At 48.2% G+C, this 67,294-nt stretch overlaps 23 protein-coding genes across 23 annotated transcripts in view; 13 read left to right on the top strand and 10 right to left on the bottom strand.

The window, feature by feature from the left end:
- The window catches only part of HD556DRAFT_1507591 (uncharacterized protein), a gene marked incomplete at its 5' end in the record, with an annotated part of 1,144 nt that extends 1,010 nt beyond the window's left edge, over nucleotides 1-134 (top strand). Inside the window, one exon of the mRNA XM_041309058.1 lies at nucleotides 1-134. This exon is cut by the window's left edge and continues 114 nt beyond it.
- Nucleotides 135-2,267: 2,133 nt separating this feature from the next.
- On the bottom strand, nucleotides 2,268-3,397 carry HD556DRAFT_1313657 (uncharacterized protein; the record flags this gene model as incomplete). The annotated part of the gene is made up of 4 exons (XM_041300834.1): nucleotides 2,268-2,708; nucleotides 2,732-2,907; nucleotides 2,953-3,226; nucleotides 3,278-3,397. 4 exons carry the CDS (start codon nucleotides 3,395-3,397, stop codon nucleotides 2,268-2,270), a joined length of 1,011 nt encoding a protein of 336 aa, XP_041153674.1.
- A 12,059-nt stretch (nucleotides 3,398-15,456) lies between these two features.
- HD556DRAFT_1449946 (uncharacterized protein) lies at nucleotides 15,457-16,115 on the bottom strand (the record flags this gene model as incomplete). Its single annotated transcript, XM_041307683.1, has 2 exons — nucleotides 15,457-15,924; nucleotides 15,969-16,115. The coding sequence occupies 2 exons, from the start codon at nucleotides 16,113-16,115 to the stop codon at nucleotides 15,457-15,459; spliced, it is 615 nt and encodes a 204-aa protein (XP_041153673.1).
- Nucleotides 16,116-16,501: 386 nt separating this feature from the next.
- Nucleotides 16,502-17,385, top strand: HD556DRAFT_1449945 (uncharacterized protein; the record flags this gene model as incomplete). The annotated part of the gene is made up of 4 exons (XM_041307682.1): nucleotides 16,502-16,705; nucleotides 16,754-16,882; nucleotides 16,952-17,071; nucleotides 17,122-17,385. The coding sequence occupies 4 exons, from the start codon at nucleotides 16,502-16,504 to the stop codon at nucleotides 17,383-17,385; spliced, it is 717 nt and encodes a 238-aa protein (XP_041153672.1).
- A 233-nt stretch (nucleotides 17,386-17,618) lies between these two features.
- HD556DRAFT_1449944 (uncharacterized protein) lies at nucleotides 17,619-19,779 on the bottom strand (the record flags this gene model as incomplete). The annotated part of the gene is made up of 6 exons (XM_041307681.1): nucleotides 17,619-17,869; nucleotides 17,927-17,957; nucleotides 18,040-18,764; nucleotides 18,811-19,002; nucleotides 19,052-19,446; nucleotides 19,496-19,779. The coding sequence occupies 6 exons, from the start codon at nucleotides 19,777-19,779 to the stop codon at nucleotides 17,619-17,621; spliced, it is 1,878 nt and encodes a 625-aa protein (XP_041153671.1).
- A 134-nt stretch (nucleotides 19,780-19,913) lies between these two features.
- HD556DRAFT_1449943 (uncharacterized protein) lies at nucleotides 19,914-20,743 on the bottom strand (the record flags this gene model as incomplete). Its single annotated transcript, XM_041307680.1, has 2 exons — nucleotides 19,914-20,021; nucleotides 20,069-20,743. 2 exons carry the CDS (start codon nucleotides 20,741-20,743, stop codon nucleotides 19,914-19,916), a joined length of 783 nt encoding a protein of 260 aa, XP_041153670.1.
- Nucleotides 20,744-22,582: 1,839 nt separating this feature from the next.
- On the bottom strand, nucleotides 22,583-23,775 carry HD556DRAFT_1449942 (uncharacterized protein; the record flags this gene model as incomplete). Its single annotated transcript, XM_041307679.1, has 5 exons — nucleotides 22,583-22,878; nucleotides 22,930-23,236; nucleotides 23,286-23,330; nucleotides 23,381-23,473; nucleotides 23,524-23,775. 5 exons carry the CDS (start codon nucleotides 23,773-23,775, stop codon nucleotides 22,583-22,585), a joined length of 993 nt encoding a protein of 330 aa, XP_041153669.1.
- A 432-nt stretch (nucleotides 23,776-24,207) lies between these two features.
- HD556DRAFT_1449941 (uncharacterized protein) lies at nucleotides 24,208-25,981 on the top strand (the record flags this gene model as incomplete). Its single annotated transcript, XM_041307678.1, has 6 exons — nucleotides 24,208-24,345; nucleotides 24,405-25,040; nucleotides 25,091-25,183; nucleotides 25,234-25,278; nucleotides 25,328-25,634; nucleotides 25,686-25,981. The coding sequence occupies 6 exons, from the start codon at nucleotides 24,208-24,210 to the stop codon at nucleotides 25,979-25,981; spliced, it is 1,515 nt and encodes a 504-aa protein (XP_041153668.1).
- An 892-nt stretch (nucleotides 25,982-26,873) lies between these two features.
- On the bottom strand, nucleotides 26,874-29,510 carry HD556DRAFT_1449940 (uncharacterized protein; the record flags this gene model as incomplete). Its single annotated transcript, XM_041307677.1, has 6 exons — nucleotides 26,874-27,574; nucleotides 27,628-27,973; nucleotides 28,025-28,069; nucleotides 28,118-28,219; nucleotides 28,271-29,155; nucleotides 29,217-29,510. 6 exons carry the CDS (start codon nucleotides 29,508-29,510, stop codon nucleotides 26,874-26,876), a joined length of 2,373 nt encoding a protein of 790 aa, XP_041153667.1.
- A 150-nt stretch (nucleotides 29,511-29,660) lies between these two features.
- Nucleotides 29,661-32,068, top strand: HD556DRAFT_1313651 (uncharacterized protein; the record flags this gene model as incomplete). Its single annotated transcript, XM_041300833.1, has 11 exons — nucleotides 29,661-29,872; nucleotides 30,056-30,096; nucleotides 30,147-30,200; nucleotides 30,266-30,358; nucleotides 30,407-30,424; nucleotides 30,501-30,692; nucleotides 30,740-30,766; nucleotides 30,819-31,054; nucleotides 31,078-31,624; nucleotides 31,673-31,771; nucleotides 31,824-32,068. The coding sequence occupies 11 exons, from the start codon at nucleotides 29,661-29,663 to the stop codon at nucleotides 32,066-32,068; spliced, it is 1,764 nt and encodes a 587-aa protein (XP_041153666.1).
- Nucleotides 32,069-32,499: 431 nt separating this feature from the next.
- HD556DRAFT_1313650 (uncharacterized protein) lies at nucleotides 32,500-34,563 on the bottom strand (the record flags this gene model as incomplete). The annotated part of the gene is made up of 5 exons (XM_041300832.1): nucleotides 32,500-33,428; nucleotides 33,476-33,643; nucleotides 33,692-33,795; nucleotides 33,844-34,265; nucleotides 34,357-34,563. 5 exons carry the CDS (start codon nucleotides 34,561-34,563, stop codon nucleotides 32,500-32,502), a joined length of 1,830 nt encoding a protein of 609 aa, XP_041153665.1.
- Nucleotides 34,564-34,752: 189 nt separating this feature from the next.
- On the top strand, nucleotides 34,753-38,200 carry HD556DRAFT_1449937 (uncharacterized protein; the record flags this gene model as incomplete). The annotated part of the gene is made up of 7 exons (XM_041307676.1): nucleotides 34,753-35,037; nucleotides 35,084-35,746; nucleotides 35,799-36,292; nucleotides 36,343-36,737; nucleotides 36,786-36,977; nucleotides 37,031-37,882; nucleotides 37,932-38,200. The coding sequence occupies 7 exons, from the start codon at nucleotides 34,753-34,755 to the stop codon at nucleotides 38,198-38,200; spliced, it is 3,150 nt and encodes a 1,049-aa protein (XP_041153664.1).
- Nucleotides 38,201-38,391: 191 nt separating this feature from the next.
- HD556DRAFT_1449936 (uncharacterized protein) lies at nucleotides 38,392-39,314 on the top strand (the record flags this gene model as incomplete). The annotated part of the gene is made up of 3 exons (XM_041307675.1): nucleotides 38,392-38,577; nucleotides 38,627-38,938; nucleotides 38,991-39,314. 3 exons carry the CDS (start codon nucleotides 38,392-38,394, stop codon nucleotides 39,312-39,314), a joined length of 822 nt encoding a protein of 273 aa, XP_041153663.1.
- Nucleotides 39,315-40,219: 905 nt separating this feature from the next.
- Nucleotides 40,220-40,903, top strand: HD556DRAFT_1218812 (uncharacterized protein; the record flags this gene model as incomplete). The annotated part of the gene is made up of 2 exons (XM_041296751.1): nucleotides 40,220-40,330; nucleotides 40,397-40,903. Coding segments are annotated over 2 exons (618 nt in total), but the record flags the coding sequence as incomplete, so codon positions are not given.
- Nucleotides 40,904-41,395: 492 nt separating this feature from the next.
- On the bottom strand, nucleotides 41,396-42,935 carry HD556DRAFT_1313647 (uncharacterized protein; the record flags this gene model as incomplete). Its single annotated transcript, XM_041300831.1, has 7 exons — nucleotides 41,396-41,634; nucleotides 41,682-41,786; nucleotides 41,835-42,005; nucleotides 42,054-42,404; nucleotides 42,455-42,508; nucleotides 42,564-42,635; nucleotides 42,686-42,935. The coding sequence occupies 7 exons, from the start codon at nucleotides 42,933-42,935 to the stop codon at nucleotides 41,396-41,398; spliced, it is 1,242 nt and encodes a 413-aa protein (XP_041153661.1).
- A 270-nt stretch (nucleotides 42,936-43,205) lies between these two features.
- HD556DRAFT_1313646 (uncharacterized protein) lies at nucleotides 43,206-45,456 on the top strand (the record flags this gene model as incomplete). Its single annotated transcript, XM_041300830.1, has 6 exons — nucleotides 43,206-43,343; nucleotides 43,405-44,088; nucleotides 44,118-44,249; nucleotides 44,301-44,345; nucleotides 44,398-44,749; nucleotides 44,798-45,456. The coding sequence occupies 6 exons, from the start codon at nucleotides 43,206-43,208 to the stop codon at nucleotides 45,454-45,456; spliced, it is 2,010 nt and encodes a 669-aa protein (XP_041153660.1).
- Nucleotides 45,457-46,502: 1,046 nt separating this feature from the next.
- HD556DRAFT_1449932 (uncharacterized protein) lies at nucleotides 46,503-48,256 on the top strand (the record flags this gene model as incomplete). Its single annotated transcript, XM_041307674.1, has 6 exons — nucleotides 46,503-46,643; nucleotides 46,709-47,437; nucleotides 47,486-47,560; nucleotides 47,612-47,656; nucleotides 47,706-47,904; nucleotides 47,961-48,256. The coding sequence occupies 6 exons, from the start codon at nucleotides 46,503-46,505 to the stop codon at nucleotides 48,254-48,256; spliced, it is 1,485 nt and encodes a 494-aa protein (XP_041153659.1).
- A 2,215-nt stretch (nucleotides 48,257-50,471) lies between these two features.
- On the top strand, nucleotides 50,472-52,801 carry HD556DRAFT_1507585 (uncharacterized protein; the record flags this gene model as incomplete). The annotated part of the gene is made up of 5 exons (XM_041309057.1): nucleotides 50,472-50,648; nucleotides 50,701-50,857; nucleotides 50,913-51,091; nucleotides 51,144-51,852; nucleotides 51,906-52,801. 5 exons carry the CDS (start codon nucleotides 50,472-50,474, stop codon nucleotides 52,799-52,801), a joined length of 2,118 nt encoding a protein of 705 aa, XP_041153658.1.
- Nucleotides 52,802-55,736: 2,935 nt separating this feature from the next.
- Nucleotides 55,737-55,913, bottom strand: HD556DRAFT_1194697 (uncharacterized protein; the record flags this gene model as incomplete). Its single annotated transcript, XM_041296251.1, has 1 exon — nucleotides 55,737-55,913. A coding segment is annotated over one exon (177 nt), but the record flags the coding sequence as incomplete, so codon positions are not given.
- Nucleotides 55,914-56,751: 838 nt separating this feature from the next.
- HD556DRAFT_1449930 (uncharacterized protein) lies at nucleotides 56,752-58,660 on the top strand (the record flags this gene model as incomplete). The annotated part of the gene is made up of 5 exons (XM_041307673.1): nucleotides 56,752-56,958; nucleotides 57,018-57,427; nucleotides 57,476-57,582; nucleotides 57,633-57,803; nucleotides 57,852-58,660. The coding sequence occupies 5 exons, from the start codon at nucleotides 56,752-56,754 to the stop codon at nucleotides 58,658-58,660; spliced, it is 1,704 nt and encodes a 567-aa protein (XP_041153656.1).
- A 135-nt stretch (nucleotides 58,661-58,795) lies between these two features.
- On the bottom strand, nucleotides 58,796-60,200 carry HD556DRAFT_1313640 (uncharacterized protein; the record flags this gene model as incomplete). The annotated part of the gene is made up of 4 exons (XM_041300829.1): nucleotides 58,796-59,058; nucleotides 59,107-59,403; nucleotides 59,459-60,049; nucleotides 60,101-60,200. 4 exons carry the CDS (start codon nucleotides 60,198-60,200, stop codon nucleotides 58,796-58,798), a joined length of 1,251 nt encoding a protein of 416 aa, XP_041153655.1.
- A 291-nt stretch (nucleotides 60,201-60,491) lies between these two features.
- HD556DRAFT_1449928 (uncharacterized protein) lies at nucleotides 60,492-62,637 on the top strand (the record flags this gene model as incomplete). Its single annotated transcript, XM_041307672.1, has 5 exons — nucleotides 60,492-60,629; nucleotides 60,682-60,804; nucleotides 60,862-61,464; nucleotides 61,516-61,650; nucleotides 61,699-62,637. The coding sequence occupies 5 exons, from the start codon at nucleotides 60,492-60,494 to the stop codon at nucleotides 62,635-62,637; spliced, it is 1,938 nt and encodes a 645-aa protein (XP_041153654.1).
- A 346-nt stretch (nucleotides 62,638-62,983) lies between these two features.
- On the top strand, nucleotides 62,984-63,564 carry HD556DRAFT_1449927 (uncharacterized protein; the record flags this gene model as incomplete). Its single annotated transcript, XM_041307671.1, has 3 exons — nucleotides 62,984-63,116; nucleotides 63,168-63,370; nucleotides 63,415-63,564. 3 exons carry the CDS (start codon nucleotides 62,984-62,986, stop codon nucleotides 63,562-63,564), a joined length of 486 nt encoding a protein of 161 aa, XP_041153653.1.
- Between the last annotated feature and the right edge of the window lie 3,730 nt (nucleotides 63,565-67,294).

Genomic DNA, 67,294 nt, shown 5'->3' with positions numbered 1-67,294 from the left:
TTGCTTATGTAAGCTACAAAAGTGCCAACATAAGGTAAGGTAAAAACAGTCTCTACAAGCCCAGCCAGAAATGAATCCCTACATCTCATGGGAACTTTGAATCATGACTGTCCCCAGTCATCTACCTATGCAAACCAAAGCTAAGCTAAACTAAGAAAACTACTAACCTGGGGGTCCTCAAACACCTTTTGTTTCCTTGACGCGTATGCCAGGTAAACTGCGCCAGTGAGTGAGGGTCAGGGCAATCCAATAAAACGATGACCCCAGCACCTGTTTTCCCTGACATCTCTTGTGCCAGGCGAACCGCATCAGTACTGGGGGACTGGTAAAACGATAAAAACGATAAAATGCGAAGTGGTGGTTGCGCGGATGACGACGGGAAGTAGACGGATCGAAAGAGGCGAACGAGGGCTTCGAAATGAGTATAGGGTCGACTAGGTTTGGTGAAGAACTGAGGGAGATATGAAGGAAATGGTGAAAACATGCGAAAATAGCGAAAACGGCGAGTAGCGAGGGCGCGGGTGGGTGTATCGGGAAGCGGAGCGGATGGATGGAAAGCGGCGGTGAATGCGGTCAGAACGCGCCTAAGGCGATGGGCGCGCGATCACGGGGCGACGAGATATAAAGAAAACGCAAAAATGGGGCGCAAAATTTGGGGGGAACACGAAAATGCGGATAGCGAGCGAACAGCTGAGCGCGCGCGAAGGCGCGGATATGCGCGAATGAAAGCCATGAACGAGGGCTTCAAAACGGGTATAGGGTCTATGGGGTTCCGATGCGAAATGGGCTGGTGAAAGTGCGAAAATGTGCAGAGGTGCAAGAGGGAGGAGGAGGAAGGGGTATGGTGCAGGGCAACAAGGGCTGGTCCTATCAAAAAGCGGATTGGGGCAATGGACAGAGCCACTGAGGGATGGTAAATGGCCAAAAGAGCTAGATGAGACAGGCCTTAGAGCACCCAGAAAACCCTTATCTCTCCTCAACTTCTCAAAAACACCAAAAACTCGATAACTCCACAACTACTGCTCCAAATTCGATGAACCAGGGCTCAAAATGACCGGACGGACGTGGGGAATACGACCCTAAGTTTGCGAGAGATCCGCTCGAAAACCGCGTGAGAAAAACACTTATCAATGCGCTGGGGAGGAGGAGAAGATGCTGAAAACTTGGGAATATGGGAGAAGCTGGTAATGAATGACTGTGGTAGGATAATAGGCGAATTTGGGGGATGATTGGTGAGCTTAGAGAGCCTAGAAACACAAGAAACCCTCGCGGTGGGCTCCAGTTGAAGGTACAACAATTCAGAGAGTGAGTCTGAACAATGTTGGGTCTTGCAGAACCTAGCTGCTATTCGACCCTAAAGGGTTTCTGGACCAGGCTCAAGGCTCAGAGAAGAGGAAATATGATAGAAAACTACTGAAGACTCTGACTCCTACTGGTAACTGGTGAAAAGATAACTTGCTTATGTAAGCTACAAAAGTGCCAACATAAGGTAAGGTAAAAACAGTCTCTACAAGCCCAGCCAGAAATGAATCCCTACACCGAGTACATGAGTGCCTGTGTTCAGCGGGGCTCACACCATGTATGACGATGTGAGTGGGCCTGCCAGCGGTATGTGAACAATGGCGGTGGGCCCACATGAAGGTTTGACCTTAGGGACACAGGCCCACCCTAGAAATACAACATGCTACAGTGGGCCCGCCATAGCGTCAGATGGCGGATATGGGCTCGGCTAGATGGGGCGCTGTCTACAGCAAGGCTCACACCATGTATGACACTGAACGCACCGGCCCATATATGCTCCGACATTGGTCATGGGCCTAATGCATGCAGTCAGCGAAGCGGTGGGCCCAGACCAGGACCATGTTATATATGGACGAGCTCTCATCGTGTAACACTACAAATCTGAATAGGCTCATGTAACATCTCACAAATATGGTGGGCTGCTTTCTGGTAAACTGTATATAAGGATGGGCCCCGGCGCCGAAATACAATGAGACATTGGCCGGGCGCCGGGTACACGGTAGGTCCAGAGATAGTGCTGCCACACGTGGCGTGAGTACAAAGCACATCGGTGAAATAACCGTTCCTGGGAAATGTGTGCATAGCGGCGGAACACCGGCGGGTCATCAACTATTTGAGGATCACACATGTCATGGGGTATACAGGGGCAGTACATCATGCCCGTTTTCTATTCCATTGCGATCAAACTAAGTAATACATGCGTCTATAGTAACAGGAAATTTGAGTGAAAACAGTGTACATGCAAGTTAGTCCGCATCCCGATCAGGCTTCATCACCACCGGCAAGCAATCAACCTCAGCTTGAGGAGTGGCCGGGAGATTGGGGAGTGGAAGAGGGGCCTCAGTTGAGGTACCCTCAGGTTGCGCGGCCGGCTGGACAGAAGTGTCATCGGATGGCACCGACGAGGGTGCGGCGCTCGGCTGAATCTCCGTGGCAGGAGTCGGCTGTGCGGTGGCCGCCGATGGGGATTGCACACCCGGATGCGCATTGGTGGGAGGGGTCTCGGCGGTTGACTGAGCGGTTACCGAAAGGACGAGTCGGCGAAGACCTTCAAGCTCATCCGCCAGCAGCTTGGCACGTTCGTCTTGTGCTGCCTCTCTCTCCCGAAGTCGCCGGTCACCGTTGAGGCTTTGCAACAGCAAGGCCTCAACGGTCGCCCGAAGGCCGGCAACTTCATCCCGGAGGTCCTGCAACTCCGAATTGGAGGTACTGGCTGCAACAGCAAGGCCTCAACGGTCGCCCGAAGGCCGGCAACTTCATCCCGGAGGTCCTGCAACTCCGAATTGGAGGTACTGGCGAGTGCTGGCTCAGCCCGATCCTGGGACTGCGCCATCGGCGGCTGCTCCTCCTCCACTTCGCTAACGGCCGGAGCATGCACTGGAGGATCTGTGGGATTTGGTAAGTGGCCAGAGTCAAACGGCCAAGGCTTACCTGCTACCGGCGAGCGACGGCGCCGATATTGAGAGCGCACTCGCCGCGCTGTGACCGACTTTTGCTTCATTCTGGGCGCATCAGACCCTTTGCCTCCGCATCTAATCTTCAAGCGGCTGCAAAGGGCGCAGATGCGTAATTTTCCGCTGTGGTCCTTGTGGTACCCCTGGCGGCAAATGAGGTCCCGTGCGACGCATTGCCCGCAGCGGGGAGCCCACACTACCGCCATAGGATTGGCGAACTCATCCTCCATTAAATCAGGACCGGAGGTGATCTGGCGGACGTCAATGTCATGTCTGCAATGTGGAACTGAACCAGGACTTACCGGCAAGGCAGCAACGGCGGCGGTGGATGTCCTTGATGGTTCCATAGCATCTTCCTCATCGGCGTCTTCATCCATATCTTCCTCAGTGTCGATTTCGACATATTGTCGGCGCGCTGTCATGCATGGTATGTGATTCATACCATGTCAGATATATATAGAGAGTGATAAGGAAGATATGAGAGACTGTCTAGCCCTCTGTCACTGAGTTACCTTTCTATTTTTCCTTTATTTCATTGTCTTGTATTTTATTTCTCACTTTTCAGATTTATTTTACCTTGTATTTTTATGAGCATGTGACCTTCTGTTTATTTCTCATTATTTATTTTTATTTGGCTACTTTCAGCCACAGATTTGTTTGTCAAAGTTTTGTATCTCTATTTATTTCTGACTGTTTATTTTTATTTGGCTTCTTTCAGCCACCAGATTTTATTTGTCAGCACATCATGTGACTGGGGAATATTCTGGTTTGTAACATTATTTAAGCTGACTCAACATGTTTAGTCATGATTGGTCATGCTTTGTAACAACATTCACATGACTCATCATGTTTTGTCATGATTTGTCATGCTTTGTAAATTCTTTGTAAGATTACACTGTATTTGTAATGTACTTAGTAATAAGCTGATTCATCATCTGGTTTGTAAGCCACATTCTTACCAATCCATCTGATAAATCATGCTTAGTAAGGGGGTTCCCAAAAGGTATAAAAGGACCCCATTTTCACCCATAAAATATAACTTCCCATTTTTCATTCTTCTCTCACACCGTGTGAGAGTACGTAAGAATAAAAGTGCAGGCAACGTGCCTTGAAGTAAGACTAAGACACATCATTATTCTATTCTAAAGTTATATACTACCTTACAGGGGTTGACTATATAACTTTCGTTATCGTTATTCTACTCTAGGTTATATACTACCTTACAGGGGTTGACTATATAACCATCGAACAGCTCTCATTCTAAGCTTTACGTGTATACATAAGACTCTCTCTTTCAACGGAAAGTGAGACACATATCTAAGGACGACAAAGTTGAAACAGACTTTCATAGGTTGAAACACGACCTACTAGGCTGAAACAAACCTAACGAATTTATCCAGAACACAGAACATTCCACAACACTTCGTATCAGACTACACAAGAAGAGGACAACAAACTAAATCCTCCCAAGAACTCACCACGTTACCTCCCACGAAGTAGAAAAGTCGGAGACCGTGGACTTAAGGACTGGCAAGAAGTCTTCCCTGTGTATAATTGTGTTGTCATTATACACAACTTTTATATAAGACCCTTAAGTAACAAGACATCACTGGAGCCCACCGCGAGGGAGGCTTCTTCTTGTACCAAACATAACGCAACAATCGTAAACAAAGCACACTTCGTATAAATCACAACAATCGTAAACAAAGCACACTTCGTATAAATCACAACAATCGTAAACAAAGCACACTTCGTATAAATCACAACAATCGTAAACAAAGCCATACTTTGTATAAATCACTCCACCCACACACCACAACATCAACAATCATATCAAAGCAACACAAACAAAAGTCAAACATGACTACACGATCCGTATTAACATTACCTAACCCTGGAACTAAGGCAGCACCTGCCAAATTCAAGGGTGGATTTTCAGAAGTCAAGGACTTTCTGAAACACTATGAAAAACTGTGTGATTATCACAATGTAACCTCTGATGAGGAGAAATGTGAATCTATTACCCAGTACATGTCCCGTCACGTAACAGAATTTGTAGAGGGACTACCCAGTTTCAGATCAAATAACTGGAGCAAACTCAAGGCTGACATTCTGAAGTATTATGATGCAGACCTTGACACGAAGCGATATAGACGTAAAGATTTACTGTCCTATGTAAGGACAACACGAGGAAAGAAAATCCCTACACTCACTGCTTGGAAGAAGTATGTGAGAGGGTTTATTCGTATTGCAGGATGGCTTGAACAAGCCAAGAAATTAACAAGTGAAGAATATGCAAGTTACTTCTGGGAGGGAATTTATAAGAAACTCCGTATTAAAATCGAAACACGCCTCATGGCAAAGGATCCAGACAGAGATCTATCCGAAGCCTTCCCAGTAGACCGAGTTATCGCAATAGCAGAGAAATTGCTACACCGTGACCGGTTTGATGCAGACCTATTAGTTTCTGAAGTAGAGACCGAGTCTGAAACTGACTCCTCAACTGAAGAAAACTCTGATGCCAATACAGACTCAGAGTCTAGTGAGTCTGAAACCGAGTTTTTTCGTAAGAAGAAGAAGGCCCCAGAGCCAAAAGATAAGAAAGTAGTAAAGAAAGCTCAAAAGAAAGCAAAAGGGCATGTCAAGGAAGCCAAGACTAAGACTTCCTCAAAGGATACTAAGAGTCCTGGTATCACTTCACCAGAACCTATGGATGAAATGGAGGGACTCATCAAGAGACTTAATGCAATCTCACTCGATGACCCAGACTATGCTCTGTATTACTACAGGGCAACACGAATTGATCCTACCATCAAAGATATGATAGCAGCCCCTATTTTGAAAAGAGGTAATGCTACCCAAGGAGAATATAAGCCTTACAACAATCAAAATGGACAAAGTAATGTAAGGCAAAACAATAATGCAAATCAGACATTCAGAGGACCACAACCAGGTACTAGGTTCTATCACCCACCAAACACCCCTTTCAATGAACGAACATGCTTTGGTTGTGGCGAAAAGGGGCATGGCATTCCAATGTGTCCACAAATCAATAAACTAATTGCTGACGGTAAACTCCAACGTACACACCGTGGGCAAATCGGAAAACCAGATGGAAGAGCCGTAAGACGGCTACCTGAAGAAACGATTATTGAAGCACTAAAGCGAGAGGACAGTGTGCCAGTAGCTCACTTTATTAAAGTGAATAGCGGAGACACACAAACCTATAGTGCAAATAAGCAAAATAAATTTCAAGAGTCTAGGACTGCATACATTGAAGAGTATGTGAGTTCGGATAGCAAAGATAGTGACACGGACAATTCAATCAACCGGCACGAAGAGACTGATGAAGAAGAAAGTGATACAGATGAAGAAACATATGCATTCCCGGTTGAAAGGGTCACACGAAACTCCACACAAGGAAGACGTGAAAGATTTGAGGAGGTATTCCCTCCAGGTCAAAGCAAAAATCTAAGGAAACCAAGCGAAAAAGATAAAGGAAAAGATAATGTTCCCACCACTCAAGCCAAAAAGGCTGATACTCATACCAAACCTAAATCCACAGAACCCGTTCCAACCACAAAGACAAAGCCCGCAAATAAGAAAGAGACGGGAAAAGGTCTAGATAATGGGTGGGATAGTGAAGACATTGTCATGGATGATGTGGATGAAAGGAAGATCAACGAGAAACACCCAAAGACCAATGAAACACCTTACAAATCAACCCCAAACTCGGATCGTAAGAATATGACAACACGTCAACGCGTCTCCGACATAGCGGCTAAGATTAAGCCAGAGAAAATTCTTGAAACAGTGTTGAGGACTCCTATCCGACTTGAGGTAGGAGAGCTTCTTGGCACCTCTCGTGAGCTTAGCGGAATCCTCGCTAATGCTATTAAACCGAAGTCCTTACCTAATGACTCAAAGATAGAAGCACATTCGGTATGGACAAAGACACGCGGGCTATTAATCAAAATAGCTATGCATTGTGACGGTCAAGCAATTAACGCAATAATTGACACGGGTTCACAACTCAATATCGTAAATAAACACGTCTGGAAGACTATTATTAATAGGCCTATTGATATTGCCAAGTCAGTATCTATGAATGACGCAAACGGTGGTGAAGGCAAACTTCGCGGATTGGTACAAAATGTTCCACTAGATTGCGGAGGAGTTAGTACTCACGCGAATTTGTTTGTTGGCGATCACGTACCATTCAGTCTATTATTAGGTCGTCCATGGCAAAGAGGAAACTACGTCTCCATTGACGAAAGAAAGGACGGGACGTGGTTATTATTCAAAAATCCACTCGATTTAGAAGTCCGTTATGAACTTCTATGCACTCCTGACGGAAATGATCCTAATTGGGACTTTGAACCGTCCACTTGGGTCAGTAATATGGGCGAAACAACCATGTTTTGCGAAATTAATGAAGAATTGCCAAATTCGGAATTTAGCGCGCGAAACTCTAAACTCAAAAGTCACGTGACTAAACATTTGCAAAATGATCTCCGAGCCGAGAATTTTATTGGTAAGAAATTTATCAGCAAAGGCCGGGATCAGTCAGCCAAAATTGAAATAAAAGATTTCTCAAAAAGCATAAAAGAAGGGCCAGAACCAGCGCTACGCCCAGCGCCCACTAGCCTCGTGTCTGAGAAATACAGCGCGAGGCATCCAGAAATCACACACACATCCATTTTTGGTAATCTATTGCGTTTTCGGAAGATGCCGGAACACGTGTTCGACAATACTCGCGCCAAACTGGCCGATTTCCTTTTTGAGAATCCCGGCAATTTCCGGTTCAGCACTTCCATTGAGAATGATGCGCTCACACTTTCCTTCCACGCTACTGCCTTCTCCCCACCTGCCGGCAACGACCAGCTTGATATTCCCTCTCCCTCTTACTCTCCCGTGCTCTGGGAGGAGTCATCTCTGGACACGGACGATCCTGTAGAGGGCACTGGAGTTGGAGACTTTGTTGGAAGGGAGGGTACGTCTTTTTCTATCTTTGATTATATTCAAAATCTAACTAATCAAAACGCTATCTCATATTCACCCCCTCCTCGACAATCCTTGGCCAACGCCAATGCTAATGTTATGCGCGGCACTTACGCCAACGCCAACACCAACCTCGCGCCACCAACGCCAATGGCGCTCTCTGCCCTCGCGCCACCAACGCCAATGGTGCTCTCTGCCCTCGCGTCTCCTCCCAATGCCACCTTGGGTACGGCCGCCACCATCCTTGCACCCAACGCTACCTCTGGTACCGGCGCCACCATCTTTCCACCCAACGCTACCTTGGGTACGGCCGGCACCATCCTTCCACCCAACGCTACCTTGGGTACGGCCGGCACCTCACCTTCGCATATCGCTACTTCGGGTATTGCGACTTGTTCGCTGCCCAATGCTTACTTCGTACCTAACGCTACCGGTACTCTATCAACTTACTCACGCATACTACCTACATTCCCTGTACACTCTACTACCAATGAACCTTGCTTTGCTCCTACCTTGCTCCCAGACCTTGACATGGGTTTAGACTCTAACTCTGACACCATAATCCCGCCTATAGAGACCCTTCCAGACACAGTCTTCGTCAAGGACTTTGCCCGTGGACAAAAACAGGGTAAGGAGCTTCCATCGGTCCAAGAATCGAGCAAGAGCGAAGTATTTGATTCATTAGAAGGTACGAGCATTGAAATGATAAATTTTAATGACGTGCTCACTCTAGTTCTATCATCTGTAGAACGAGACGATGATATCATATCCCATTCCTCAGCTGCATCCATCACGTCAACGCCATCACCTGTCTCTCCGAAAGAAGACTCCATCGATGTCTTCCTAGTCCGTCCGTCGTTTGACAACGACATCGAGTCTACCTATTCGAGTGCTTTACCATCCAGTGCCTTTTTAGTGGCACCACCGAACTCTGTCACCAGTCTTCCCCACGAGGATGAATATATGCCCTCGCTCATGCCCTCTCGTCCTTTTAAGGGCAATCCTGAATATAATATGCTGTCTACAGCTACCTTGAGTGATTTGAGGCTCGCGCAGGATGACGAACACATCCCTATGTTAACTCTACCTGATGCAGCACCCACACCTACAGAAGGGACCATCCCTTATCGAGGCCCGAGTCGACCAGATGGAAGGAAATATGTTTCGTTTGAAGGTTTAACAAGACTCGAGGCTGAAGAATATCCGAGCTCTGAATTTGCGAAGTACAATGACTATCATTCTGTTTATATTCCTAACGTTGTTCAAGCCATTGAGTCCTATTGTTTCTGCCAAGACGAGATTATTGCTAATGATTGGAACTACCATATGTTCCGAGATGGAAGCTACCCTGGACATCCTGTCATCCCTGGAACTGTCAAACTGCCCACTGGAGGTCCGCGTTCTGGGAGGACTTGGCACGAACGGGTCCGAGAACTCAAAGACCACAGGGCACACACTCGGCACTTAATCCATGTCATTGAAACTGTCCTTTCGACTCGCATGCTTGCTGAAGCATCCTCTCGCGCGGGAACCATCAAATGTGACCAAACTCTGCACATCCAGGGAGGTCTAACTAACAAAGTCTACACTGGACACTACGACGACGTCAATCCTTTTTTCTCAGAGAGTGAGGCTAAACGGATGAACTCATATGCAGCTATTGCCGAAGCTCATGGAGAAGGAGAGCTATCTTCTAAAATTCTTGATTCCCTCCTAATGCCTTTCCCTGACGAGGACACTGTCAGTGCCCTTACTGAATCTCGTCTCCTCGATGTTGGGACTGTCAAGGACATCCTTCGTCTCGCATCAGACAGAGACCTTGTCCTTGGGATCGCGCGCTCAGGTCTCACCATCATAGCTACCTCCCCCTTTCGCAGTGAGATGTTCAAAGACCCCTTTTATTCAAAAGAGTGGTTCGTTCTCTCAGATATTGCCGAGGAACCTGAGGAGGAGCCGAAATCTAAGGCTAAGAAGTTTTTTCTCTAGTGCTCTAGAGGTAAACTTCTATCCTTCGTTATTATTTTTTCAACTTATCAATTTCTTTAATAGAAAATCTAAAAACTCGTTACTGGATCTTCAAGTCTCAAAATTTCGTATATGTCCATCATGTCCATTTCCCCTTCGACTTCTATTGCCTCGTGTGAAAATTCACATAATCCCAAAAACATGGACCCTCGCGTCTTCGAACCAGTGCCTATGTATTTATATCTCCATTTTCATGTCACTCTCAGACTCAGAGTCTCGTTTCACATGTTTGTCTTTGCTTGTTTTGATTGTCTCTAGTGCTCTTGCCTATTCACAAAAACTACATTGCAGGCTTATGTGTATGAGTATAATACTATGGGAAAAAGGTGTAAAAAGTCAAGTGATAGCCTTAGATATGAGTTACCTGTTCTGTAATTCAATTCTTTGGTGGTCCAAAACTTTGTCCGAAAATCCTAAGTCCCAACAACAACAAAATCAAGTTTTAAGTCTAAGTCACTCAAAACCTATTGAACAAAATTCAAGTAAGGAGATCCTAGTGTATCCTTCAGATTTACTTGAAAATGAGTCTATAGAAGACTGTTTTGAGAGACTTAGAAATAATCCCACATCCAAAAATCAATCATCAAATTTCAAAGAAGACACTATACTTCAAGACTCAGACTATAATGAAAATTCTGATACTGAGTCTGATATCTTAATTTCCTGTGACTCTACCAACTATCCTGAGGGAAATCCAGTGCTTACAATGTACAAGAGGGTTGACAAAAAAGTCAAGCCCGTGTCAGGAACTTTTCCCCAAGGAGCCAGAGTAGATCGTCATTTTCCTCATGACCCACTCCGAAATCTAATCCCGTTAACCCCACATCCTCCTGAATTTGTTCCTAATGGACGTCTAACTCATGATCGTATGGTTGACCTTAAGATAAATTCACAAGGATTTCTTTGGCCTGAAGAAGATAAACTTTTTCAACACATCATGAATTTAAATCAAGAGACCCTAGCATTTGAAGAAACAGATAGGGGGACTCTCAAAGAAACATATTTCACCCCATATATCATTCCCACTGTACCTCATGTACCTTGGGAATATAAGAATATTCCTATCCCACCGGGGATACGTCAAAAAGTTATTGAACTACTAAAGTCCAAGATTAATGCAGGAGTATACGAACCAAGCCAATCTGCATACCGTTCACGTTGGTTCTGTGTACTCAAGAAGAATGGCAAACTAAGACTAGTCCATGACCTTCAACCTCTCAACAAAATTTCTATTCGAGATGCTGGACTCATTCCTATAGTGGATGACTTTGTGGAGTCATTTGCTGGAGCTCAGTGTTACACCGTATTCGATTTATTCTGGGGATTTAATGCACGTAAAATGCACCCAGAAAGTAGAGATCTTACAGCTTTCCTAACACCATTAGGACTGCTGCGATTAACAGCCTTGCCAATGGGCTATACAAATGCACCTGCAGAATTTCAGAAATGTACCAGCTTTGTACTGCAGGATGAAATTCCACACGTAGCCAATGTTTTCATAGATGACCTTCCAGTCAAAGGTCCACAAACTATCTATCCTGACAATAAAGGTAATCCCGAGGTCTTAGAAGAAAACCCAGGGATTAGACGATTTATTTGGGAACATGCAAATGATGTTCACCGTATCATGCACCGTATAAAAGACGTAGGTGCAACATTCTCCGCTACGAAAATTCAGTGTTGCCTTCCAGACGTCCTTATTGTAGGACAGCACTGTACTCCGGAAGGAAGACTACCTGATACCGAGAAAGTGTCCAAAATTCTCAACTGGCCAATTCCCACTACGATTAAAGAAGCCCGAGGATTTATGGGACTTTGTGGGACAGTTCGTATTTGGATACTAGGATTCTCTGAACTAGCAAAACCTATCACCCAACTTTGGAGAAAAGATGCCCCTTTTATTTGGGGAGATAAGCAAGATATTGCTTTCGAAACTTTGAAGGAACGTATATGTTCAGCACCAGCAATGAGAAGCATTGACTATACTTCTTCAAACCCCGTATATTTATCAGTTGATTCCAGCTTCATAGCTGTAGGAATCATCCTTTCGCAAGTAGACGATGAAGGACGACGACGTCCAGCACAATATGGTTCTTTACCTATGGGCGATGCAGAGTCACGATACTCTCAGCCCAAGTTAGAATTGTATGGACTTTTCAGAGCACTTCGACATTACCGACTTCACATCATTGGAGTTCAGAACCTCCATGTAGAAGTTGACGCAAAATATATCAAGGGCATGCTTAATGAGCCCGACCTACAACCAAATGCCACAATCAATAGATGGATTCAAGGAATTCTCCTATTTGATTTCACACTTCACCATGTACCAGCAACAAGTTTCAGAGGGCCTGATGGCTTATCTAGACGCCCTCTAGCTTCAGACGAAGAGATTATCCCTGAAGATGACTCTTGGTTAGACGAAATAGCCCTATTCACGTCAATCTCAAATTTCACTACACATCCATATAATCCCAATAACCTACCATCTATATTTTTGTCAGCTGCTGATCAAGAGCAGACTTTGACAGATATTTTCAAGTTCCTTACCACACTTGAAGCACCAAGTTTTGAAAGTACTGCTAAACGCAAGAAATTTGTCAAGCGTACAACTCGATTCTTTGTACAAAAGGGAAAGATGTACAAGCGTCTACCAGATAGACCCCCTTTGCTCGTTATTTTTGATCCTGATAAACGGCTGTCTATACTATCAGGAGCACATGAAGATTTAGGCCACAAAGGAGTTCAGTCTACCTTTGAGACTATTCGATATAGATTCTTCTGGCCACATATGTATACCGATGTTAAGCACCATGTACAATCTTGTCATGATTGTCAGATTCGAAGCACAAAGAAAATGCACATACCTATCACAGTCTCTACACCTGCCACAATCTTCACAAAGATCTACATTGACATACTCAAGATGCCTGCCGGGAATGGTATGAAGCATCTAGTGTTAGCTCGAGATGATCTTTCACGATATGTAGAAGGAAGAGCATTACGATCTGCCTCCGCCAAAGCTATGGCCAAGTTTTTCTGGGAAGACTTGTATTGCCGATATGGAGCAATAGGGCAGATAGTCACCGATAATGGCTCCGAAGTCAAGGGAGCATTCCAAAATTTACTTCAACAAGTGGACATTCCACAGATTCAAATTTCACCCTACAACTCACAAGCAAATGGGGTAGTTGAACGTGGACACTTTAATATCAGAGAAGCAATAGTTAAAAGTTGTGAAAAGCACATCTCACGATGGCCTGAGAAGGTTCCTCAGGCACTCTTTGCTGAAAACATTACCACAAGCCGTGCAACCGGATTCTCACCTTTCTACCTATTACATGGAGTCCATCCTGTTCTACCTTTTGACCTTAGTGAAGCCACATTCCTTGTTGATGGATTTCACACGGATATGAATCCTGTCGATTTCCTCGCATTACGAATACGCCAAATTGAACGACGTCCTGAAGACTTGAGACGTGCCGCTAAGACATTAAAGAAGGCCAGATTTAAGTCCAAGCTTCAGTTTGAACAGAAATATCATCTGAGGATGCACAGAAAATCATTCGCACCAGGTGATCTTGTACTAGTCCGAAATACCCAAGTTGAGAAAGAACTGAATCGCAAAACTAAACCACGATACTTAGGACCCTTTGTTGTCGAGAGACAAACCAAAGGTGGATCCTACATTCTTAAAGAAATGAACGGAACTTTGTCTAGACGTGGTGTAGCCTCCTTTAGACTAATTCCGTATATAAGCCGAAATGATCCCACTCTACAATCAATTGCAGATACTCTTGATAATGGTCAAGACTCTGAGAAAAATTCATCAGGATCAGATTCAGATACTTCTTTCCTCTCAGAGGACGAATAACAAAACACATCACATCATGAACGGCAAAGACACCACAATAGAAAACCGAATTCAACAGAACATTGCAAGTTTATTTGACATCCTTTTAGAGGATTGCAATAAACTTCACGAGTACTTTATTTTTCAAGATATCAGAACCCATTATAATCAAATGATATACTTCTGGGATCACAATCACCAGGAAGCATTATCACAAATATGTCCTACATGTGCAGTATACTTCGAAATTTTCAGACTCCTAGATGAATGGCACCATCTTGTCAACCCAGAGAACAGATGGAGGAGTCACCAACATCATGATTAATAAAATGACATGACCTACCCTTCAACTGGGGACAGTTGCGATTTTTCGTTCGGGGTGGATGTCATGCATGGTATGTGATTCATACCATGTCAGATATATATAGAGAGTGATAAGGAAGATATGAGAGACTGTCTAGCCCTCTGTCACTGAGTTACCTTTCTATTTTTCCTTTATTTCATTGTCTTGTATTTTATTTCTCACTTTTCAGATTTATTTTACCTTGTATTTTTATGAGCATGTGACCTTCTGTTTATTTCTCATTATTTATTTTTATTTGGCTACTTTCAGCCACAGATTTGTTTGTCAAAGTTTTGTATCTCTATTTATTTCTGACTGTTTATTTTTATTTGGCTTCTTTCAGCCACCAGATTTTATTTGTCAGCACATCATGTGACTGGGGAATATTCTGGTTTGTAACATTATTTAAGCTGACTCAACATGTTTAGTCATGATTGGTCATGCTTTGTAACAACATTCACATGACTCATCATGTTTTGTCATGATTTGTCATGCTTTGTAAATTCTTTGTAAGATTACACTGTATTTGTAATGTACTTAGTAATAAGCTGATTCATCATCTGGTTTGTAAGCCACATTCTTACCAATCCATCTGATAAATCATGCTTAGTAAGGGGGTTCCCAAAAGGTATAAAAGGACCCCATTTTCACCCATAAAATATAACTTCCCATTTTTCATTCTTCTCTCACACCGTGTGAGAGTACGTAAGAATAAAAGTGCAGGCAACGTGCCTTGAAGTAAGACTAAGACACATCATTATTCTATTCTAAAGTTATATACTACCTTACAGGGGTTGACTATATAACTTTCGTTATCGTTATTCTACTCTAGGTTATATACTACCTTACAGGGGTTGACTATATAACCATCGAACAGCTCTCATTCTAAGCTTTACGTGTATACATAAGACTCTCTCTTTCAACGGAAAGTGAGACACATATCTAAGGACGACAAAGTTGAAACAGACTTTCATAGGTTGAAACACGACCTACTAGGCTGAAACAAACCTAACGAATTTATCCAGAACACAGAACATTCCACAACACTTCGTATCAGACTACACAAGAAGAGGACAACAAACTAAATCCTCCCAAGAACTCACCACGTTACCTCCCACGAAGTAGAAAAGTCGGAGACCGTGGACTTAAGGACTGGCAAGAAGTCTTCCCTGTGTATAATTGTGTTGTCATTATACACAACTTTTATATAAGACCCTTAAGTAACAAGACAGCGCTTTGGTGGTGGTCTGGGAATGGTGTTAGCTGTGAGTTGCGAGGATAAGACATTGACTTACTGGAATGGCTGGTGTAGCTGGTATCTCTTCATCCAGCTCGTCATTGCTGCTGGCAACCGCCCTAGACTTTTGGCGCTGTCGTTTAGACATCGCCGGGCGGCTCCAGCTTCTGGTGCTCGGAGCATGGGCGCGTTTCCCATGCTCAGTACCTCGCCCACATTCTTCGGGCTCCTCCACCACAGGGCGCTTTCTGGGCTTAGAAGGGCCCTGGCTAGGCGGCGAAGGCGGCGGGCTGCGCCGGTAATTTCTGGTGGAGGGGAACAGAGGGTGAGTTTGGATGCGAACATCATCACCTCGTATATTGGCCCATACGGGCGTGCCAGTAAGACCGGTCCTAGATATGTTCATATGCTGCTGCAGTTCTGCAGCAGCCGACAATATCAGCGGCGAGAGGACGGTTGCACTCCCGCCATGGGACATCATAACCTGGGTCTGCCAAAAATTAGGTCACTCTACAATATGTAACAAGTACTTACCAAAACCTTGCCCATCTCCATGGCTATGGTCAAGTGGCGCGCATCCGCGGCATCTAATTGAGAAGCTTGCCCCAGCAGGTGGTCGATCTTGTTGGCAGCGTCGCTGAAGGCCTTGTTAGCGGCGGCAATATTGTTGGCAGAGGACATTTTGGTATGAGTTAAAGATGAGAAACGGCGACAAACTCTAACACTATATATATAACTCCGCTGTGACCACAGTGGCGGTGGATTATGTGTTACTTAATTGTTCCACGGCATTTTCCGAATGTGACCACAGCGGACAAGATGTTCCACAATCTACACATTCACAGCTGTGGCCCAACGGCACATATTGTTCTGGCCGACAGATGGGTGTATCCACCGATACACAGTCAATTATGTGGTCCACCATTGACCAGCTCGCACTTCGGCAACACCCGCCGAATCACAATACAATACAATATTCCCGACCCACATCATTATGTAATTAAAATCCCGATCACCTATATCTATTTAAGGCGCTGGCCATGACGATTTCGTACTACAATTTCATAATGTCCCATCCTTCCATCTCTGCAATGATGTTGGCGGACTCAATATCTGACGAGATGAATTTGGACATGTCCGACATCGCTAGCATTTTTGAATACGCTTCCTCCCGTCTATCGGCTATCCGGACCGAGCTGGAGACTTCACATGTCAGCTTGACGCCAAGAACCTGCCGCATCATCGGCAAATACTTGAACTGGGAAGGAGAGGTAAGTACAACACCGACCGCCAGCCCGCCGAGCTAATGAATAGCGCAGTCCTTTACTCTGCCGTGGATGTCCTTTTGTGCCGGGTTGTCCATCAGCCCACCGCTGTCGAGGAATCTCCGATTCTTCGTCGGCGTGCTGTCCATGAAACAGGTCGGACTTATCACCAATTACGAGGAGGTATATGACGCCTTCATGACCTTGCCGGCTGCGCCGCCTGGACCGTGGCAGAAAGGTTGACTGGCCCAGACATATTGGACACCATGGTGGATGGAGTTAGCTAACCTGAAGTCCGACCAGGACTTCTTCAACACTTATCCAAATTGTGTTCAGGTTCAGCAAATAATCGGCGAACATTTCAAGCAATTGGTAAAGTCTTCCCCACTTATATTACAACTTGTCACTGACGCCGGCTCTAGCCGGAGGGAAGGATTCTGATCACCCCGGCTATGTTCGCTCACCCGATGTCCACGCCGGTTGTGCAGCAACTGTCAACCATCCACGCCGAGGTGCTGCATGAAGGCCAACTCATTGTCAAGATGCTGGAAGACAAAGTAGTTGAGGCCAAAATGGTAGCCGCCACCATGCTTCGCATGGACACCGCATTGGGACAGGACGTCGTTAATGCCATCGCCACCACCGAAAAGTTGATGAAGTATTTAAAGCGGGAGGGGGCCCAATGAGTATTGAGTCCGGGCTAATGCTATGTAGTAATAGTAGTATATTCATTGTATAAAGTTGTAGATAAAACACCGCCGGTTGGATATAGTGAGAATCACACGGCTGCGGATGCACAGGACATACTCCGGCGCCACAAAAACAACGGTCTCGCCGATATATGTGACAGTACAACATCGGCATGAACCTGATATGACTACAAGTTATCGACTTCACCTCTCATACCCCATGTTGGCGGTTAAGCTTTCATCCGGTGAAATGCCTGCCTAGCCTCCTCCAACAAACTTTCATAGATTTTTTCCTGCCTCCCTGCGTAAGCCATTGAACCTTGTTTGTTGTCTTCCTTCGCGACGGTGCCAAGGCGTTTCCACTCCACAGCCTTGTGAAGAAAGAAGTTGCAAGTCCAGTCCATTTCATGCCGCACAAGCAACATCTCCTCCACCCAACGATCCTTTAAAGCCTTCGCCCGAAGCCAATGTACACGGTAAACTGCGACATCGGTGGCATCAGCGCACGACTGACATGGCGCCGGTGTGAATTCCTTACATTCATTTAACCAGTCTGCTCTCGGAATCTCCTGCCACGTCCAACGACCAAAACCAGGGTAGCATGTTATCTCGCTGTCCCCGTGAGTTTGGATCGGCGACGGCGGTACTGACCTTCAGTTGCTCTTTGACTAGCGCCTGATATCGCCGGAGCAACGTATCATTGGCGCCGAGTTTGCAAAGTTGTTTGCAGCATTGTGAATAGATGCTGGCCTGGATGCTGACCGCCCTATCCACCGAGTGCACTTGAGCCCAAGCTCGGGTAGAAGTTGCTTGAGATTTAGCAACCCTGACAGTCTTCCTAAAAATGACCGCTTTGTCAGCCAAATGCACTCTGATATTTTGAAGAGCATCATTGGCCTGGCCTTGCCGGAGAATAAGCTCTTGCTTGACCAAATCATCGATGCCGATGGCTGTACATGTATCCCGGCCTAAGTTAGATGGCAGGGGAATTACTGTCATCTCTGGGTGATAGGAGCTTGGCTGATTTTCTATTCCGGCATCTGATCCTTCTTCAAGCATGATGAGGTCCAGGTCCATGTTACATTCTTCACCATCGCCGGGCGCGTCGCCGATGCTGTCGCCGAGAAACGCAAGTCCGGCTTGTCTCCAACGGTCTATATCCCTTTGTAAAATGTCTCGGCCACGGGCAATACGCAACTGCTGCGTGTCTGTCGGCCGACCACCGAGTCTTCTAATAGCCATTTGCAATGTGACCTGTGCCTCCTCAATTGTCAATCCCTCTGCCAGCCATGTCGCAGCCCCTCGTTGCCGGATAGGACCTGGACGCTGCCCTTGTTCCGCTAATAATCGTATTTCCTGCTGCTTTCTCGTCGGCGCTGTAGTTGGATGAGACTAGACTTGCTATATAAGCATCGCACATACCTTTCTGTAGTTGTACTTCATAAATATCCATTGCCGTTGGGTCACGGCGGGGCCGCTGGTGCGCCGCTCTCTCTTGGGCTTCCCATTCCCGGACTTTCACCGGATCGGCCGTCTCATCAAGCATTTCAAACGCCAGTTTACTGTCGGCGGTCCCCCTGACCGCCTTGTTGTACTTCTTGCACAGCGACTTGCCTGCATGGCCTATTATGAGTTGTTCCAATATATAGGAAGGAGAGCGCACTCATTCTGATCATTTTCATGAAATTGCAATCATTCATTTGATAGTCCAAGCATTCCTTGCAATGCGGAGTTCCCATTCCACGGGCGGCCGGCGAAATGATATTCAACGGCGCCCATAATGTCTCCATGATTTCGCCATCAATCCGCCCGGCGCCCTTGATGAAATTTGATGCATATCTCACATAGCAACTGTCTTGATGGCCATGAACATGCCACAGTCCAATGCCAGGGATAATCTTCATTTCTTTAGGGATCTCCATGATTGGACTGTCGGCGATGCGGTCCCTTAGACGCTTGTGGTACTGACAGTTGACATCATAAAATGTCAACACACGGCGGATTCCATTGGCGTTGATTTTCAACGCCTGGCACAGTGCATAATCCATGTTCATCTGTCTGAATCACCTCGGCTTAAATATACATTTGCTGACATATTTTGACCCACCTTTCTCCCTTCTGAAAATCGACCATGGCGTGAGGAACAAAACAGCCATGCCGTGCACAGGCACAACCGCCGATGCCGGTTGCTTCCAATCTTTGATGCGATGCATTCGCCTGATTCACCGCGCGGTGGTTGTTGCATTCCCATCGTTGCATGGTGTCTTGTGCAACGGCCAAATGCTCCTTGTACAAGGCGTCTCCTACCATAAACCCACGGCCGTCCATCAGAGATACCTCGTCGCCGGGATTTACTGCATGGAGATGCTCGGCTTTGAAGTTTCCATCCATGACGAGTGATCTCGTATATAGCCAACTTGGAGTCTGTAAATCTAACTCGTTGTTCACATTCTGATCCTCCGTGGGTTCGCCGACAGGCAAAGTGACGTTAATGCCTGGCTGGGGACACGCCGGACAAAACAAAGCTAAATCGCCGGGTTTGACTTCCTTTCCTCATGGCCGAAGCCATTCCTTTTGAGAAGCTTGAGTTTCCTCCATTGTCTCGCCACCCTCATGAGCTCCCGGTACCGGTCCTGTATTCCAATTAATAAAATACTCGGCAAGGAATAAACGCACTAACTGGCACCAAATGCGGAAAGACGGTCGTTGTCATCCTTCTCAATTTACTGTAGTAGTTCATCGCCGATGTTCCGCACTCCAGGTTGTCGAGCAAGAAGTCATTTAAGACATCGAAAGTGAATGCTGTCTTCGGTTCCAAGAAAGACGCCGGGAATAAGCCCATTTTGAACAATTGTATATCGGCAGCACCGGCGCCGGGGCGAGCCCCTTCAGTAACATTTCCCGACTTAGTCGGACAGCCAAAGGTTGAGAATCGACCCAGTGAGGCGGGCCATCCAATGTGAGCCCAAGCATAGCTGATCACGGATGGGCCCACAGCTTGGAATAGTACCCATGCTGGCGGGTCGGCCAAGTGTGAGATCAATAGGATAAGCGGGCCGATCGTATTGGGATACAGGTACTGAGAGTGACGGATGGGCCCTGTATATATGTCTCGGAAGGAAGAACAGATAGGCCCAGCTGGATATTCTATATCCATGTCATCTCGGAAGGGCTCTGCTAGTGATTTTGGGCCCAAGCGCTGACCAGTAGGTTTTGTGTTGACCCAGCATATGATATCGGAAGAGCCAGCCAATCGGTTTTGGCCCAAGAGAATATGTCGGAAGGAATGGCCATTGGCCCAGCTGATACAGGAAGGGCCGACTGGTGATTTTTCGGCCCAGGAGAATGCGTACATGATCTCGGATGGGCCAACGGATGGGCTCGAGAAAACATGCAGTTGATGTCGGAAGGGCCGACTAGGTATGTTTTCGGCCCAGGAGAATTCTCGGAAGGACTGGCGGTTGGGCCAAGCAAGTAATTTTGGGCCCAGCATGTGATCTCGGAAGTGCGGATGGTTGGGATTTCATATCGGAAGAGCCGGCCAATCAGTTTCGGCCCAAGAGAATATGTCGGAAGGAATGGCCGTTGGCCCAGCTGATACAGGAAGGGCCGACTGGTGATTTTTCGGCCCAGGAGAATGCGTACATGATCTCGGATGGGCCAACGGATGGGCTCGAGAAAACACGCAGTTGATGTCGGAAGGGCCGACTAGGTATGTTTTCGGCCCAGGAGAATTCTCGGAAGGACTGGCGGTTGGGCCAAGCCAGTAATTTGTGGACCCAAGCGGCGACTGGTAGTCATGTGTCGTCCCGGCATACGAGCCAGCTGGTGGGCATGCGTCTGATATCGGATGGGCCGGCCGATTGTGTTTGGGGTCAGGAAATATTGTCGGGGGAAGGATTAGCGGTTCAGCCCAGCAGATCTCGGGAGGGCCGACCGCTCATTTTCGACGCATCCAGGAGAATTGCATATAATCTTGGAGAGGAGATGGTTCGGCTCAGGAGAACAAGCATTTGATATCGGAAGGGTTGGCTAGTTGTTTTCGGCCCAGGAGCACAATCAAGTGATCTCGGAAGGGCCAGCTCGTCATATGTCAATATGTATACAATGTTGGAAGGACCGACTGTTGCGCCCAGCTTATTATGAGTGTGATATCGGAAGGACTGAAGGTTTAGCATGGTTGGTTATTTCACCACGGGCGTACCCCAACCGATTACACAAACGGTTGGGCCCGGCTAGTCATGATTGGCCAAGGGAATATGAATTTGGTATCGGAAATGCTGACCCTGGAGCCACCTTGGTTTTTTCATGATTCACAAAATGTGTAATTTCGGAAGGACCAATTTACCATCATACTATCGACGACGATAAGCATCTGATTTCCACTTAAGTTATGTTTCACAAAAGTCAGTTTGATATCTTTAGGCTCGGAAGACTATGCCTCTGCGCTCCACATGGGTCAGCGATGATGAGATTTGTGACATCGGCAGGCGGAAGTGATATCGGAAGGGGATGGTTTGCCGCTTATCCCCGATTAGTCTTGGAAAGGTAGACAAATGGCCGAGAATTGGTCTTCAAGGATGTGGATTGAATGAATTTCACACCAGAAGGTGTTACAAATGGAACGAACAAATGTCTGTTTGGTCCCAGCAGACCGCAATTGTTCGACCAACCAACTTCACATGTTTGTGATCGGCAGTGAGAATTAGAGATTTTGAGATCAGTGCCTATCATTTGCGGAAGCGATATCTCGGGCGACCATGTAGTTATATATATTGACATGGTACGTGAGTGACTGGTGAAAGCGGAATATTGCGAAGGAAGGGCATGAATGCAACCCGGGACGTATTCCGTTGTCAGATCCGTATGCCGGGCGTGTGGCAAACATTATTCAGCAGTCAGTAACATGACGGATGTCAATCCTAATGCAAATATGCTATTTGAACCACTTCAGGCGCATCAAGTGACGCATATCCTAACCTGCCAGGCCAATATATTATAGGAAGCAACAGTGCAGTCCATATCCACAACATACATGGCCCCGGAACCGAACTACAGAGGACGGCGACCGGGAACAGTGTAATAAAGAAAACGGTAGCTAAAAGTCTAAGATATACATATATACATTGTGAACATGGTATTATTACATAAAGTTTTCCGGAAACTTGTTGGTTTTAGATGGACCGTAAATTATCTACCGGGCATCTGAGGCGTTGAGCCTTTGCTCCAGTGCGTCTAACCGCTGGTGGAGGATATTCTCCACCGAACGCACTCTTACCTCCAAGGCGTCCACCCTCTCATTGGTGGCCAGGAGATCCAATCTCCTGCCGAGGTCGTGGATGCTCTGCAAGATGTCTCTTGCAGTTGGCTCGGGATCGGCGCGGTTTTCTGGCGCAGGCTGATCGTCCTGTGCCGGCCGATGGCTTGTGCCAACGGTTGGGACTTTGCGCATGGGCGCACCGACCGGCGGACCCGGCTGTTGCTTCTTCTCTATGATTGGATTAGTCTCAGGTTCCTCGTCGGATTTAAAAGCAAACTCACCTTCAATTACGTCGAGCTCAACCCGAGGGGGTTGGGCAAGTGATCTCTTACCCGGGGTCTTGGAGATCGCGCGGGACGTCTTCATGCGCGTTCCAGAGTTTCTGGCCGGCTTTGATGTTGCCGCGGCCGCCTTCGCTTGCATTCTCTGCCTGACGCCGACACCGTCGATGGCACAGGTGATCTTCATGTGATCGCAGTTTGCGCATGCGAGTCGAGTGTATCCAAACTTTTTGTCCGGAAGGACAACGCAGGGTATGTCCAATTTGGTGCACTTGTCGCACTGCCGAGGATGGTAACGGACGGAATGCTTGAAAATATGTTAGTCTTAAACTCCTGCTATGTACTGATAGACTTACCTTCCACGGCGTTGCGATCTGAGAATCCTGACCCCATTCGGCAGGCTATAAAAAGAATCAGTGCCAGAATGCTACACAGAGCGCGGGTAACGCACCCTTGTCTCTACTTCAAGGAAACTCTCGTCATCCGCCGCATCGGATAAATCCGGACCAGCTGCATCCGAATCCTTGTCTGATGCTGCATTGGACTTTGCAAAAATTGAGTCAATGATTCATAGGCAAATGTGATTGAACATACCTTTACATAAATAGTCCCGGTGCAAACTTTGTCCTCGTCGGCCGACAAGAACTTCTTCTTCCTCTTCTGTCTTGGCTTTGAGGATGGAGGGTGCGACTTGGGATCATCGACATCAGTATCCTCATCTTCGGCCTTTCTCTTCTTGGTGTTACTGACCTGCGGGGCCACCATTCCGGATTTCTTCTTGGTGCCGGCCACAAAGAGATTGAATTTGACAGGGAGGTGGGGAGGGCTTTGTATGCCCGCAGCCATCGGGTCTGGCGCCGGCAATACCAGCTTGTGTTCTGCTGCCGGTGCAGCAATCAGATTGTCGTAATGAACGGGATGGGATGTACGGAAGGTGGGAATTTCTGAATGGGACAATGTCGCACAGCGTCCGGGTTTTATATGAATCCGTCGGTTATGGGCAGTCCGAAAACTGTGGAGAGTCACATATGTGGTCCGGGTGTAAGACTATTGTATAGATCAACCACAGCTACCATTGGCTGAACCCAGTGGATCTACACCGGCAAAGGCCGATCCACAACTGCTTCCGGAATACAATGTACGGCTGTCCGGATATTCAAAGCACGACTTACCACCATTCATGGGTGAGAAGTGGATTAAGGCTTGTTGCGGTCCCATTCAGAAATTCCCACCTTCCGTACATCCCATCCCGTTCATTACTTCATTTCACACTTTATCATGACGCCTCAGGAAGCGGCCAACGACGCCCTGAACACCACCCTGATCGATGTGCAATCGCTCATGAAGCGTTGCATGAAGTTAAAGGAAGCCGATCCAGAGACCTTCAGGCTCTCGGATGAAATCGCCCGGCGAGTGGTAAGTTTCATTTTTCTCCGACTTTGAATCGTTTCTACAAACTTGACCATGATACACAGGCCAAAGATTTGAAACTGTACGCGGGGACTGCAACATCATTCTCTCCCCTGCTACTCTCCTGTGCCGCCATTATCCGGCAGTGCTCAAAGGCTGGCACCTTTGAGAGTGTCCCCGATTGGACCTCTGTCGCAGAAGATGACCCAAGGATCAAGACCCATCCAAGATTCGAGAAGACCTTGGGCTACCGCCGTCCCTCTCTAGTTGAGGTTCCTGCCGACTTGGATCCTCAAGATGCTGCATCTGCATCTGTGACCACTGTCCCTTCAGCAGCTCCTGTTTCACCGACATCTGCACCGCCAGCTCTTCCAGCCAGCCAATCCTTCGACAATCTGATTGCTGCACCGGCAGCAGAACACAAGCTGGTATTGCCGGCGCCAGACCCGATGGCTGCGGGCATACAAAGCCCTCCCCACCTCCCTGTCAAATTCAATCTCTTTGTGGCCGGCACCAAGAAGAAATCCGGAATGGTGGCCCCGCAGGTCAGTAACACCAAGAAGAGAAAGGCCGAAGATGAGGATACTGATGTCGATGATCCCAAGTCGCACCCTCCATCCTCAAAGCCAAGACAGAAGAGGAAGAAGAAGTTCTTGTCGGCCGACGAGGACAAAGTTTGCACCGGGACTATTTATGTAAAGGTATGTTCAATCACATTTGCCTATGAATCATTGACTCAATTTTTGCAAAGTCCAATGCAGCATCAGACAAGGATTCGGATGCAGCTGGTCCGGATTTATCCGATGCGGCGGATGACGAGAGTTTCCTTGAAGTAGAGACAAGGGTGCGTTACCCGCGCTCTGTGTAGCATTCTGGCACTGATTCTTTTTATAGCCTGCCGAATGGGGTCAGGATTCTCAGATCGCAACGCCGTGGAAGGTAAGTCTATCAGTACATAGCAGGAGTTTAAGACTAACATATTTTCAAGCATTCCGTCCGTTACCATCCTCGGCAGTGCGACAAGTGCACCAAATTGGACATACCCTGCGTTGTCCTTCCGGACAAAAAGTTTGGATACACTCGACTCGCATGCGCAAACTGCGATCACATGAAGATCACCTGTGCCATCGACGGTGTCGGCGTCAGGCAGAGAATGCAAGCGAAGGCGGCCGCGGCAACATCAAAGCCGGCCAGAAACTCTGGAACGCGCATGAAGACGTCCCGCGCGATCTCCAAGACCCCGGGTAAGAGATCACTTGCCCAACCCCCTCGGGTTGAGCTCGACGTAATTGAAGGTGAGTTTGCTTTTAAATCCGACGAGGAACCTGAGACTAATCCAATCATAGAGAAGAAGCAACAGCCGGGTCCGCCGGTCGGTGCGCCCATGCGCAAAGTCCCAACCGTTGGCACAAGCCATCGGCCGGCACAGGACGATCAGCCTGCGCCAGAAAACCGCGCCGATCCCGAGCCAACTGCAAGAGACATCTTGCAGAGCATCCACGACCTCGGCAGGAGATTGGATCTCCTGGCCACCAATGAGAGGGTGGACGCCTTGGAGGTAAGAGTGCGTTCGGTGGAGAATATCCTCCACCAGCGGTTAGACGCACTGGAGCAAAGGCTCAACGCCTCAGATGCCCGGTAGATAATTTACGGTCCATCTAAAACCAACAAGTTTCCGGAAAACTTTATGTAATAATACCATGTTCACAATGTATATATGTATATCTTAGACTTTTAGCTACCGTTTTCTTTATTACACTGTTCCCGGTCGCCGTCCTCTGTAGTTCGGTTCCGGGGCCATGTATGTTGTGGATATGGACTGCACTGTTGCTTCCTATAATATATTGGCCTGGCAGGTTAGGATATGCGTCACTTTATAAGTATCATATCAAGCTGTGATACATCCAATGGCATAATGCTCCGGTTTGGATGGTTCTTGCGGTTGTGGCAAAGGCGTGAATGCAAGGTTTATCACCAGTACAGCGGATGCTACATATATTGCGTATCCCTCTGACATGAATATCAATGTCAGATCCGGATCGCCATTGATATCATTACAGTGTTCGGCTGCATACCTAGAGGTACATACCCGGCCGCCCATTAGGTATACCATCATCTGGAACATCAATATCACAAGTCACTTGGATGTCGCCTTATATCGTATAGAGAATTGTATTGATTACAACAATCTCGTGTTTACAGGAGGGCCCGGCCGACCCATTCCGTGGGCGAAATTCGGCCATTGTGGGTGGGATCAACCACTTATATTCAACCACATTTGATATTGAGGGGAGCAGAAACTATGGTACAAGCTGACATAGTCAATCCAGGACTATACGTGATGAGAAACGAGCGCAGAAACGGTAGTGCCTTGTGTACATGAGTTTCTTCATAAATTAACCATTCAGCAATCAAATCGGTACAGTATTCGAGCCTTGCGCCACAGACTCCAAAATTTACCGATGACCCTACAGAATCACGGTAGAAATACAAGTACGATATGAGCTGCCTCTGATGCCGGAACGAATCAATATCTACTCGCCCGACATACCGGGTGGTGCGCTTGAGAATCGAGAGGAAAGAGATGAGGACAACAACGAAAGTGATGCACCCGGTATTTGAGCAGCGGATGTTGACCTCCCGGAATAGTGTGCTCTTCTTATATTACCACATTCTGTCAGTCCATGAGCTGGCCTCCCTATCTGAGAGAGAGCGATATCTTCATTTCCGCTACCAGCATTTCGGAATGTCCATGGCAGATGTGACGCATTGTCTTGTTGTGATGCTATATGTCCACCAACATGCTCCCGATGCCGATGAACGGCAACATCGTTTATATGTTTCCGAACGCTCATGGACAAATTGCCCACAGTCGACGAGGTCGCTTTCCACTGCTCGGCCGATGTGCTTAACCATTGCTCCAGTACAGTCAATCTGACATCAAGCCGTTCCTCCACCGAGTCTAACCTCTCGTCGATCGCGTCCACCCGCTCGTTCGTAGCAAGAAGATCAAAACGCTTGCCGAGATCGTGTATGCTATGCAATATGTCCCTTGCAGATGGCTCAGGCTCCGGTGGGTTTCCGGGTGCGGATGAGCTGACTTGTGTCTCCCGGATGCATGTCGATGAATTGGCAGTTGCCGGGGCCAACGCAGGCTCCAATTGCGGCACGTTGGGTTTCGCTGGCGGATCCGGATGTGTTTTCACGAGGTCCATCGGTCGTTCCGTGATTATATCTAGAAAATTGTGATGCGTTGATCTTCGCCAGCCCAATGGATTCAATGCTTACCGTCCAACAAATGATGTACAACCTTCTTCTCAGCACGGGAGAATCTAGTTGTTGGTTGTGCTTTCTTGGACGGGACATGTTTGGCCTGTGATTTGGCAGCCCGCAACTTGTGGGCTCGAGTCTTAGTATGTTTGGCGGGAAGGTGTACAGCAGTGTCTGTTGACTTAGCCTTTGCCTGCAACCTCTCCCGGACACCGACACCATCGATTGCGCAAGTGATCTTCATCTCGTCGCAGTTCGCGCATGCGAGTCTTGTGAAGCCGTACTTCTTATCCGGGAGGACGATACAAGGTACAACTAATTTCACGCATTTGTCACACTTCCGGGGGTGGTGACGAACGGAATACTGCACCAAATTCATTACCGGTGATTGTCACCTAAATAATCAAGCACCTACCTCTGCCGCAGTGGCAATGGTGGAATCCCTACCCCATCCGGCAGGCTGGGAGCATAAACATCACAATTCAATCACCGAGAGACGACAACCTACCCTGGTGTCTACATCCCAGAAACCCTTATCACTGACCACGTCGGAGGACATTGCATTTGACCCTGTTGCAACTGCACTAGCCGTCGATGATGACGCGTGCTGCTGTGCGTGATGCTACAGTTAGAGCTAAAGAATTGTTAGGTGTCTTCATACCTTCCGTGCCACATATATAGTTCCATGGGGCCGGGCCTCCTCTTCCTCATCTGACATAAACTTCTTCTTCCTTTTTGGTTGCCGGGATAACGGACGCGGGGCAGGCCTATGTATGATATCCGTTTCGTCGGCGACATCATCTTCCACTTGCCTTTTTTTATCATTACGATGTTGTCTGTGAGTCTGCTCCCGTGTCTTTGAGTCCCAAGTCACAACAGACTGCTCCGGTGACTTCGCGGGCGCAATTGATATGGGCAGAGGAGTGAGAGGTTCTAAGGCCTTTGTGAAAGTTGGTGAGGGAGTCAGCACAGTCGTCTCCGGCGTCCTCGCTGGCGCCATTGATGTGGGCACCGGAATGAGCTGTTCCATGGTCTTTGTTAAAGTTGGCGGGGGGGTCAAAACAGTCTTCTCCGGCGTCCTCGCGGGCGCCGTTGACATGGGCAGAGCCGTGATCGGTTCCGAGGCCTTCGTTAAAGTTAGCGGGGGAGAATGAGGTGCCGCAGCACCAACAGTTTCCAAGGAATTCGCATGTTGAGGTTTCTCCGTGCTGGGGAGAAGCTTTACAGGAGTCTGGATATCAGCCCTGGGACTGCCTTCCGGACCGTCAAGTGATGGAAATGATACGACAGCTTGTGGTACATCCGTCTGGGCGAGAGAGGCAAGTTCATGTTCCGTCTTTTCAGAACCGGTAGGAGCTCGATAATGTATAGTCTTCTGGAAACGTGGATGATCCTTGATGCGTGGGTCATTGTCGCCGACGGTTGTCCAGTCCGGCGACGATGTAAACATGCCACCTTTAGTGTACTGCCGTACGACCGCTGTGCATGACAGCAGCTGTGGAGAGAACGATGTTGCGCTCCCTCCATAGAGTTTTAAATCTTTTGCCTGAAACAAATGATGTCCGCAATCCAAAATTAACTGGACAATCAACGGTAACCGGACGTACCAAGCGCCTCGCAATCTCATCCGACAATGCCAACGCTGTCACTGAATCGCCTTCTTTTAACTTCATACATCGTTTGATGAGGGATTGAACATCTGTCAAAGTATCATTGAGGGCAGCGTTTGCTTCTTCGGAAGGTATCATAGGAGTATGTGAAAGATGTTGGTAAGTTAGGGTAATGCTATGCGGAAGGGAAAGAGGAATGACTCTGAGAAATTTTACGAATGTCGGGATCAATACCAATTTGTCGGTTGTGGGTGTTTCCGAGACCTTGTGGCGAACGTAGAACGGCAGCATGGACCAATATCATATAATAATCATGTAATAGAAGGATTTCACCGATCATTGTCCCACGTATTTGGTTTCCACAGTCGGTGGTCCACAAATCATTGAAGGTATATCTTGGCACCTCGTCGCCTTCTCGGATTCATTTTCACACAAACATTCATGTCTGAGAGACGCGTTCGTGTTGTCACTCCAGTCTCTTCGGAGGCTGGCGACTCACTCCCTCCAGATGCTGGTGACATATGGACTAGCATCATGTTCAGTTCTAATCCCACTCAAGATCATGGTGTTGTATCAAATGATGTTGTATCGAATGACTCCCCGGTGGAGCCACGCCCTGCATTGCCCGAGGACCCCATAGATTGGTGGGGCAAGTATGTCCCTTTAGAGTCGTGGGTTCCTCCAAAACCGGATAGCATTCCAAGATTCCAAGGAATCGTCGGATTGGAATCTTATCCGATATATAAATGCAAGTTCACCATTTAACCCCTATCAGCCGGTAATGATCAAAACATTTCTTTGGCAGTATATAAATTACGTTCCGAGTTACCCCATAGCTATGAATATCGGGTTGATTCTTTAGGAAAGAGAGAGAAAAGTAAGTCGTTACCTGGATACTGGCATCGCTGAATCAACCTTGTCCCGTAGATTACGAGCGATGTTTTAATGGCGACTTTGATGAAGTCACAAGCATGCTGTCAGGTGAGTGCCATATTAAAGCCGAACACCGTTGATCTCACACTTCGTAATAGACATGTATGTTGTAGAGTTGCTCCGCACACCCAACTTTTTGACAGCCCGGTGTTCCCCATCAATGGGGGTCGTTGGCGTGTCACCAGCCGTCCAAACATCGGCAGAAGGTGCTTTGCTTCATTTTCTTATAAAACAAAACTAACTCACCGGATTAGGCTGTACAAGACCGGAAGGTAAGCTACAGCCTGGCACTCGCCATGGAGCTGATTAATTTGAACCCAACAGAAGATCCGGTACAATTGACCGCAGGAACTCACTCCTTCGATCAAGATGTCGAATCAACGCTCCCGACGTATCATCCCTATGATTGTGGATGGGATGATACCGTTTCAAATGCTTCAGTTTCACCTGAAGTATCGTCGCCGATGGATCCGTACGATTGCGGATGGGAGGATGACATGAATGTGACATCCCAGGAAACAATCATGCCGTTAGAGCAAAGTAAGTATATTATTTGCGTTCAGATATCATAACTGACCCATTGGTAGTATTAACGGATGTAAGATCAAACGGAGGTAAGTACTCACCGGGTCCCAGGAAACACCGTCAATTCACAAAACATCATAGAACATCCGACCGAATTGTCCTACCGTCTTAGCGACAACATGTTATGTGTTATGGATGCTCTGATCATCAACGAGACGGTGCCCCCGAACGAGTCATCGACCGAAGATCCATATGACTGTGGATGGGGTGATATCGTGACTGCTACGGCCGTCCAAGCAACGGATGAAAGTGCGTGGGTCATTTACAAAGCGATATCTGAGCTGACCGGGCGTGTGAAGATATCAAAGCTAATGCAGGTAAGTGACCGGTGTACTGCCAGGGATCGGTCTTACAGGACTCCATAGATATTGTGGCCGATTCATCATCTTCCAAGGGCGAGATGATCACATCTGCTGCACCGGCAAATGATCCTTACGATGTTGGATGGGATGATCCTATGGACGACAGCGACCCCGCAGACATAGCTTCTATGGCCGATCCGTACGATTGCGGATGGCAGGATGCCACAGCTCCGGAAGATGATATTATGCCGGGAGACCCTGCAGACGATCCATACGACTGTGGGTGGGAAGATCCGATGGAGGGACCAACTACCATGCGGCTATCGGTGGACAAGACATTCTATATGGACACGGATGTCATTGACCTTACGTCTGAATCACCCAGCCGATCGGTGGACCGGATATTCGATGAGAGGGATGTCATTGACCTCACCTCTGAATCACCCAGCCGATCGATGGACCGGACATTCGATGAGGAGACGGATGTCTTAGACCTTACGTCCACATCAGTCAACCGATCGGTGGACCGGACATTCGGTAAGGACACGAATGCCCTTGTGCTGACGTCTACATCAGCCAATTCAGGTATGTCATTTTCACTTTCTCTATATGTTCTAATTCTGGTGGTTGCAGAGAGATCCATGTCTCCAACCGAACCCAACGCATTCCAAGAGGCAGGAGAGTCCATGCGTCGCGCGATCCGACGGCTCAACAGCATAGGACATAGTGACTGTGAGTTTTTTGCATTTCCACTCCGATTCCGGCTGACTTTCGTGTCGGACAGTCGATAGATATGTTCGCAACATTGTCGCACCAGGGGATGGACTTGTATATGACTCACGACCAGGGCTCACTTTCATGGCCAACCGGCATTTGTTTGGTGCATATGCCGAGGCAAGAGATCGGGTAACTAACCTCGGGGCTGATGTCATAAACATACATCGTTTACTTAATATTCACCGCCGGATCATGTACCCGCTAGATGCGATGATAACCAGAGTGGAGCAGCAGGGGGATAGTATGCTATGACTATAGTTCCCTATGCAATCTAATTTGTATTACCTCCCATCATGAAAAATGTGTAGAATATACACGACATATGCCCGACCGATAGAATGACTTCAAAGATATATCACAAAGTCCATTTGTCGTGACCAGATTGTGGTCCGTCAGTGAAAGCTATCGGAAGAGACACCCGCGCCCCTCTCTCCCTCCTCCCAAAAAGAGACCCACATCAATCAAGGTTTTACATAATCGTTGTACCGAGAGTTGGGCTTCCGGGCACGTTTACCCGCACCGGTTTGTGACGTTTTGCTCCTGGTCCGTTTCGAGGGAGACCCATCGGTAGCCTGTTCAGTAACTTGTTTCTTCCCTGCCATTTTACCAGCCTGTCTCGCAATTCCCTTGTCCTGTTCCATTGCCGCTTGACGCCTCGTCCGTTTTGTGGGAGACCTTTCCAATCATTCTTCGGCAGTCCTTTTGTGAACTCGGGTTTTTGCTGGGATAACATCAGCAGTATTGACCACCTGTGCAGGCCGTTTGACCTGTACCCCGGGTGCACTGGCTGTGCGTTCTGCGGCTGTTGCAGAAGATTCAAGCCCGACGCCTTTCCTGCCACGCTTGCGGACAGCATTCTGCAGGCGTTCTACCGCTGTCCTCATCTTGTTGGGCCGGATATTTACTGTAGCGGGCGTGCTAGGAGATGCAGGAACATCCTTATTGGTTCTTTTGCCGGTGTCGACAAACTTTCCGGGTTGCTCATCATCGCTGCTTGTGTCATTGCTGCTACTCATGGATACCCGGCGCCTGCTCTTCCCTGTAGACTTGGTCGCTTTGTGCTGACTCGGAATCTCATCCTCGGAGTCGTCCAATCCGTCAACAGACTCAGCAGTGGTGATTGGTTGGTCGTTGACTTCATCGGCAGATGACTCAGGTCCTCTACCCTTCCGTGAATGATGTGGCAAGCTAGCTCCCTTTCTTTGAGTTGTTTTGGAACTCTGCATTTTCTTGGTAGTTGGACGCGATGCTGATATTTCTTTGGTAGACTGCTGTTCAGGTTGCTCCTGGATCCGGTTCCGGGACTGCGACCTCTGCTTGGGTTGTCGGGTTGTTGCTGTTGGCTTCCTCACTGGTACATCAATGTCGGCTGCCAGCACCATATCCTCCTTATCATTATCCCACCAACCAATGAATTCCAATACGTGCGCTTCGCCATCCTCTTGTCGGTTGTACCAGAATTGTAGCAGCTGAGTGGCATGAACCTGCTTTAGCTTCGATGGCTCTGCAAGACTGTGGCCTTCGGGAAGACATTCCGCAGGTATGATCTCGGTGTATCTGGGTATCACATACTTCCATGGAATGGCAATTTTTGGATCTCCACAACATTTCCCTACCAACATTCAGATAACCCTCAGAGCGGGAGAGACGTCGACCTACTATAATGCCATGTTAAAAATGCCCGGATCACCGCTTTCTTCGTATCTAGATCCACAGAATTGCATGCAGGGAGCACGGGATATCCGTCATCGCCCAGCTGAAGAATATAAGTCTTGTCCTGTCGACCCTTCTTCCTGGTGACAACAGCATCGCCGTCCAAGTTACCGTCTGTTTTGTGTCAGTGTGAATCTTCAGGCATCATATAAAGGTCGTTACCGAATGCGCTCTCGGCATAGGAATCCCATTCCGGCAAAATGGTATCCCAGTTATGAGTCTTCATGAAAGAGTCTGCACCGCCATATTCATTGTTATAGTCGTGACTGTCGGAAATGTGAGAGGAGACATGGCGAAAGGATCGGATCACTCACCCGGCGACATGGATCTTACCCTCCTCATTTTTCCAGGCAGATACAATGAAGACCCTCATTCCCGCACGGTTCCACATCTTGGTTGCGAAATGATGAATCATATCATCGCCTTTTTTCCTAGCAATGTCGGCCTTGACGTCGTCCGGAACACCTTGACGGTTCCATAATTCAGCCGTCTCTTTGGCTTCTTGGAGCTCATCCGGTGACAAGGATGCAATGAGCTGGTTAAGCTGCTTGGTGTAGTGGTTGATCATCTCTTTTGTACCAGGCTTGGCTCCAGTCTCGTCCTGAATTTTTTCTAACAGTTCCTTTTTCCGGAGCGTGTCTACCACACTTCGTTCAGTCCATTTCTGCCCTATCTTGATAGGAGGTTTCGATGGCTTCCTCTTTGTCCCTTGGCTTCGGAACCATGCCTCATAGGCCTGTGTGATATTTTAGCTGGTTTTCTCGTGACTACGACGACGACGACGGTGATGATGATGATGATGATGATGATGATGATGAGAGGCTCACCACTTTCCGATCCTTCAGTAGTCTTATAGACATCACTGGAGCCTTCGTCCGAGCCTCGGTTGCAGCTGCTTTGGAGACCCTCTTTCGTTCCGATGGCTCAGCTGAGTCCCATTGCTCAATGTAGGACTCTAGGATTGTAACCTCCTCCTGACTCAACGGAGGCTGCTTCCTGGTGTCAGATTCAGAGGCAGAGTCGTGGTCAGTCATTATGGACTTAAGAGGATAGCAATGGAATTTAGTGATAGTGTGTGTTTGCGTGGGATTGTCAGTGAATGTAAAATATGTGCAGTAAGTTATTTGCCCTCCTTTCATTTCGGCTAGTAAGCGAGGGGTATTGGCTATTATGTGTCTACAATGTATTATGCATCTTAATTCACACAACTTCATACCAAGTTCATGGGCAAATCAAGAGTGAGGGTGTTGGCTCCACGAAGACCAGTTCAGCTAGTCGAATGGAAAGTAAAAGACACTACTCGGGGCCGGAAAGGGAAATGGTGTCCGGTCAAACGACCCCAGCCAAGTCAGTCTGCCCAATCATCCCCAACAAAGTCTCCCGCCAAACAAACTTTGAATCTTACAAACCCTCAATTTACACCGGACTTCAATTCCCATCATGCAGACTGGAGTGGTCATGACCCCATTGGTCCGCTGAACGTCTGGCTAAGGAAAAGAAAGACGAAGGTGAGCAATGTGTTTGCCATCCTGCCAAAGCTGACCAGGCTCCCAGAGCCCAAACGATTATCTCCGTGAATGGATACCTCGGAAGGATGATTACCTTCGCCTCCTCTTAGAACGGGAGGCACCGCCCACAAACAAGTCTTGCTCATTATGCGGTGTAAATTCGGTGGTGTATCGGTGTCATGATTGCCTCGGTGATCCTATAATTTGCGCCAAATGCTGTCGACATGAGCACAGGCGATTGCCATTTCACAAGATTAGCAAATGGAACGGGAGCTTTTTTGAAGAAACATCATTAACCAAGATAGAATTGGAAATTCATCTCGGGCATGATGGGCTGCCGTGTCCGGTTCTGGAAAATGCACATGAGTGGGAGGACATGGACGAGCCTGTGTATGAACCTTCCTATGATCGCTCAGCTATACCGGAGTTGCCTTTCCTTCACGGCAAGGAATGCACAACCGTGGTTGACAAATCCGGCGTCCATTCCCTGATAATCCGGTATTGTAAATGCCCAAATGCATGTACCCTGGACAAGCAGTTATTTGCGATAGGCATGTTTCCAGCATCTTTCAGTCGGCCGAAGTCAGCATTCATGTTTTCTGTACTGGACGGCTTTCTGCTCGATAACTTAGAATGCGGAACATCAGCTATGAATTACTACAGTAAATTGAGGAGAATGACATCTAGCATATTTCCCCACTCAGTCCCGGTATGTGCAAGGTGCTGCCTGGTCATCCATGTATGAATTAACATCAAAACAGGACCGCTACAGGGAATTGATGCGGGTGGGACGGCAATGGCGTCAACTAAAACTGCTGAAATGGAACGGCTTCGCTCACGACAGAAAACAACCGGAATCAGGTGAACTTGCTCTTTTTTGCCCAGCGTGCCCTCAACCCGGCATAAATGCGCCGCAGCCGGCCGAAAGACACAGCGATGATCCGGAATGGATATATGCGAGATCTCTGGTCATGGATGGTAATTTCAAAGCAGAACATTTGCATCCTACTCGTCCGGAAGATGAAGTATGGTTGACCGATGGCCTGTGCTTCATGGTGACCCGAGACAAATACAAGGCCCATCTAGCCGGCGCCAACGAACATGTTCAAATGTCAGAGTGCAACAACCACCGGGCTGTGAATCAAGCAAATGCTTCCCGACACAAACTGGAAGCTACAGGAATTGGTGGTTGTGCATGCGCTCGACATGGCTGTTTTGTGCCTCATTCCATTGTTGATTTCCAGAAAGGGGAAAGGTACGGTAACCGATGTCACTGGCTGTATCCTCCTTGACGTCATTAATCAGACAAATGAATATGGACTACGCTCTTTGTCATGCTTTGAGCCATCACACCAATGGACTCACACGAGCCTTAACATTCTATGACATCAACTGCCAGTATAACAAGCATTTCCGGCGTAGGGTAAATGAAAGTCCATACATGAGCATCCCTGCCGGTATGGAGATCGTACCGGGAATAGGACTGTGGCATGTCCATGGCCATCAGGACAAGTGCTATGTGAGGTATGCATCAACCTTTATTACAGGAGCAGCCAGAATAGATGGGGAGATTATGGAGACATTATGGGCACCATTAAATATTATATCTCCTTCTGCGAGAGGGATGTCAACCCCGCACCGACAAGAATGTCTCGACTACCAAATAAACGACTCTAATTTCATGAAAATGATAAGAATGAGTTAGGACTCCCATTCATCGCTCAATGATTGATGCTCATGATCTCCAGGTGGTTTTCTATGTCGGAAATATCGAGAGGCTGTCAAGGGAGTTTCCGAAAGCACGGCAGCATTTCAAAAGCTTCATGATGCCGCCGATCCGACCATAGTTGAAAAATGGGAAGAGCAGGATCGACAAGCACAAATACGGAGACTGGCAGATCCTTCGGCGATGGATGTTTTTGACGTGCAGCTACAAAAGGGTGTGTCACGCCGACTGTGCTTCCGAACTAAATGACCAATCGGATGTGAATAGCACCGACGCGGAAACAACAAGAGCTGGCCTTGCTGGCTCGTGTTGGCCGTGGAGGTGGGAACGCGCAACGGGGTGCCGCCACATGGATCGCATCCGGGACCACAATCGAAGAGCTGCAGATATCTTTGTTGATGGACATCAGGAGGTTGGGAAAACATCCCACCGAAACGCAGCACTTGGAGATAGGGAGACGCCGGACAAAGTTGCAAAGCCGGATTGATGAATTTACGATTGCTGCAGTCAATCATCTCGGAGAGGACTTCGATCTGGATGACGACATCAGAGATATGGAGGTTGAATTCATTGATGATTCAGAGCAAGAAGTGGACGCTGTTACCGACAGTGAACATGATTCCCATGAAGATCCGCGATGCATGGTCTTCCGCCCCGAGAATGTCATGATACCTCTTCCATCCAACATCGGCATCCATAGATGCACGGAGTTAGGCGTAGGCCACCTAGTTGGTCAGGAAATTGCACTTTGGGAAGGGCAGGCTAACGACACCCTGCAAGCAATCAGAGTACTTCTAGCCGACAAGGCTGTGCTCTTCCGCACCACCGTCCATCCGGCAAAATCTCAGGCCAAGGTCACCAGAGCATGGACGCAGGTTCATTCGGTGGAAAGGGTCATCAGACTGCAAAGTATGATTTATTCAAAATGCCGGGCGCAACTTAGCAATCTACAAGCTCATGCTCTATTGGAAAAATATCTTCGGATGGAGAAGAGTCATTTGAAGGCAAGCGCTGCAGTCGCCGATCCGAACGCCCGGGGACAGAGAAACTCCACCCTTCCGTGGTTCTGGTCTCTTGATGTACAAGGTGATTCCATTAGCAATGATTGGATGAACGAATGTGAGTGACTGTCTGAAGATCATCATGACCGAACAATAACCGAACATAGTCTATAGGGTCCATTGGCTTCGGGCAAAGGCTTTGTGCGACCGATGGTTGGAAGAACAATTGCTCATCGAATATGAAATGTGTTGGACCTTACAGTTTTTCCTCCACAAGGCAGGTATGTGGCTGTCACGTATCACTCGCAACGGCGATCCACTGCCAGAAGGCCACAAATGTTACGCAATTCGGCAGGCCCACATGTACCACCAATTGGCCAAACATGCACGTACAAGCTTTCTCAAAGCAAATCCGATGTTCAAGGTCATTGTTTAATTGCCGAGAGTGTGGTTTATTTTGTGAATCAGAGTAACGGTTATAAATAGCTACATTATGTTTTTTGTTGCATTCATAGACATCCCGGAATATGAGCCACATTATCGGATTTGTGGTTTCAAGCTCCGACAACACATATAAACAATGTGTCCAGGACCGGTTTCATCGCAGTTCTCCTATTACCACTCACCATGACTGACCAAACTCGCTCACTCTACGAGTCTGTCGCCGGCTCATTCTCAGTCTGGGATGCAGCCCATATATTTGAATACGCCACCTCCAGATTCACCGCTATTCATCTCGCGCAGCTGGCGGAGCCAAACCCAACAGGTTCCTATCAGTACTCGTTTGTTCAACACCTCATCTGGGAGGCAGAGGTAATTCCATGTCAAATCATGAAACCACTCTACTGATACGGACTTACAGCGTTTCGTGATACCTTTCGTCAGCAAGTGCGCGGCGATGAACATCAATAGCAGCATGCCAGTCTATCTCAGCAATGTCCTGCTCCACATAACAGATTTTCAAACGGAAGACCGAAACCATCGAACACTCTTTGCGAGATTCCGGGACTGTCCGCACAACAAGGATGGTGATGCGGTGGCTCAATATCGGGTTGTTCCGCGCTACCGCTACTGCTGGTGGGGAACCACATTTCATTTCACGCCTATGCAGATGCCTCTCCGGCTCTCAGTAGCTGAGGTGAACGAGCTCACAGCCGATCACTTCAAACAGCGGGTAAGTGATGTTCAGTCTTGTCCAAATTGTAATTGCATTGACACACCATTAGCCAGCCTTAGGTTTGCTCCTACCGGAACCGATTACTCATCCGCGACTGGATAATCCGCTCATTCAACAACTTCATGTTCTACGGACTGAAGTCGCCCGGCTAGGTCTAGACCTCGGACAAATGCTGGTTGCGAAACTCGAAGCCACGGGAGCGGCGGTTGATGCAATGAACCGTCTTGAACAGCCTCTCGACGAGGTTTATGACGCCATGGCTGCCTCTCAAGCGGCAGTGGACGTCTTGGCGGAAGATTATAACAATGGCCGGATCGGAACATCTACCCGCGGAGATCCATTTCCTGAATTGCATCCCTTTGTGCGCAAATGAATGCAGCCGCAATGTCCAATAGTTACGGAAGTAAATCGACATATTTAGCAGATGAGTCTGGTATATGTACATATTACATGAGTTATGTCCGGTAGATACCTGTGTTGTACAATTTGATGACAAATGGTGTTGCCGGACACTAGAGCGTTTTGATATTACGTGTATATCATTGCTGCCGCTAGGTTTGTTACATCATAAGCTAGGAGGCTGCTCGGCAAATATTCACTTAAGACGCAACCCTTGCTGACACACCATACCCTTTGTCTACATCATGATATCCCATGAGTATTGGGCGGCCTACCATGAGAAACTGGCTGCCCTTGATCTCGACACTCACCCAACATCATTCATTCCGCAGGATTGGGCTCTCAATGCTGTCGACATAGCTAGCGAATGGGTGGAGCAACAGTTCGCGGCTCATGTTGCTGGCAGACCCCTTGTTCCTGCTCCTCCGGAACTTGATCCGGAAACAATGCTGGCATGTGGACAACTTGCATTTGTGCTTGCAGAGGCGTATCAGCATCCCAGTGCGTTCAGCGCTATATCGTTATATAATTATCCTGACATGTGAAGTCAAACTGGATATCGATATCATCCGGTACAATGAGGCATTGACCAAACGAGAGTCGGGACTGAATGATGCTCGTGAAGAAGCTTTGTTGGCAAAGTTCCCTCCCGCCGACCGCATTCTGTTGGATTGCCCATCGGTTGTAATCGACGCTGGTTGCAGAATTATACTTTGGTATCTGCCGGGTGCACTGAACTGGTCCCTGCAGGTGAGCTTAGGCACGCAGAGATGTCCGATCACACTGACCGACAACAAAAAGCGTGATATGTTTACTGCCACAGTCGGTATGGGCAAGCTGTTACAACAAAGCATGACCACCAGCAAGACATCGACCGGAAAGACGACGAAATGGAGGACAAACACTTCGTACTTTCACCCATCAAAAGAACCCGGTCTGATACCCGGGTGTATCAATCTTTCGCCTTGCTGGTTTCAACAGGGGCATGAGGTGAGACCCAGCTTGCCCAAATCATTGAGTACTGAACACAGGCAGTGTCAAGGCCGGCCGCCGCAGAATCCGTTGGATGGGTTTATTCCGGAAGTCTCTGCCGCCTTGAAGGGCGATAGCGGCCTGTCATCGATTATAGATATGCAGCGTCCGGCTCTCTTGTCATCGGCTGCCCTTCGGGTCATGCACCCACAACTTTACCGGGCATCAATGTCCACTCACGTGGCGCTCGGGCAGTGGGCCGCAGCGCATGGTGAAGATCAGATGTACCGCTGTCTCCAGCATTGGGCGTCAGCATATTCCGGCGCTTCAATTGTTTGTAACAGGCAATCCCCCGGTCATCGTGATCCCAAATGTCCTCCAGAAGGATTTGACATTCTCACTTGCATAGGAAGCTATAAACATGCGGTGATGAATTTGACAAACTTAGGCATCGATTTGTTATACAATCCGGGAGTCATGGTAAGTTATTCTGGCTGGCTTGTGAGGCACGGTGTCCGGGTGGGAGATGGTGACAGAATTGTGTGGGCATGGTTTATGCGGGACAGTGTGCACAACTATGCCGGAACCCCACGTACAGAGTTCGCAAAATACAGCCTGGCCGACTTTGCCACATACCACCTCGCTAGATATAATCAGGCTGATTTTGTTCGATACCGATCATGATCATGTCGGTAGTTCTTACATTGCTTTCTTAGCCTCGGTTGGTTATTGATTCTTTAGTTACTACGTTGTTGCCGGGGCATGATCCATAGGCTGATGTTTGAGCGGCTATCTGATGTAGATACTGCATTGATTGTAATGTAGGTCGACTCACAATCATTGATCCGGGAGCTTAGTTCGATGGAACACGTTCATCCGACATGGCAATTGGCCACAGCCGGTCAATTGCGTTTATATAGGGGAATATATGCAACTGTTTGGCATCGACCCAGCAATGAACATTACCCGGATACGTTGTCAGTGCGCTTATACAAGTTCTTCATTGGCCAGGTCACTCTCGGCAGTCGATATAATTACAATTACAATCTCTACTTGTACCGTCACCCGGCATGGCACGCCTATTCATGTAGCCCGGCCATCCCTTTCACAAATTGCAATCATGTTGTCCAGTTGGTCCATGATCCGACGCTGTACATTAAGGAAATGGTGAATGGTTGCAACGTCCTCACTTAGTTCTGTCACTTTGATCACTGCGTCCGCGTATGTCCCCAGAACATTTCGGTTTGCCGTCTGCGTCACTGCTGGCGTCTGGTCTCGGTCAACCTCGTCGGTTGGCAGTATGTTGTTCAGGTAAGAATTTGCTGCCCATTTTGTTAATCGTGAGAAATGCCACATAAGGGATACTCACCATCCTCATGCCAAATACTGCATAGGCTTCTGATGGCATGTCGCATAGAATGTTCCGCATGTTGGAAGACATTGTGTTCATTTCCTGCATGCCTGCCGGGCATACCTGCACTGCTTCAAAAGTCATCATGCAGACGTGTAGAGTACGACTTACCTACTGCATCCCATCCGCAATCATACAAATCCTCGGCCACCGATGGGTTTACATCCCCACAGTGCTGTTCTGCCATCACCGCTGTGGATGGCTTGTCGGTATCCATCGGATCACCCCATCCGCAGTCGTATTGATCCTCCACAGAGTCATCGGTGGATATGATGTGATGATCTTTTGGATCATCCCAGCCACAGTCATAGGCATCAGCGGGTGACTCACCGGATTCCATGATCAATTGATGATCCATCGGGTCATCCCATCCACAATCATACAGATCGTCCCTGGACTTACCCGGGAGTGTGATAATTTCATCATGCATTGGATTGTCCCATCCACAATTGTAGGCATCGGCCATCGATTCACTTGAACCGGCGATGCCTACATCATGGCTAGGATGGCCCCATTGGCTGGCATATGGATCCTTCGGCGACCCCTCCGAACTCGGATTATCCCATGCAAGGTCCTGCGGATCCCGGTCGTTTCTTCCGGTGATGTCGGCAGTGAATCCCGGTGGTGAGACCATGTGTACCGTAATGTCAGAGGTCCGCATGCTTTCCAGAAGATACATATCTTTAGACGTTTAGAAAAGCAAAGTCGATCGAAATAAATGGGAGGCTCACCGGACAGCATGCTTCTGATTTCGTCCCAGTGGCCATTGAAGCACAGCTCGTATGCTAAGTCACAACATCTGGTGAGTGAAATTCAGGAGTATGGACACCATCAGCTTACCTTGATCTCTTTTTGCGATGGGGTCATCTGTGTTTTCATAGCCGGCTGGAAATTCATTCTCCAAGTTATATTCTGTTGTTGCAAGTTTGTTAGTATACCGGCTCAGAATGGGGCATGCTTACTTTTAAAATGTGGATAGTCCGCCAATCCAACTACTCCTTTGAACTTTGATTTTCTCAGCTTAGGAGGAGTCCATGACTCTAATGGTACATATGCACCCCACCAGGCGATGGGATCTTTGTCCAGAGGAAGGCGTAGCGCTGCCAGACTGTCTCTGTCGACATTGCTCCCATATATGGAGAACATGGAGGGGGTACTGCCAATATATGGCTGTTCGGGAATAACAAACCGAACTTTTCTTGGTATCATCATGGTTTGGTTTGAAAAAGATTCGAGGAGGATAAACAAACAATCCGACGAGTGGCACCGTGTCGCAACTGTGGACCTTTGAACAATGGTGGACGCTGTCATGATCTTACGTCATCATATCCATGTTCTTCACATTGCACGACACTCGGGAAGAGCCACAAACCGACGTCTGGATATAAATCCCGACCCGTGTGCAAATTTTTCAAAGTCACCTTTCTGTCCCTTCCGTATACTATCTCACCCGTTACCCTACAACAAAGTTTTAACATCGCCATGACACCTGCGGACACAGCTAACGAGGCTTTGAATGAAACACTGGCGGCTGTGCAATTGTTGATGAAGCGGTGCATGATGTTGCGGCAAGGCGATCCAGAGGCATTAAAACTATCGGATGAGATCGCCAGACGGCTTGTGAGTGTAGTTTGTTGCTACAATGTTATTACTTTCATTAATATGAACACCTTTGACAAAGGCAAATGACTTGAAGCGTCATGCAGGGATTGCAACTTCGTTGTCCCCGGAACTATTGTCATGTGCAGCCGTTGTGAGAGACTGCTCAAAGGGTGGCGTCTTTCAGACTTCGCCGGATTGGGGGTCTGTTACTGACAAGGATCCGAGAATTAAGGGTCACCCGCGGTTCAACAAGACAATCAATTACCGACCTATCGTCGGCATTGAGAGTCCTGATCTTCCTGACGCTCAGACTCCAACAGCAATAACAAGAATATCCTCCTCTTCCTCCTCCTCTGGAACTTCGGCACTGGTCTCATTGACAACACCACCCGTCGCGGCTGCATCTACTTCGGTCCCTCCTCCCGGTGACATAGACCGTTCGAGCATATCCGCCGCACCGGCAATAGAACTGTCGCCATTGTCACCGTCCCCATTCTCAAAGGCATTGGAACCTCTGACCCCCCTTCCTGTGTCAGCTCCAATCCCGCTGAAATACAACCTTTTTGTGCCAGGCATTAAGAATGCGGTGAATGCAATTCCAAAGGGCGGCAATGGTAAGAAGAGACGGGCGGAAGATGACCAACCGGTAGAGGCTAAATTAGTTGACAACTCGACTTCCCGGTCACGGAAGTCTGTTCCGAAGAGGAAAAGGGTAATATCGGCTGATGAAGACAATGAAACTACCAACCCAGTTCTGATGCAGGTGAGTTCCGCGTCTTTCGTTCGGCATAGCTGACCCACCACATGACTATATTCCCTAAGGTGGTACCATCACAGAGCATCACCGAAGAGGATTTGGCATCGGCACATTCGCATCACTCGGAAGGCACAGATGATAGAGGTTTCTGGGATGCAGAAAGCAGGGTAAGTGTTTTTATTGGGCAAACTGCAGATGTTGACTCGGATGTTTATCAGCCTGTTGAATGGGGCCAGGACTCTGCTATCGCCACGGCAGTGAAGGTAACCTTATTATTATTTGCATGAAATCTCATTGACGCTAAGATGTTTGAAGTATTCCGTTCGTCATCACCCACAGAAATGCGACAAGTGCACCAAATTGGGTGTGGCCTGTCTTGTCCTCCCGGATAAGAAGTTCGGATGCATTCGACTTGCCTGCGCTAATTGCGATGATATGAAGATCACATGTGCGATCAACGGAGTCAGCGTCCGAGAAAGAATGCAGGCAAAGGCAAAGGCAAAGGCCACAGCGGCAGGTGACGCCCACCCTGTCAGACGATCTAAGTCACGTGCCCCCAAGTCCCGAGTTGTGAACAATACTCCGGTCAATACCCGGTCCCGGCAGATCTTGATACCGCCGGCGCTGTCCTCTTTGGATGTTGAGCCTAACAACATTGAACACGGAGGTGAATATTTTCATTCCACAGTTGGTACTTGAACTGAAACTTATCAAGACTCCGCACCGGATGCTAACCCAATGTCTATTGATATTCCACCGGTTCACACAGAGGTTCAACCGATGCCTACGATGCGCCCATCGGTGCAAGCCGAGGCGGAAACGCCGCGAGCAGTCAATCCCGCGCAGCCCGAGCCAACTGCGAGGGATATCCTCCAGAGCATCCAGGACCTTGGAAGGCGGCTTGATCTTCTCGCCACCAGCGAAAGGGTCGATGAGTTGGATGCAAGACTCGGTTCGGTGGAAGATGTCTTTGGGCGGCGATTGAATGCACTTGAGCAACGTCTCAATTCATCTGATACAGAATGGAGAGCAATGTCAGCTTCTGTTGGCCATTTAACCATTGCTCTTCGGGATCATAAAGATGATCTTACTGCACATCGTTCCCGGATCAACACTACCGCTTATGCCCCCCCAAGTCATGCAAATGCACACCTGCCGGCCTGGCTCGCTCAGAGTGACGAAGACCCGCACATCTCAGCAATCGGCCGACAGTGGACTCATGCGTGGGATGCGTCCATGATGACGGGTGTTCAAGGGCATGTCGGTACCTCAGCATCTGCTGTGCTCATTACGGAAACCGTTGATTCCATGGTCCCGGCAGCGGATGTATCGCCAGACACCTCTAGCGATCTCTCAACGATATCCGATGATTAAATACTTATTATTGGATCTTGATGGACAGTGATGATGTCATGTCTTTACTTAGTTTTGATTGCATTCATTTGGTGCTCCTACATACCGACGATATTAAATGGGATCCTGTATTGGAAGGTGTGTGACGTTAATAGTTAGCCTGGGCCAGGAAGATCAATTTGAATATTGTGTTAGTGTTCCAGAACTAAGTCGTCTGAGTATCAAGGTGTGATATATCCAACGGCATAATGCTCTGGTTCGGATGGTTCTTGCGCTTGTGGCACACGCATGAATGCAAGGTTTGTCACTCCCGACTACGGCCCAGCGGATGCTATATGTACTGCGTATTCATCCGACATGAATATTCACGTCAGATCAGGATCTGATATTATTCGGTTGCATGCTGTGAGGCACATATCCATCTATTAGCTATACCAGCATCCGGAACATAAGTATCACAAGCCGCTGGCATGTCGCCCTATATTTAGAGAATGGTAATGATTATGACAATCTTGTGCTTATAGCAGGGCCCGGCAGACCCATGCCGTCAGCATGAATATGAACGTCAAATCCGGATCGGCATTGATATATCATTACAGAGTTCGGTTGCAAATATGTGGTGCTAGACGCCCGATATTACTCACAATCTTGTGTTATGTAGTGTAGAAGTTTGATGGGTAGACCTACTTGCACAGTATACACAGATGGAATAAAGAATGCTTTACCGGCAGGAGCCAAATGTTTGATTCTCGCTCCAGCGCCAGATGAATGCAATGTTAGAGCAATCATGTTGAACCGTTATAACCGTTACCACATTCGGATTCATTCATCCGGGGAGTGGTGGACAGATTATTACGTAACATTGCGTCAAACAATTGTCGGACCTCTCATGGATACAAGACTGAGACCACAAATTTCCAATCCACAATCCACAATCCATCACTTTCCAGTAACACTCACAACCGGATCGATAAAATCCAGCCTTGTCGGAATCTCCCAAAATCAACTTTTGATATCTACTGTATTCATTTCCCTCTGCACCACCGTATTTTGTTGACAAATCCATCATGTCCGTACCTCCAGAAGCAGCTAACGACGCATTGAAAGTCACACTGGCCGTCGTGCAATCGCTCATGAAGCGATGCATCAAGGTGAAGGAGGGCGATCCCGAGGCCTTGAAGCTATCGGATGAGATAGCCAGGCGCGTGGTGAGTGTATCTGATGTTCCCCTCAAAATGCTTTTTGTCAAACTAACATTTGTCATTTGATACAGGCAAGAGACTTGAAACTTTACGCGGGAACAGCAACATCATTCTCTCCTCTGCTACTCTCCTGTGCCGCCATTATCTGGCAGTACTCAAGGGGCGGCGCCTTTCAGAGTGTCCCAGACTGGACCTCTGTTACTGACGATGACCCACGAATCAAGGACCACCCGCGATTCCAGAAGACCGTCCACTATCACCCACCCTCTGCGCTTGATGTCCCCGTCATTGCAACATCAAGCATTCCCACAACCATTCCCGCAACCACTTCAGCTCTCATTGTCCCGCCATTCCCACCCTCAGCTCTCCCTTCCCTGCCATCCCGCACAGACCTGGATCTCGTCGCCAAGCCGGTGGCGGAACCGAGACGATCATCGCGCATACGAGCACGCAAGAATCCATCCCGCACGGACCTGGATATGGTCGCCAGGCCGGTAGCGGAACGAAAACGATCTTCCCGCCCACGAGTGCTCAAGAACCTGCCACCTCTCAGTCGTCCGGCACATCCACCCTTGAGATACCGCCACCTGTACGTGGCCGAAGCTGAGAGGGAACAATGGAAGGCACTTTTCGAGGCCGGCGATAGCAAGAAGAGAAAGGCAGATGATGAAGATACCGATGGGGCCGATGTAATTGAAGCCAAGTTGGCTTCCACGTCCCAAGAGCCGATGAAGAAGAAGAGGAAGTTGAACCAGAATGTCGACAATAGGCCAACAGGAATCATCAATGTGAAGCCAAAGGTATGTCTGTTGATCTTGGTTCATGCATCCAATGACTTACCGCTGCAGACATTACTGACCGTCACCACTGACAAGGTTGTTCCGCCAGGCGATGAAAAGGCTTTCTGGGACGCAGACACTCGGGTATGTGATCTGCACTTATCTATAGCGCTGGTATGCTGACCAATTTCAAAGCCTGCAGAATGGGGCTCAGATGCTCACATCGCCACTCCGTGCCAGGTAAGTCTGTCAGTACATTCACAGGAGTCCATGGCTAACATATGTCAAGCATTCCGTTCATTACCATCCTCGGCAGTGCGACAAGTGCACAAAATTGGACATACCCTGCATTGTCCTTCCGGACAAAAAGTTCGGCTACATTCGACTCGCATGCGCAAATTGCGACCAGATGAAGATTACGTGTGCGATCGACGGCGTCGGTGTCAGGCAGAGAATGCAAGCGAAGGCCGCCACGGCTATAGTTGAAGGTGAGTTTGCTTTCAAATCCGGCGAGGATCTTGAAACCAATCCAGATGACTCGTAGAGGAGAAGCAACAGCCTGGTCCGCCGGCTGGTGTGCCCATGTGCAAACTCCCAACCGTTGGTACAAGCCCTCGGCCGGAACAGGATGATCAGCCCGCGCCAGCCAACATCGCCGATCCCGAGCCAACTGCAAGGGACATCCTACAGGGAATCCGGGACCTCAGCAAGAGACTGGATCTCTTTGCCACCAATGACCGTGTGGATGCCTTGGAGATAAGAGTGCGTTCGGTGGAAAATATCCTCCACCAGTGGTTGAACGCACTGGAGCAACGCCTCAATGCCTCCGATGCCCGGTAGAGAGCGATGTCGCCACCTCCGGTATATGTAGAACAAACTAGTCTCCAATACCATATATAGTGTACTTTTAGCTATTCTTTCTTGCTGTTCCCGGTCACTTTCCCTTGTATTCCGGTTCTCGCTCTCTGTATTTGTTAGATGAGAACCACATTGTTGTTCCCCTCAATATGTTGTGATCTGTGGTGAGGGAATGCTTCAATTTCATGATGCTCACATGAAACTGTGACAGCCAATGGCATGATAATCCGGTGTACATAGTCCATGCGGTCGTGGGTGCATCACCGATGCTACATGCACGGTGCATCCCTCCAAGAGGTGTATCAATAAAGTACATATATGACTGTCTATTATCATACCATCTTCCGGAACCAGGCGTCTCCAGCTGATCGGCCGTCCGGTCATCACCTGCTTATCGGATTTGCATTGCTGTGCAACTTGTGCGGGTCTGACATCTTCATTTAGTCCTAATTTCAACTCTGTCCAAGACGCAGCCCTATAAACGTTCACCATGCCACCTTCGGAGACCGCATGCTATCCGTGTCACCGTAATATCGGTCGCCCCTTCCGAAATCAGATATGCAAGTACCGGGCACTCATGAGCCTTTCCGAGATTTAATGCTTCACTCTTTGGGCCGATTAGTAAGACACTCTATAGACTCAAACATCACTCGCCAGACATTCCTGACCTGTTGGGCATATCCTGTAGGCCCTTTCGGTACTCTGGACCAAACGCAAATTGAGTGGGCCCATCCGTCACTCATTCCGACAATCCGTAGATGCACTCTCGCCGGCCACTTGTGTAAGCCAGTTGAGGATAACCAGTATCCGTGACTACATGTGCACCGACAGCCGACAATCCCTAGCCGAGCCCTTCCCGAACTCACGAGATGAAACACCAATACTGGGCCGGAGAAAAATCCTACTGGGCCTATCAGGAAATTCCTGCACTTGCACATGTATGAAGAACATCCCGCTGGGCCCAACCGTCAGCCTTTCCGAGATTGTGTATGTCTCTCATGGGCCAGAAGCAATAACTCGCTTGCCCTCCAAGACCAAATGCACAGTCCATACCCCATATTCTTATTGATCGGCCCTTCCGAGACCAAATACATTCTCTTGGGCCACAAATTACCAGCAGTGCCCAACCATCTGTCCTTCTAAGATCATGTAGGCCTATCATGGGCCAGAAGCAATAACTCGCCGGCCCTTCCGAGGTCACATGTACCGTCCAATTCATTATTCTTGTTAGTTGGCCCTTCCAAGATCATTTGATGCCTATCTTGGGCCAGACACAATCACTCGCCGGCCCTTCCGAGGTCACATGTACTGTGCAAGCCGTACATTCTTATTGGTCGGCCCTTCCAAGACCAAACACATATTCTCTTGGGCCAAAATCACCAGCCGGGCCCAACCGTCAGCCCTTTCGATATCATGTAAGCCTACCATGGGTCAGAAACAATAACTCGTGAGACCAAACACATTTTCTTGGGCCGAACAATCACCAGCTGGGCCCAAGCTGGGCCCATCGGTAAGCCCATCCAAGACAACCCAGCATTTGTGCTGGGCCGAACAATAACCAGCTGGGCCTTCCCGTACGCACTGCCGAGATCAATACATTTGGGCTGCACGAAAATGGAACCATACATCGCATCTCCGGCCGGGATCATATGCATATCTGGTGGGCCTATCCACCATTCCTTCTGGAAGATCCTGTACGGCTGTCCGGGTATCCGATGCACCATTTATGGGTGAGAAGTGGATTGAGGCCTACTTTGCCTATGGAAATTTCGTCATAGCCCGGTTTACCCCTTTCCGGGTATCCGATGCACCATTTATGGGTGAGAAGTGGATTAAGGCCTCCTTTGCCTAGAAAATTTCGTCATAGACCATTTTTCCCATTTCCGGGTATCCTATGCACCATTTATGGGTGAGAAGTGGATTAAGGCTTGTTGCGGTGCATGCAAGATAAATAAACTACCTCTGATTGCGACAACACATGCACCGCAACAGGCCTTAATCCACTTCTCACCCATAAATGGTGTATCGGATACCCGGAAAGGGACGAAATTTCCCAGGCACAGTGTATTCTCACAGAAAATCAATTTCCCGGTCACGGGGTGTTGCTGCTTGGCTTTGTAAGTGCATTGTTGCTGCAGCAGTGAGCGCTCACTGCAGTCACCGCTCGAGACACTATCACTCTTGTTGTCAACGTCAGATGTCTGGACCGCTCCACCTGAAACTCAACTGTATTGTCTTGGGCGATAATCCTCGCCGTATTTTCCCGGTCGATATTGAGCGGACGGAGATTGGCGGCGACCTCAAAGAGGTCATCAAAGACAAGAAAAGGCCGGAGTTTGACCATGTTGCCACTGACCGTCTTGAGTTATGGAAGGTGAGTGATCTGATGCCTAGGATCGGATGTTGATAATCTGATATTTTGGAAGGTCGACCTGCCTATCGACGAGATGATTGAGCACAATCTCAACAATCTTACACTTGACCCAATGAAATCCCTATCACCTGTGGATGAAATGGTAGAGATTTTTCCCGACGCTCCTCCGCGCAAGTATCTGCATATAATTATCCAATGCCCGCCTGCCGGTGAGTTGTCCTTCAATATTGCCACCCTTTCCTCACTGATGGTGGTCCGACTTAGTGTCTTCCGGACCGCTCCGCCTGAAACTCAACTGTATTGTCTTCGGCGATGATCCTCGCCATATTTTCCCAGTCGACGTTGAGCGGACGAAGACTGTCGGTGACCTCAAAAATGTTATCAAGGTCGCCAAGAAGCCAGAGTTTGACCATGTTGCCGCCGACCGTCTTGAGCTATGGAAGGTGAGTGATCTGATGCCTACGGTTGAATGTTAATAATCTGATATTTTGGAAGGTCAAGATCAATTTGAACGATATACAGTTACGGAACTCGATCATGGACGGAGGCATCAAGCTGCGCCCGTTAACCGAGCTGTCCGATGTGTTTGCGGATGGAATAGAGCGCGGATGTATTCATATCGTCGTAAAACATCCTGCCATTGCACGACACATTCCGGCTGTTGATAGGCGAATCGCTTATCTCAAGAAGGGCGCGGGTACTCCGTCGGCCGGTGCAAAACCATCTGCATTCTCTACGAAGCAGGACCAACAAGAGTACCTTTGCAATCGTCCTCGCAGAGCCGCGGACCCTGTTCCCATTACTCTTCTCGAGCCTATCTTCGCCGAGTTCGTGGATGATTGTCAAAAATATGAACCAACTGTCCATGATAACGACTTTGTTTTGCAACTTTCAGAAAAGATGGCCGCCTTCTATCCCAATGAGCTCACACGGATGAATACATTCCGGCAAGTGCTCCGGGACTACGGTATTATACTCAACGCTTCTATGGTTGGCTCGACCGGATGTACGACGGACGGACATCTTTTGTCTACCAACGGACAGTTTGTGCTGATGATAATTGAGGGGAAGAACGAGATCGGAAGCGGCGCTGCCGAACCATTTATGGAGGCGATGCTGTACTACCGCAAGTTTATGGAGGACTCGAAGATTGAGATGGCGAGGCTCCGGTCTTTCATTCCATGCATCCATATCATTGTCTTCGGTTAGTTCATTTCACCAGATTATTTGCTGAAGCTTTTTATTGATCACAAATAGGGGCATGCATCGGCTTTTCAGGCTCTGTTTTCACTGAAAAAGTCCAGTCCGATGTCCTGGTCCCTATCATTCCTTTGTTTTGGCATTCAACAGACCTCCACATGCAAGTGATGGCAGCTCGTACTTTCGGGGCTCTCAAAATTGCCGTCGAGAAACTTACAAAACTATACTCCCGTCCAATCCCGTCCCTCGAACCCGAGGATCCGTATCTTAAATGTCCTTACCCTCGGAGTTATACAAATTCCACCGGTTTCATTCAGGAATTCCGGTATGATGAGACTCAAATCCTCAGGGATCGACTTATTTTCTTTGGAGAAACCGTCGGCAATGCAGCTGGGAGCAAGATATGCATCAAGTTTGTCAGGAACTATTCCCCTCAGGCTCACGAATTCTGTGCCAGCAAGGGGAACGCCCCCAAACTTATCGCCTACAATTCTTTACCCGGCGGCTGGAATCTGGTGATTATGGATGCCCTTGATATTGATAATGATTGCCTTCCGCAACGACCTGGCTCATATCGACTGCTCAGTGAGATAGGTGTTTTGGACCGTCAGCCGCTGAAGGAGACCATCACCACTCTCATCCGGGAGTTACACAATCACAATGACGGCTACGTTCATGGCGACCTCCGAGATACCAATTTCGTTGTGCGGGACGACAAACACTTCATGCTGCTTGATTTCGATTGGGCCGGACCGATCCAGAAGACACATTATCCGATGTATGTCAATCGGAAGGATATTCGACGGCCTGACGGTGTGTGGGATGGGCAGAAGATTGTGGCGGAGTATGATTTGGATATGCTGAATTATCTATTTCATCCTGAGCAAGATGTTCGGGAGCCAGCTGCAAAGCGCCGCCGTATATTAAGTGAAGGGTCGCTGATGGTCATTTGAGTCATTTATCATTTGTTGCATTTGCTTAATACCAGTCTGTTTTTTCATTATAAAGCTCACATACAATGACTTTGGGAGAATGGCGACATAGATTAGTATCTGTTGTATTGTAGCTAGCCAATTCGATGATTGCCGATGACACACGCCTTCTCACAAGTCTCAGTGAGGATTCTACTGTACATAAATGGAATACATGGCCTCATCCTCAGCGGATACAGCGATAAAATGATCTCAGAGTGGACGGTACCTCGGAGCCGTACAGGATATTCCGGAAGCAATGGTAGATCGGCCTTTCCCGATGTAGATCCCAAGAGTTTAGCCTATGGTAGCCGTGGTGGTTCTCTACAATTGTCTTACACTCGGTTCACACATATGACTCTCCACAGTTGTCGGAATGCCCATAACCGACGGGTTGATATAGAACCCGGCTGCTGTCAGACATTTTCCCGTACAACGATCCCCCTTCCGTACATCCCGTGAATTGCAACATATCCTATCAGCAACAGACCCCGTTATGCCGCCAGCTCTTCCATCCGGCAAATCCCTCGACAATCCGATTGCTGCGAGGGCGACGGAACCAGAGCTTGTATCACCAGCACCAGACCCAGCGGCTGCGGGTGTGCGAACTCTGCCACACCTCCCCGTCACGCATTCAAGTGCAAGATCTATTTACGGCGAGACCCGGAACCACCCGCCGAACGGGTTCGCTTGGACTACCGGCGCATGTTTTGCCAATATGGTCTCGAGATCCATTGCGATCTATTTTCTTCGGTTCCGATGACCTGTAGGTATTACAGCCCATCCGTTGCCCAATATGCGTAAGATATCTGGTCCCATGGGTTTGGGCCGTCAGTCGGGCCCGGGTGCCACAGCCTACCGAGCATAAGACAGGATGCACCTGTCAGTCGGTCACGGATACAACGACGCGCCCATCATTGTTGGGGACATAGTTCTGGGGCCATCAGCCGGTCTCAGATATGAAGGCCCAACCGTCGTCGATGAGGACCTAGGTATTGGTTCCGTCTACATCTGGGACATCCGCCGGTACCGTGTACGATAGCCTGCCCACTGTTGGCTGAGATGGGGTTCAGTTCTAGGCCCATCCGCCGACATCTGCCTGTACCGCGCATGACAGGCTGTTATTCCCCGCGCATCATCGCGGACGGTACACGTATGGTGCATCCTTCCGACATGTATATCAACGTCGGATCCGGATCAGCATTCGTATCGAACTTTGTCCCGTATTTCATTACTCGTTTCTGTTGCACCAGTTGCATCTGTAAAACTAGTATCTGACACAAGTGCGCTGACTTGGCCATAATTCCCTAGCCGAGCCCTTCCGAGATCCAACGCTTGCACTGAACTTATCCGGAAGCCGCTCCGAGATTATTTGCACATGTACTAGGCCGAAGAATATCCTGCTGGGCGCAACTGTTGGCCCTTCCGAAATCAGATGCCTATCATGGGCCAGACCACATAACTAGCTGGCCCTTCGAGAATACAATGCAGTCCCATGCCAAATATTCAGCTTAGTCGGCCCTTCCGAGATCAAATGCATATTCTCTTGGGCCCATCCGTAGGCCCATCCAAGACTACCCGGTGTAGGGATTCATTTCTGGCTGGGCTTGTAGAGACTGTTTTACCTATAGTTATGTTTGCACCTTAGCTTACATAATCAAGTTACCTTTCACCAGTTTTACTATGAGTCTGAGAGATCAGCAAGTTTCTATCATATTTCCTCTTCTCTGAGCCTTGAGCCTGGTCCAGAAACCCTTTAGGGTTGAATAGCAGCTAGGTTCTGCAAGACCCAACATTGTTCAGACTCACCATCTGAATTGTTGTACCCTTCACCGGCATATGTACTGGGCCGAACAATAGATGGGACTATATGTTGCCCCTCCGGGCGGGATCATATGCATATCCGGTGGGCCGAAAAAACTTGCTGGGCCCATCCGTGACCCCTACCAAATCAGTACCACATCCATATACTAATGGCTCGCCCATCACTACCAGAAATTCCTTCATGGTAGGCCCGCCCGACCTCCCTGCATATTGGGGCCCACCCCGATCTGCGTGAATGTGCATGAGCTGGGCCAGTTCGGGCCTTCCGGATATTGGTGCACTGGGCCTAAACCTTACCAGCCGGACCGATCCGCATATTGAATGCGAGGACCAATTGGGCCCTTCCGGATGCTTGTGTACTGAGCCGAAATTGGTATCTACTGGGCCCAAAATAACCAGTTGGCCCATCCGCTAACCCTTCCCAGTATTGTGATGGGCCCAGGAATGACCGGTCGGCTCACTTGTGCCCTCTTCCGATACTGTCAATAACCAGCTGGGCTCATCCGTAAGCTATTCCGATACGAGCTGAGCCCATTCGCCAGCCATGCCTGATACTATTATGGGCTCAAAATTTTCCTGTTGGCTCTTCCGACATCAAATTTCCCCAAGAATAAGTAGCTAGGCCCATCCGTACCCCCCTTCCGAGATATATAACTGGGCCCATGTACCTTGTGGCCCATTACAATTGTCCCATTCATGCTATGGCATCCACACTTGGCCCACCCGCTAGCATGGGCGCTATTCCACACTCTGGGCCTATCCGTGCATAAGCACACATGGGCCCACGTTGGATGGCCCGCCTAACTGGGTCGATTCTCAACCTTTGGCTGTCCGACTAAGTCGAAAATAAAGTACTGAATTATGTGCCGGGGCATGTACAATATTTCACCATGTGGGTATGCACGCCGGACTTGTCGACTATTGTTGTCATTGAGCTGTTGCCCTTGATAAATGGCACGCCGGTCGGGAGGTCATCGGCGTCCTTTGAAAATGGAGTGGTGCCGTCTTCTTCTGATGTACTCTCCATGTCTGTGGTGTTGGCTTCCTCTTCCGCAGTAGTAAACACCCCAGAATCCCCTACATCATCATCCCACGGACATGGCTTTCCATCATGGCCAAGCCAGATCACAATCCCACTCTTGACCAAACAACTTTTCTCAAAGAAGGAGCCTGTCCATTGGCTGACCCGATGGAAGAGAAGTCTCTGGTGCTGGGTTCTGCAATAACTTGTGCAATAGAGAGGCTCACCGAAGCACCCATGACATTTATAGACACCATCTGTCCCACAGATGATACATGACCGATCTGATGGAACCTCCCTCTGTAGGAGTATGTCAAGATATGCTTTGGTCTTCGGGACCCATTGTCTTATATAGTCATTTTGACTCTTGAGTTCAGATCAGCAGAGTATGACAAGTAAGGGTGAGGGAAGGCTAACCAAGGATTTTGGCAGTCTTAGGGGAATCACCCTGTGATCACCAAGTTCCCCCAGAATGTCATCTCCACCATGGTGAAGCATGTTATGAGACGGCTGCTTAGAAGCAGACTTGGTAGGGGTTGCTGGAACTGATTGGCTGATCATGGGTCTCTCCACCCATTTGCCCACCACCTTCCTGGTCCGATATGATTTCTGCCATTCTACCACTGCATACTTTTGTTTGGGTGTCCACTCTTGGAGTCTGGAACCTTTCATTTGTTCACTGCAATGAGAATCTGCAAGAAGGGCAAGAGGTTTCAATCGGACGATGGAACATGACACTTGGCTTAATTTGATCATACTCGGATCATATCAGATAGGAGTACATAATTCTAAGACCTAGAATGTAATATAAGATGATCCGAAGAGAACAAAGCAACCATATCCATCAGAAGTCCATAATATTAGCTGTGATACAAGGAACACCACTTCATCTTGACTGAACACAACAATGATAGATATGACAAGTGCCCAATATGAACTGTAATATATGGTGAACCGAGCAGAACTGAGAAACCCTGTGGGATCTCGGCCGAGGAACCAAACCTTACTGGCTCATATGAAGTTATCAACCAACTACAGGATTTGTGATTCTTGAACCATTCAGAATAACTATCATCCATAATCCAACATGCCAAGAACTCAATCTCCTATTGTCCTCTCACAGCAGAAGAAGGTTCACTTAGACAGGGCAGAGGTTGTGGTCCTCAGGGACCATCTAGAGGACTGGAAGTCAGTGAAAGGTAAAGAAAGATCAAGGGTGCTCGTCGCCATCTACAAGGAAGCATCACTGCAAGCTCCTACCAAGGACCGAGCCATTTTGAAAGCTCGCAAAAAGGTTTGTGACACCTTGAACATATCAGAGCCATCGGAGTGTTGATTAAATGTACATTGAAGATTTACAAGCAATGGTTGCAAAACCAATCTCGCCGGAAAAAAGATCCCAAGCCACTCATCAAGTATGGCAAACGTTGGACGGCGAGGAAAGTCTTCATCCAGACTCATAAACAGCTAATCCGAGAGGAGACTGGGGAAATGGCCAGAAGTGAGGAGATGATCAGCAAGTGGCCAAGGGTGGCGAAGGTAGTGATTGATGGTTTGTCGGCGGAGGAGAGAGAACAGGTGGCGGCAACGGCGGAGAAATGGAACAATCAGGCGGCGCCGCCTGACGTTCAGGCCGAGCTCGCCGAGAGCAAGTGCACCGAGATGATTGAGCATTTCGCCACCGAAATGTTCAAGCAAGCTGGAATGAGGGTCTGCATACTGTCAGCATGGAACAACAGCAAAGGGAAGCTGATGTTAGGAGGGTGTGTAGTCTACTACTGACATGGCTATCAACATTAACTGGCGGAAAGTCATGACTTCAACGAACAGTTTGGGAACGGCGAGAGCTTCATCAAGACCAGGGATTGGGACAGCATTTTTATGCCGGAATGGGGGGAATATGCAGGGGAGCAATTCGGTGAGATAAAGGTTATCCATTTTGCCAAATAAATATTCACATAAGTTTAGATGCGGAGGATGGGGAGGAGCCACAAATGGTAAAGTCAAAGAAGCGGCAGCCCTGGAAGCTGATCGAACTCGAAGAGGACGCCGATGATTGGCCGATGCTCCCCGATACAACGGGATGGAATCGTGCTGAGCAACAACACATGATTCATTCATTCCTCACGAAGCTATACCGTATGTCCGTGTCAATGTCATGTTACAAATTATTCTCACAAAACATAGGGATGTGTGGTGGGGAAGACACCGCCAAGTCAGCCGTGCCGTGGGGAGATGTAAGTCAGGACCCATCAGCGTTCTTTGATGGCACAAACTGGCCCGCCGGCGTGCAGTTCAAGGAGCCCTCCAAAATGGACATATCGGATGCAAGCGCTTTGCTAAGCTTCTGGTGGGGTCGGCAAGAACAGAATATTCAACCAGCATTTTTCTTCACGGCGTGGCGAGATTCTGATGGAGAAATCTGTGAGGCAGTTGTTTATCCAGCACCCAAGGACACTGCCATGAATGGCCACTGCACTCAACCCACCCAGCAAAAGGGGAAGTACAAAGGCAATGCTGTACAATCTCGCCGGACCATCAAAGACAGCAGTTCGGAGGATGAGTTATATGGCGATGATGGTCACTCATCCAGTGAAGATGATGAACCACTTGTCACTGCCCGGCGAAATGATGTGACCCCGCCGCCGCAGGCCACACTCCAGACCAACAAACCTCCCAAGCTCAAGTCTAATGCCGCTCCTCCACGGCGGAGTGCACGGCAGACACCGGCTGCAGTCGGCGACGTACCAAAACCAGAGACTGCCAGGTTCGGTGATACCAAGGAGCCTGCCAGACCTCAGAAGAAGGCCGTGAAGCAGCCATCTAGACCATTGGCTGCTGTCACGAGAAGCAAGGAGATCACATATGCCGCCGATGATCAGCCCAGGGGATCCAAACGCCGCGCTCCTGAGGCCGTTAGAGATACGCCGGCGAAGAGGACTAGGAGCAAGACATTTGCACTGGAGGTGTCTTTGGGCAAACACGGCAAAAAGTGATCATCATATCTCAAATCAGTAGAATACCAGCAATCAAATCACTTTATGACCGGTACAACACCGGTCCCATGCATATACAACACTGAGTGGCAAACCTATATACAAGTGATTGTGATATAAGTATATGATATTTAACTAGTCATCACTGTCAGATCTTCCCTCTGCTTTCTGCACCTGTTGTGAGAGAGAGTTCACCATTGGAACAACTCTGGCCTGCACCGCCGCCATGTGATGCAGGTGGATGAGATCTTTGAATATCCGAGTCAACTTATCTCTGCTCTCACAGAACGCCGATATTATGACCCGGTTGCTGTCGAGGACCTTGTCGGGCTTGGGATGCCGGACATCATCACCGGGGTTGACAATGCTGCCCAGCATCAACTGCGCAAGCTTATCGACTGTGAAAAATTAGTTGAGTTCGGCAGGGAGTAAGAAGGGATGCTTACATTCATCGCCTTGGAGGCGTTCAATGATGTTCTTCGCCGTCTTCTCAGCTTTGGTAATCACACGCTGAAGAGATGGCCGAGGTTGTGGTGTATCGGAGGAGCTGCTCGGCGAGCTTCTCTTCGGGAACGGGAATCCCACATTGGGGAGTGCCATCGGCGTATATGCCACGGCCACCTCAGCGGGGACGGGTAATGCAGTGGCTGGGTCGGCCGCCTTTACCGGGGCGGCGGCCTTCACTGGCATTGGTTGCCAATCGCCTACTTTTGCCGGAGGAACTTGGCAATTGAACGGAAATGCTAAAAATGGAGGTTAACATGGGCTGACGAAGAAATGTTTCAAAAGGGGTCATACGTTTATTGGAAATATCATATCCGACATGCACTGGGTGAGCCGGTGTAGATGTCGGCGAAAGAGTCCAGCCAAAGTCGAATGCTGGCATTGTCATCGGAGGCGAAGACATGTTCTCAATCAGAATGGCGGGCGGTGTGACTGACTGTTGTGGATTCACATCCAAATCCATTCCGAAATTGAATGGTTTGGCAACGGGTGTGACAACTGGATCGTCACCGGCGACTGAAGCTCTCCAGCCAAAGTCCAACACCGCCGGAGTTGCTGGTTGAGGCGTTGGTGACGCCTCCTTGACGGTAGAAAACCCGAAGTCGAATACAGGTTGAGGGACTGGCGGTGTGGGTTGCCGATCTTCAAACCCAAAGTTTAATTTGTACGGCTGTGCAGGCGGGCCAGCCAATGCATGAGCCGTCGGAGCCGCTGGAGGGGGCGTTGGGGACAGATCGGTGCCGGGGTTAAACCCGAAGTTGAACACGGGTTGGGGCACTGGTGGTGCCGTAGGTGGGGTAGTAAACCCGAAATCCATTTGGTACGGCGCCGCCACCGAGCCAGTATTAGAAGGTACCGGCAGAGTGTCAAACCCAAAATACATCACTGACCGATATCAGGATATCAACTTTCGTAATGACCAAGTATAAGACTTACTAGTTGGGTTGTCACCGGCATTGGACGAAGGTGCTTGAGACCCTGATTCGTCGTCCATCGGGATATCGAAATGGACGTGGCGGTCGTTTGGGTTTGTCATTTCAGTAATGGTGCAAATCAATGTGAGATGGAAATGAGATGGCGAGCTATGGAAACTTAAATAACATCAAACTGTGGTGTGGCCCACAGCTGAGTTTGAATAATATATGGCACACAACAATGAATGTTGTCCGTGAGAAACCAAGCACACGGCTTATGCAAGTGCTTCTAAAGCCTCATGGCACCGGGTATCGAGCCGATCGATGTGGAGCTTCAAATTTTAATTGTTTCCTTTCTGATATATTGTCAAAATTATTGTTGTGGTCCTTTGCTTTCTTTCCGCCCGCATATCATGCCATCCACAGAGGTTTCCAACAAAGCTCTTGATGATGCTGCCGCTCGAGTGCAAGAACTCGTGGCTCAAGCTGTGGAGTGGAAAGATGGCCACAGCGGCCATCTCAGAATGGCGATGGACCTTGCAAAAATATTGGTGAGCAGGTCAATATCAACAAAGGAAAATCATTGCACTAAATTCCGATGAGTCGCCGGTATTTGAACAACATGGACGATCGGCGAGCATGATTCCGCCGCTTTTGCTATCGGCGGCGATGGAGTTGCATCATCATGTGGACCCAACCACTTGCCAATCCTTTCTAAGCCCGCCCGTATGGCGAAACATTGCGGCGGATGATCCGTGAATTCGGAATCATCCTTTGTATCAGAAGGCTCTCACATTCATAGGAACCTCTAACCCATCTGTGTCATCACATCCACCGATGCAAACGGCCACGCACATGATTGCAAATGCACCGGCGGAACCACTGGTGGCGCCTAAATCCAAACCAAAGGCAAAGGCAAAGCGCAAGAAGACATTGACAGTAGTTGATAGTTCTGACAGTGATGGGATTGAAATTATTGAGCATGTAGTCGCCACTAATGACATTGGACCGGACAATCGCAGAGGGAAGGGAACGCAGACCGCCCTGCCCGAAGATGTCGATGGGGACACGCCGGTGGAGATTGTGCAAGCCAATACCGTGACCGGTAGGCAACGGCCAATGCCAAGGAGAAAGCAAACACAACCAACCGGCAGCCATGACACGAAATCTGTTGTAATGGATCGAAAGGGTAAGGGGAAAGAGGTCCCTCCTCCGGTGGATATTATGGACGGCGATGGTATTGCACCTTTAAAGAGCAAACGATCTAGGGAATCGAGTTGGAATGAGCAGCTCACTGGGCGCACGCCATCGGCCACCCGCCCGCCAGTGTCCGCTTACACCGGCGATCAACGCAAGCCCTGGTTTGAACAACCTCATCCTTTGCCGGTAGGGACAATTTGATTGTTAGCTCATGTCTCCCTTATGATGTTTATGTAGGCCACTGTTGATCGCAAACTCAACATAGGCAAGCAGCACAAGAGTAGCCATCGGCGCACTCCATCAATGGAGTGCACCGAAGATCCATCGCCAGAAGCGACCGCTGATGTTGCCAATGAGTTGGTTGTTCCAACGGTGGGTATTCATATCCTAGATGTTTGCCTTACTTCTTACAACATGTAGAAGAGCATCAACATGAATATGGCGAGCTCACAAAATGCTGTCCCCAGGAGGCTGTCTTTACCCCCTATTACCGCTGTCTCCGCAGGTTCGCCTCCATTGTTAGAATCATCCCCGGCAGTGATGCACCCTTCAATCCCGCCGCCACGGCATATGCAACTGCCGCCATCTCACACACAGCATATGGATATTGATGTGCCGGCCGATACCGTGGTAAAGGACTTGCAGGCAATGACACTCGAGGTCGGACAAGACTCTGCATCAGTCTTGAAGGGTCACGAAGAAATGTATAATACCATCCATGACCTTCGCAATCAGGTCGTCGAACTCCGTGCTCGGAATGCTGCCGCCGCCGAGTCCCTTGAGGTGTTGAATATTCGTGTCGCCGCTCAAGATGTCGAGATGCGCAGTATAGAGACACTTCATGCCGATGTCGCCGTGCTGCAGGAGCAAGTTCGCGCTTTGCATGAGGAATCTCGGACACACGAGAATCAACTCCGCGCAGCCGATGTTAAATTGGCATCTCAGGGCAGTACCACCGCTGTTTTGCAAGATGCCTATGAGGCCCTTCGGCAATGTTTGATCCCCACTCCGTCCATACCTCCTCATTACAATAACGCTGTCTTTTTTCCTCCTTCCCACCAGCACCAGCATCCCTATAATCAGGGCCTTAGTGTTGGCCAGGCGCAGGCCATGGAAAGGATGTACTTCAACTTCACCCCAGGACCATCTACGGCCGCCGGCCCATCGGCCGGCACACTTTCGGCGGGTGTGAGTTTACCGGGCACCATGCATGCACTCTCAGGTCCCTCCACAGTTGCAGGCCCATCTCTCACTTCTGGGATGCATGCACCCTCAGGGCCTTCCGGTAGTCATGTCACAAGGAGTTCTCAAAGCACAGGGAATCTTGGTGAATCGGCCTCCGCATTTCGGCGCAATTAGATAGCTTTTCGTCCGAATAGTGTGTCTATTTGTAATTCCGTTGAATTGTTAGGGCCATCTTGTTTGACCAACGCCGTGCTGACCTTATGGCTGTCCTTCTTATCTCACAATCTCCGGTATGTGGTAGAGACCATATGTCATTACGTGTGTGATTCGCCTGGCACCGGCGTGGCTCGGGCATGTGTCCCTCATTACCAGTTGCACTGGTATCTTTCTTACGTCCCATGATCAATATTGTGATAAGCCCTGGTTATAAAAGTCAGCAAACATTCAGTTTCCGTCCCCCAACCGATGAATCCCATTCCTGCTGATTTGGCATTGGCCACCACTCATCTAGCCAGCGACTATGTCTCCCGGCAGTTTTGTTCTATTGTCGGAGTCATGCCCAAAGTCCTCCCCCCCCCCTGAGCTCGATGTAGTGTTGCTTATGGCTTGCTCCCATCTTGCGCGGCACCTCGCCGATGCATATCTTAATCCAGGTTTGACCTTGCCATCCGTCCGCCGATAGTTCTGACTCCCGTCGGCATTAGTAACCATTAATTTTGATATGGTCCGGTATTCAGACGCGTTGAAAATGCAAGAAAGCGGCATCAATCCTCAGCGCGAACAGTCGCTCCTGGAGCGATTTCCACCGGTTGATCAACTTCTGCTGGAGCGGCCCGCTGTTGTTCTGGACAAATTCGGCCTTATTGTTCTATGGTATCTCCCTGGAGCGATTAATGAAACCACACAGGTCAGTGGTCCCCGACCGCCGATGATGTTTAATGACTTCCATAGAATGATATGATGGTGGCGACCAAGATGATGTCGGATCATCTGGAAAAGAGTGTCAGCCGAACTGCCGCCAAGACGGAGACATGGCGCACTCAAGGGAGCAATTTTCGTCCGAGTGAAAACGGCCTCACTCTGGATTGTATTAATCTTTGAGCCCCTTCAGTGACAAATTCCGTATTATACGGGCCACCCGACCTACATAATATCCCGTATGAGATGGGCCAGCGGATTATGGGCCCATGTTGTGTATATTCTCGATGATGACAGATGGGCCGGGACACATATTATTTCCGATGGAGACGGGTGGGCCCATGTATGCCAATGATATATATATCCTTGATGTTGACGGATGGGCCGGGGGAATATGATCATTCATGGAGATGGGTGGGCCCATCAGGGTAATATGTAGAGTAGGATATTATAGACAGCTGGGCTGAAGAGAGATGTAAGGCAAATATTGTTATATAGACGGGCGGGCCGACGGGGGTGTATTACATATATGGGTGGGCCGAGGTAGGGGAATATTACATAGATGGGTGGGCTGACGCGGGGTGTATTACATATACAGGTGGGCCGACATAAAAAGTATTACATATACGGGTGGGCCGACGAAAGAGATATCAAATAGATGGGTGGGCCGAGGGTGTGATAAAATATTTATTACATAGACAGGTGGGCCGAGGTGGGGTATAATTATATAGACGGGTGGGCCAACATAGGATGTATTACATAGACGGGTGGGCCGACGTGGGGGATAATACATAGATGGGTGGGCTGATGTGGGGGAATTGTACATAGATGGGTACATATATGGGTGAGCCTAGATATGTATAAATGTCAAATTTTCAGTGCAAAACCCCAAACCGAGATTTACCAACCCCTGAACCCCGAAATTGTGGACTGCCGGGTCTCGGGTTTCGGGGTTCGGGGGTCCCGGAACTCGGAACTCAGTATGTGAGACAACAAAAATATATTTCAAACACGGGTAAGTCAATGTGTTTGTCAATCAACTTGATTGTAAATTATATTTTATTGATCTCCCCAAATTTCCCAAGTTCTGAGTTCCGAGCTCCGGGACCCCCGAACCCCGAAACCCAGCAGTCCACAATTTCGGGGTTCGGGAGTTGGTAAAATGTGTATGGATAGATGAAAGGTTGATTTAAACATTTTTGAAAGATGTCCCATATGAAATGTTAAGTCCCGAGTTTTGAACTCCGGGTTTCGGGACTCCGGGTTTCGGGACTTCGGGCTTCGGGACTCGGCACTCCAGAAACCCGGAAATCGAAACTTGGGACTTGACATTTCATATGGGATATCTTTCAAAAATGTTTAAATTAACCTTTCATCTATCCATACACATTTTACCAACTCCCGAACCCCGAAATTGTGGACTGCCGGGTGTCGGGTTTCGGGGTTCAGGGGTCCCGGAGCTCGGAACTCGGAACTTGGGAAATTTGGGGAGATCAATAAAATATAATTTACAATCAAGTTGATTGACAAACACATTGACTTACCCGTGTTTGAAATATATTTTTGTTGTCTCACATACCGAGTTCCGAGTTCCGGGACCCCCGAACCCCGAAACCCGGGACCCGGCAGTCCACAATTTCAGGGTTCGGGGGTTGGTAAAATGTTTATGGATATATGAAAGGTTGATTCAAACATGTTTGAAAGATGTCTTTCATCTCAAAAATCGAGTCCCGAGTTCCGGGTAAGACATCTTTCAAACATGTTTGAATCAACCTTTTGTATATCCATAGACATTTTACCACCCCCAAACCCCGAAATTGTGGACTGCCGGGTCTCGGGTTTCGGGGTTCGGGGGTCCCGGAACTCGGGACTCAATATGTGAGACAACACAGATATCTTTCAAAAGTTTGTAAATCAAATTTATTGTAGATCAAATTTTATTGATCTCCCCAAATTTCCCAAGTCCCGAGCGCCGACCCCCGACCCCCGAGACCCGGCAGTCCACAATTTCGGGGTTCGGGGGTCCCGGAACTCGGGACTCAATATGTGAGACAACACAGATATCTTTCAAAAGTTTGTAAATCAATTTGTTTGTAAATCAAATTTATTGTAGATCACCCCCGAACCCCGAAATTGTGGACTGCCGGGTCTCGGGGTTCGGGGTTCGGGGGTCCCGGAACTCAGGACTCGATATGTGAGACGACATATCTTTCAAAAGTTTGTAAATCAATTTGTTTGTAAATCAAATTTATTGTAGATCAAATTTTATTGATCTCCCCAAATTTCCCAAGTCCCGAGCACCGACCCCCAACCCCCGAGACCCGGCAGTCCACAATTTCGGGGTTCGGGAGTTGGTAAAATGTTTATGGATATATGAAAGGTTGATTCAAACATGTTTGAAAAATGTCTTTCATCTCAAAAATCGAGTCCCGAGTTCCAAATTAGTGCCGAAGCTTGAAACTTGAAATCAGTGGAAAATGAAATCTCGCAACAATGTACACATGAAGATGTTTTATTTCCTTTGACAATTCACCGAGTGTCTTGTACTAACCTGACAACACAGTCCCGGCTTCAGGCTTCAGGGCTCGGTACATGACACTCGGGGAATTGTGAAATTTCTATTTCCTTGGACATTTCACTGAGTTCCGAGGTCCGGGCGCCGAATTCCAAGTTCCGAGCGCCGAGTTCCGAGCTCCGAGTGCCGAGTGCCGAAGCTCAAAACTTGAAATCAGTGGAAAACGAAATCTTGCAACAATGTACACATGAAAATGTTTTATTTCCTTTGACAATTCACTGAGTGTCTTGTACTAACTCAGGGAATTGTGAAATTTCTATTTCCTTAGACATTTCACTGAGTTCTGAGTTCCGAGCGCCGAGTTCCGAGTTCCGAGTGCCGGATGCTGAGTGCTGAAGCTTGGAACTTGAAATCAGTGGAAAACAAAATCTCGTGACAATGTACACATGAAAATGTTTCATTTCCTTTGACAATTCACCGAGTGTCTTGTACTAACCTGACAACACAGTCCGGGCTTCAGGCTTTGGGTTTCGGGGCTCGGTACATGACACTCGGGGAATTGTTTATGGAAATGAAACATGTTCATGTGTACATTGTTGCGAGATTTCATTTTCCACCGATTTCAAGTTTCAAGCTTCGGCACTCAGCCACTGGTCGGTAGTCAATATAGGCAAATGGTAATGAAAAATGAAAGTTGTTATTACGCTTAACTTCCTTACCGAAGGTTGTAGTCCGAGTCTAGGGGAGTGTATTGGTAGTCTTTTCTTGTCCATCAGTTATCATTTAACCGAGATATAAGCTAAAGAAATCTGAAACATCGGCAATAATGAAAAATGAAAGTTATTATTATGTTTAAGTTCCTGAACAAAAGTTGTAGTCCGAGCCAAGGTGAGTGTATTGGTAGTTTTTTCTTGTCAATTGGTTATCTCGTTACTCGGTACTCGGTACAAGGGAATCAGTACTTGGTATTTGGTTCTGATACTTGATACCCGAGAATCAGTAGTGGGGTACTCGGTACTCGGTTCTGATACTTGGTACCCGAGAATCAGTAGTCAGGTACTCAGTACTTGGTTCTAATTCTCGGTACCTGTGAATCAATAGTTGGGTACTCCAGCCAATAGTCCCGAGTCCCGAGTACTGATACTTGGTATTCAGTAGTCAGGTTTGGAACTTGGGTCTTGGTTTGGTTATCATTTGACTGAGATATTGGTAGGCAATATTGGCACTCGGAGCTCGAATACTGACTATCAACTATCAAGTGTCGGGACTTGGTAATCGGTAGTTGAGACTTGGTGCTTGAATGGATATTGCATATATACATAAAAATACAAAATATGTTCCTATGTGTTCATTTCTAGGTGAATAGTATCTCAATCATCTATTCAACAATAGAAACAA

The sequence above is a fragment of the Suillus plorans genome, assembly GCF_016647745.1.
Source record: "Suillus plorans strain S12 chromosome Unknown HD556scaffold_96, whole genome shotgun sequence".
Lineage (NCBI taxonomy): Eukaryota > Fungi > Basidiomycota > Agaricomycetes > Boletales > Suillaceae > Suillus > Suillus plorans.
The sequence above is the reverse complement of the archived record's forward strand: the minus strand, read 5'-3'. Positions and strand labels throughout refer to the sequence as shown.